The sequence below is a fragment of the Gadus chalcogrammus genome, chromosome 2 (assembly GCF_026213295.1).
Source record: "Gadus chalcogrammus isolate NIFS_2021 chromosome 2, NIFS_Gcha_1.0, whole genome shotgun sequence".
In the NCBI taxonomy this organism is placed as follows: domain Eukaryota; kingdom Metazoa; phylum Chordata; class Actinopteri; order Gadiformes; family Gadidae; genus Gadus; species Gadus chalcogrammus.
Window position 1 is genome coordinate 12,076,588 of NC_079413.1, and position 72,089 is coordinate 12,148,676.

At 43.3% G+C, this 72,089-nt stretch overlaps 3 protein-coding genes and 1 long non-coding RNA gene across 4 annotated transcripts; all 4 read left to right on the forward strand.

Moving 5' to 3' along the window:
- The first annotated feature begins 27,908 nt into the window (after positions 1-27,908).
- Positions 27,909-31,122, forward strand: LOC130404448 (uncharacterized). The gene is made up of 4 exons (XM_056609171.1): positions 27,909-28,017; positions 29,123-29,196; positions 29,706-30,725; positions 31,111-31,122. The coding sequence occupies exons 3-4, from the start codon at positions 29,721-29,723 to the stop codon at positions 31,120-31,122; spliced, it is 1,017 nt and encodes a 338-aa protein (XP_056465146.1). The 5' UTR covers positions 27,909-28,017; positions 29,123-29,196; positions 29,706-29,720.
- On the forward strand, positions 30,684-33,252 carry LOC130374399 (uncharacterized). The gene is made up of 2 exons (XM_056581143.1): positions 30,684-32,408; positions 32,513-33,252. The coding sequence occupies exon 1, from the start codon at positions 31,158-31,160 to the stop codon at positions 32,400-32,402; it is 1,245 nt and encodes a 414-aa protein (XP_056437118.1). The 5' UTR covers positions 30,684-31,157; the 3' UTR covers positions 32,403-32,408; positions 32,513-33,252.
- Positions 33,135-35,031, forward strand: LOC130404455 (uncharacterized). Its single transcript, XM_056609184.1, has 4 exons — positions 33,135-33,467; positions 33,578-33,745; positions 33,983-34,078; positions 34,471-35,031. The coding sequence occupies exons 1-4, from the start codon at positions 33,135-33,137 to the stop codon at positions 34,780-34,782; spliced, it is 909 nt and encodes a 302-aa protein (XP_056465159.1). The 3' UTR covers positions 34,783-35,031.
- Positions 35,032-37,364: 2,333 nt separating this feature from the next.
- LOC130374666 (uncharacterized) lies at positions 37,365-39,348 on the forward strand. Its single transcript, XR_008893643.1, has 7 exons — positions 37,365-37,829; positions 37,931-38,001; positions 38,317-38,494; positions 38,607-38,665; positions 38,743-38,802; positions 38,885-38,944; positions 39,024-39,348. It is a non-coding gene; the product is annotated as an uncharacterized LOC130374666 (long non-coding RNA).
- The last annotated feature ends 32,741 nt before the right edge of the window (positions 39,349-72,089 follow it).

Consider the following 72,089-nt stretch of genomic DNA (forward strand, 5'->3'; position numbering starts at 1 on the left):
GCAATGAAAATTATGACTAAGAGTCGTCATCAACAAACCTTTATCGCGTGAGAAAAACGAGACCGGACGCAACGTGGATGCTGGGCATGTGACAATAGCAGTGATTAAATGCATAGTACAATATAGTTGGCGAATAAAACAAGACTAAAAAGTGTTTTACGAAAATAAGACCGCTAAAATGTCTCTTCATTTTCGTTGACCTAAACTAGGCGATAAAGACTTATAACGTTATTTTGTTCGACTGGAACTTCAACTGTTCCAGACATAACATCAATTTTCAACCATTTACCTACAAGTGCGTCGTTTTTAACAAAACGACGCACTTGTAACTTCGATAATATCTAAATGGAATTACGATAACACTGGAAAGAGTATGAATGTAACTAAAACTAATAAAAACTAAAATGACAGCTTGACACAAGACTAGACCAACACTAGAAAGGAAACAGGCCACCAAAAACAGCTATGGTTGCAAACGTGTGAAACCTGTCTTAACCGACGTTAGAGAGCATCGTGTGCGCTTGAAGAAAGAACCTTGAATTCTACCGGATGTAGGACGTCGAGTTCTGTGTTGTACCGCACAGACGTGTGCAACGAACTCACGACTAGTGCCTGAGTTGTGCCCCAGTTGTGCGTTGACGTGGTCAACGCACTCACCGGGGTTACTGCAGTCAACCATGAGTAATAGATAACGTGCCGCCGACGTGGTCATAGTCACGAGTGCCCGAGTTGTTACCGCTGCGCTTTGGTCAACGCACTCACCGGGGTCGCCGCTGCGAACCTTGAGTTTTATTTTTCCATGATATGCCACCAACGTGACACCGAACTCAAAGAGTGTTTTCTAGATGATCCACCGACGTGGTCGAACTTGCCGGGGTTGCTGCAGGTTAACCTTGAGTTATATAGCCGAATTTTGCTTTATGAGTTTAGTACCTGATAACCACCACCACCAGTAGTTGCAAATAGTGTTGCTTTTGACACCGAAAATTATGACTAAATGTCGTCATCAACAAACCTTTATCGCGTGAGGAAAACAATGCTGGTCATATGACAATACTATAATTAAATGCGTAGTGCAATGTTGTTGGCGAATACGAACGAGACTGAAAGTGTTTTTACAAAATAAGACTGCTAAAATGTCTTAATTTCCGTTGACCTAAACTAGGCGATAAACTGTAATAACGTTTTGTCCAAACGGAACTTCAACTGTTTAAGACATAACATCAATTTTCGACCGTTTACCTTATTTAACAAATCTACGCACTTGTATCTTTGATGATACCTAAACGGAATTTCAATATGTTGCATATTCTTGAAGAAAGTTGTCCAATCCCGGGATGCTTTTAACTGACTTCATTCATTATAAAGTCGGCATGTTTCGGTATGGTAACTGAAGCTTAACGGAGGGAATTGTATCTAACGCGTGAGAGGGGAAAATACCGTGATCTACTTCAAGCCCCCGGGCATAGGCCCGGGGTGGCTCTCTGCCGTCTACCTATTGATCTCTGGCCTCTCGAGTTCGAAACCACCCGCTAGAGGACGTCAAGTGGGCGTGGCCTAGTGGGCGTAGCCGGGGTGACGTAAAGGCTTCGGCTCCTTCTGTGGTGGAGCAGCCTTCAATAAGGTTCTATTTCATTCTTACTGACCGCCAGAGGCAGTGCTTAACACTGGATGTTATCCATCGCGCATGCGCAGGTCGAGTATTTAATATCAACAAAGTCACACGTGACCGGGGATGACGTCGGGCCGCCCGTCTATATAAGGCCACGTCACTCTCCAAGATGTCCCTTGTATCTTCTCGCAGTAGCGAATACAGGTTAAGAGTAAGAGATAAGCTTGAATAAAAGCAATATAAGCCGGTGACTCTTTGCTGGTAGCCCTGCAACCGCATGGTTGGAGCCGCGATTTCGTCCTCCAAGGGCTGCGATTAGTCACGCACGGCTATGTTTTGAACGCCGCATACCGGTGTTTTCGCCGGTGAGCTCGGCTCACGCTAGACTAACACAGCGTCTTCATCAGCTGTAGGCTGCTAAGGTAAGTATTCTCTCTGTGTTAGCTTTAAAGTTAAGTAAGATAAGGGGATCCTGTTTTCGGCACCCGCTTAAGCTTACGTTTTGTTTTGTTTGCCTCGCTGCATCGGAGATTGCCATTACCGGCGTCTGCTGCCTTTTGTGGCAACTTTCGTTTAAGTTCATTAAAGGCTCCCAGAGTGTTTTCGCTCGTTAGAGCGTGTACTCCCTTATTTTGAATTAAAGAGCAGAAGCTCCCCATTACGGTCGAGGCTAATGGGTAAATAAGAAAAATTAATTAATTTTGAAAAAAAAAAAAACAGAACTCTGTTTTAGTTTGAGTTTCTTACGTTGAGCAGTTTGCTGCACTTTTGTTAAATTATTACCGTTGGGTGCTTTCGCCTATTAGTAACTACTTTACTCTGGGAAAATACTATTTTTTGATAGCTTATTTCCCCCAACATGTTAGGCTCACATGGTTGCCGCACTTGCATGGCTCCACTGCTAGCCCTAGATGGACATGATGAATGCCCCGCATGCCTCGGTGTGGTCCACCTGAGAGAGGGGCTGTCCGACAATCAGTGTATGAATTGCAGTTTCATGCCACATGGGCTGAAACTGGCAAGACTAGCCGAGGTGGAAGGACCTCAGGTTGAAGGTGAGCTTCCCCCGCCTGGAATAGAACCAGTGGTACGAGTACGCTCCCCACCCAGGGCTGCCCCGCCCAGGAAGAAGGCTAGGAAGGCTGACGGTAATGCTGCCAAAGTGGACAAGCTAGTGTCAGAGTTCGCTGAGATTAAGAGTTTGCTCTATAACCTTCAGCCAGTCAGGTTGGCTTCAATCTCTCAGGCTGAGGCTCCAACTACACCAGAATGGGACGGAGATGCTCTGTCTACGAGGGCTTCCTGTAGCCAGTTCTATGAAGACAGGCCGGGACAGGGCGAGGTAGAGGCTTCTACCCAGGCTTCTGAAGGCGGCTCCCAACATGTAGGGAGTGGGTCTAGGGCAGGCTCAGATGCTTCCCCGGCCACGGTTAAGCCAGTGGTCCGAATGGCACTGGCACGCTTAGGGTTGGATGAGGCTCCAGCAGATATCGCCCCAGCTAGTGCATTCTTTAGGCGTGTTCCGCCACAAGATGTTTTTTCTGTGCCTCCCTCCCAGCCATATATTGAGGAGCTTCACAGGTGCTGGCCAGACCCCAGATCTCTATCTCATCACACCAGTGACAGCAGGGCCTTGGCTTCAATGCAGAATGCCAGCAAGCATGGACTTGACCGAATGCCAGCCGTAGAGCCGACCATTGCCTCCCTCATCGTGGCACCAGAGGAGGTGTTGAGGCCGAATGCTCGCTGTCCCAGGCCACAGTGTCGCATCACTGATGACCTGTTAACAAAGTGCTATGACACAGCGGCACGTATGGGCCGTATCGGGAACTCCTTGTCCCATTTGATATTGGCCCTGTCTCAGTCCTTGCAATCATCCAGTGTAGATGCTTCAGTGCAGAGTCTAAGTGACACGTCTTTGCAGGCATTTGCCTTCATGACCAGAGAGCTTGGTAGGCTGATGGCGTCGCTTACGCTGGCCCGCCGCCAGGTATGGCTGGCCCAGTCCCCATTATCAGAGCCATGCCGGAGGACCCTCCGCACTCTCCCCGTAGTTCCGGGAGAGCTGTTTGGCCCAGCAGCACAACAGGCCTTGGATCGTGGAATCCAGGCTAACCAGACACGGCAGCAGTTTGCTAGCCTTCGGGGAGCTGCATCCCTACCGAGGCAGCAGCCTCCACAAGGTTATGGCACCAATCGTCCTCTGCCGCTAGCACGTCCTAGTGGTTATTCCAGGACCTCACCAGCTCCTGAGCGACCCTATCAACCCCGTCGGGCTCCCACAAGGCCAGCACCACAGGCACAGAGGGGTCGGGGGTCGGGGTTTCCCCCCTCCAGGCCCCCAAGAGGACGTGGGGGCAGGTACTGACGGCTCATGGCCGGGCGTCGGGCGCTTCACCCAGCAGCACCTAATCTTCTGGGGAAGTTGCACTACAGACCCTTGGGTGGTGACCACGCTTTCCCAAGGGTACAATCTCCAATTCCGACGCCGGCCCCCAGTTTTCAGGGGGATCAGACTGACTACAGTCAGCGATCCCACAAGGCGACAGGCCCTCAGCCAGGAGGTATCCACCCTCCTGGAGAAGAAGGCCATCGAGATCGTAGATCCTCAGACACAGCAAGGTGGGTTTTACTCAGTGTACTTCTTAGTTCCAAAAAAAGAGGGTGGGTTTCGCCCTATACTGGACTTACGAGGGCTGAACAGTTTTCTGAAAGTATTGCCTTTTCACATGCTAAAGACAGCGGAAGTGCTCCAGGCCGTCGCACGGCAAAGCTGGTTCACATCAATAGATCTAAAGGATGCATATTTTCACGTTCCGATAGCACCACATCACAGGCCATACCTGCGCTTTGCATTCGAAGGGCGGGCCTACCAGTACAGGGTCCTCCCATTCGGGTTATCCCTAGCCCCACGGATCTTCACAAGGTGCATGCGTGCAGCGCTCGCACCAATGCAAGCCACCGGAATACAAATCCTCCCTTATCTGGACGATTGGCTTATTTGCGCTCCAACCCGGCAACAGGCAGAGCAGGACACCACAGCCCTCCTAGGCCATGTGGAAAGGTTGGGTCTTACAGTCAACTACGGCAAAAGTTGTCTAATACCCAGCCAACAGGTACTGTTCCTTGGCATAACCCTGGACTCCGTCCAAATGCTTGCCTTCCCGTCTCCACGGCGGGTAGAGGCCATACTCCAGATCCTCCTGCATTTTCGGGAGGACAGGAGGGTAAGGTACAGCCTTTTTCTCAGGCTGTTGGGAATGTTGACGTCAGTAACGTCAATAGTGCCACTGGGCCTCCTTCACTTGCGGCCGTTCCAAGTTTGGACCAATGGCCTCCACTTAGATCCAAGGTTGCACGGATCCAGGAAGGTCAGGGTGTCCAGTCAATGCCTCTTGGCATTACAACCCTGGAGACGCAGGACATATCTTGTCAAAGGTGTCGCACTAGGTTCGATCCCCTCACGCCGCGAAGTGGTGGTGACCGATGCTTCGCTCTCTGGCTGGGGGGCAGGGTGGCAGCACAGGGCAGTGAGAGGGCTCTGGAGTGCGCCGCACAGGACACAGCACATAAATGTGCTCGAGCTCCGTGCTATTTATTTAGCGCTCCACCAATTCCTGCCATATTTGAGGGGCAGACATGTTCTGGTACGATGCGACAACAAGTCAGCTGTCTACAATGTGAACCACCAAGGGGGCACAAGGTCGGCTCAGTCATTACAGGTTGCACAGCAACTTCTTGTATGGGCTCTCCCTTACTTTTCCAGCCTCAGGGCTATGTACCTTCCAGGGCCACAGAATACGGTGGCAGACTTTCTTTCACGCCAGAAACCTCGGTCGGGGGAGTGGCGACTCCACCCAGAGGTAGTAGAGGCAATTTGGAGCAAATACGGCACAGCAGAGGTAGACCTGTTTGCTTCAGAGTCCACAACACATTGCCCTCTCTGGTTCTCTCTGTCAGAGACGAGTCCGATGGGACAGGATGCCTTGGCACATCCATGGCCACGTCAACTCCTTTATGCCTTCCCGCCATTTCCACTGATAGGGTTAACTCTACACAGAGTTCAGAAGGGGAACCACAGGCTCCTGCTGGTTGCCCCAAACTGGCCAGGGAGACCTTGGTTTCCAGTAATGTACAGGCTGCTAGACGGAGATCCATGGTGCCTGCCGAAGAGGCGGGACCTGCTCTCACAGCTGGGGGGCCACATCTGGCACCCCAGACCAGAGTGCCTGCAGCTATGGCTTGGCCCTTGAGGGGCCTGATCCACTTATAATGGAATGCGACCAGGAGGTAGTTCAAACCATTATGGACTCAAGAGCTCCCTCCACCAGGGCACTTTATGCTAACAGGTGGAAGATATTTGCAAAGTGGTGTGAGGTACAGAAAGAGGTACCGGAGTGTTCCTCAGTGCCAATGATACTGCGTTTTTTGCAGTCCTTACTGGAAAGGAAGCTATCTGCTTCCACTTTAAGAGTCTATGTGGCTGCCATTTCATCCAGGCACATTAAGGTTGATAGCCGGACGGTGGGGTCTCATTCTTTGGTGATCCGATTTCTTAAAGGAGCCCAGCGGAGGAACCCCCCACGGGCTGTCAAGGTTCCCTCATGGGACCTACCTCTGGTACTTGGGGCCCTCCGTCTCCCCCCGTTTGAGCCCCTGGACCAGGCGCCACTGAAATGGCTGTCGGCGAAGGTGGCCTTTCTTCTGGCGATCGTGTCAGCCAAGCGTGTGAGCGAGCTTCATGCGTTGTCAGTGAGTGAAGAGTGTATACGCTGGAACTCAGATGGCACAGGGGTGGCACTGTGGCCTAACCCATCTTTTTTTTCCAAAGAGGCTGTCTTCGGCCCACTATAATCAGGTCATAGAGCTAGCAGCTTATGGCCCCTCACACCCACCGGATGAGGAAGCTAGTTCAGCAGAACTACTCTGCCCGGTGAGAGCCTTGAGATGTTACATACAGGAAACTGCCGGTTTTCGTCAGTCTGATGGCCTGTTTGTCTTCTACGGGGGCCCGAGGAAGGGGCAAGCGCTGTCCAGACAGAGGCTTTCGAAGTGGGTGGTGGAGGTAATTGAGGAGGCATACAAGTCAAGAGGACTGCCTTTGCCTCTTAAGATCAGAGGTCATTCCACCAGGAGTGTCTCCACCTCCTGGGCAGCACTACGAGGAGTGCCTCTAGGTGAGATTTGTGCCGCGGCCTCCTGGGCTTCAGCGTGCACCTTTGCCCGATTTTACAGGGTCAATGTAGCTGCTCACCACGCAGTGGCTGCAGCTGTTATTCAGGAACCCTCAGGCCCTTCCTAATAGGTGGGTACAGGATTCCTCGTGACTACGTTGGTAATAGTCATCCAGTGTTAAGCACTGCCTCTGGCGGTCAGTAAGAATGAAATAGAACGAGAGTTACGTATGTAACTACGGTTCTATGAATTCTGGATGACCGCCAGAGTTCTCTGTCACTCGGAATCTTGCGAGAAGATTCTGAAGGGACATCTTGGAGAGTGACGTGGCCTTATATAGACGGGCGGCCCGACGTCATCCCCGGTCACGTGTGACTTTGTTGATATTAAATACTCGACCTGCGCATGCGCGATGGATAACATCCAGTGTTAAGCACTGCCTCTGGCGGTCATCCAGAATTCATAGAACCGTAGTTACATACGTAACTCTCGTTTTGCTCCCCTTGTGGCTATGTGAGGGAAATGCAGCTTCTTAAAATACTTATCACATATCACAAGAAAGAGTATGAACGTGCCTAAACTAATAAAAACAAAAGTGACACCTTGACACAAAGACTAAGACTAGAATGGAAACAGGCCGCCAAAAACAGCTGTAGTAGCAAACGTGATAAACCTGCCTTAACCGACGTTAGAGCATCGTGTGCGCTTGAAGGAAGAACCATGAATTCGACCGGATGTAGGATTCGTAAGCTGTGGAAGACCGCCTTCCCAGCCGTTTGATAGACACGACCGGCAACCCTTGTTCAGCTTTTTAGATGAAAAATGCCTTGCAGAGAAGGTGACATCAGCGAAAGTTAGGCCCCGTATAGGGGGAAAAAGTCTGAGTAGGAGACGTGTACGCATTTGCGCATAAACCCAAGAACGCATAAACCCGAGAACGCATAAACCCGTAGAACGCATGAACCCGTAGAACGCATGAACCCGTAGAACACATGAACCCGTGGAACACATGAACCCGTGGAACACATGAACCCGTAGAACGTTGTGAGAAACACTGACTCGAGTAATATGTTAAAATAAGGATGAAAACTCCCAGAAAGAGCACACTAATCTATTCAAAATATCGAGTGAGTTGGAGTGGCCAACACACATAAATAATTGTAATACACCAAAATTGTTAACTGACATACATGGCTAAACAAGCAAATGAAAAATTAAATACCCCGTGTAGGGGAAAAAGTCTGAGTAAGAGACGTGTACGCATGAACGCATGAACCCGGGAACGCATGAACCCGTAGAACTGTGAGAAAACACCGTCTCGAGTAATATGTTAAAATAAGGATGAAATCTCCCAGCTCTGAGAGAGCACACTAATCTTTTTGAGATATCGAGTGAGTTGGAGTGGCCTACACGCGTAAATAATTTTAATAGGCCTACACCAACATTGTTAACTGTCATACGTAGCTAAACGAGCAAATGAAAAATTAAATACCAACGCGACTGAAACTATTAACAATAAGACTATAAATAATAATATAAAATGATACCATAATGTACCCGTTCTTTGTCTTTGGATCCTTTGAATAAATTGAACGATATGTGAATCGCATTGCGAGCAGAGGAACGTGAGAGTTGGTGAGCAGCAGCTGAACCAATCTAAAAGGCCCTTCGTCAATAAAAACCTTTTAATAATAATAATCAGTTACCACAGTGCCTAAAACCCATCAACTTCATTCATGTTAAAGTGAAGGGAAAAACCTCAGACACAAGGAGTTAACCGAACAGTGCACGGTATAAAGATAATTATGAACCTTTGATTGCGAACGTAGAGTTCTGTGTTGTACCACACCGACGTGTGCAACGAACTCAACGAATTCAACCGGATGTAAAATCCGTATGCTGTGGAAGACCACCTTCCCAGCCGTTTTGACGCTGCTTTGTTATCGCAAAACATGGTTATACGTTAACGCCGCCATGCTTTGCCCCACAGAACGCTAGCTGCTACGATAGCGTAAAGCTCGAACAGCGCAGACGACTCTGACCCGAGGGCGAACGTACCAGCTTCGACTGGCCATCCCTCAGCAAGCCATTGCCCTTGGAATAAACCCCCTAACCCAACCGAGGGAGCCGCAACCTGAAGCTGGACTGTAGAGCTGTGAGAGAAAATACGCTGCGGGGGCTAACGCGGGGACTGCAGTAGCCATGGTAGCAGGGCACGTGCCAGGTGCGTAGCCTGTGAAGGCGGAGGAAGCCGAGCCTGATGGTTGCTGGAAGTAGAAAGGCGCCGTTGCGACCGACGATAGCGGGTTGGGGGCCTGGACCCGTCCGGGAGTTCCGCATGGCGTTTCGACGGCGTCCATCCTGGCGCCAATGCTTTGCACCAACTCGGCGAGGGTTTTGTAGAACCAGGCGGATGTCCGTGTTGGGAACTTGTTGGTGGTGTTGTTGAGGATACCGGGGACCGAAAAGAACGGCTTTCTGCGCTCGCTTGCCGGGACCAGAAGTAGTAGGCCGACCAGCACGAATCCGAAGTTATAACCTCTTGGAGTGTATTAACCGACGTAGCAACTAAGCGACGAGATAATCAGAAGCACAGTAAAGCAGCAGTATGCGTCGAACGAAGACCTGAGCAGCAAAGACATATGTTAGACTACTCTTTATAGAGCAGGTGTAGGCAAGTGATTGGTAGCTGGTGATTGGCGGCCAGCCGCGCGTGATTTGAGTCCTCCTGGTAGAACTACCAGCAAGCTTAACATTTGTTGTTTTTCTGCACGATAAAGTCTTTTGTCAATTCTTGCTCCGGACCCCTCGTTTTCATTTTACTCTCTCTCTCTCTTGAATTTGTCTAAGTGTTATATATCTCAGTTAATCCACAACACTATCTGGTTGGGTGTGTGCAGATGGTGACATTGAAGAGGGCAATCTGTGTTCTGAGGTAAAGTTCCAAGTAATACAATTGAACAAAACATCTTGCTGGGCTAAATGTGAGATTTCTGCATGTTCCGCATATAAACGGGAGAAGGATAAGCTCAACTGGCTAGCCACAATAGCTGAAGTAGTTATGTTGGAATCATTATGTTTGATAAACTAAAGAAAACTATACAGTGCAACAAACCTTAACTCATCCATCATAATAACCGGTATTGTTTGTTTGTTTTGAGCCATGCTTCGTGCGCAGCTCGCTGCCAGTGATTCTCCGGTGGTGAGGCTTGCAAGTGTGTTAGTCCGGTGAGGTCTCTGTGTTTGGCTGGTGCTCTCTGCTTACTGCTGCTATAAACTTATAATTGTTCGTTACTCTTTCCTAACAGACAGTGAAGTGAGACCATGGCAGCTATTCTCAGAGTGATCCTGGGCCCAGACAGCCGTCAGAGGGTGACATTTCCTGCTGGCTTGCCTTTGACAGTGTCTGAGCTAGAGACGGAGATTAAGAGTCAGTGTAAAATAACAGATTCATTTCGGCTACAGTTCATGGACACCCTTTTTGGTAGTGAATTTATGAACTTAACTTCTATGAACGAAATAGAAGATAAAGCTACAGTGAAGGTCATCTTCACACCATGCCGATCTCAAGATGCTGATCAAGGTTCGGGCAGTTTCTTTTTTCCACCAACCAGTACTCCTGATGACACCACATCTTTTTCTGGTGACAGCACAATTATCCTTACCAGTCCAGAGTCCACTTCTTCACAATCTTCCTGGCCGGATACATTTCAAGTTCCCAGTTTTTCATACGATGCAGAGTTCAAGCTCGAGAACGCCCATGGTGCTTTTAAAGCAAATGGGACGCTGCTTATCCCTGATCCAAAACTGAAGTCCGATATACTGGAGGGGTTGATTCAGGAGGTAGTTAATCACAAAGTGTATCTCACAGACAGGGAGTTCGACCAAGTTGCAGAGGTGCTAATCTTGAGGCATCCATGTTTACAAGAAAAGGGCTCCGACACTGGCTATGGGGGTTGGAAGACCAGCCTCAAATACAAGTTATCCAACTACCGCACACATCTCCGGAAAGTGGGATGTCCTGAAGTATGTGTAAATGCTTTGAAACATAAACCAGATGGAAAACGTTCCCCTGCCTTTGCTGTTAAAAAACCAAAGAGGGTCGAAGTGGCTTACTGCCCCTCTTTTCCACTCTGAGAAAGTCATCAGTCCCTGGAGAAGATGAGGGTTGAACTCCTTTTGGATATCAAGCAGCGTAATAATAGAGAGACAGTTTGGGCTAAAATGGAGAAAACATTTGCATTACGAAGGCAAGAAGTCATTTGTGATGTACAAGTGAGATGGCCAGCTCTCTTCGATGTAATGGAGGCAAGAAAAAAAGGTTTTCAATAATGCTGACTTGTGCTTAAGATATTATGTGCAACTGTAAGAATAATGCTTGGCTCCATTAGTTAAAAAATGTAATGATGATTAACAAGTGCATGCTGTGAATTTCGGAATGTGTAGTTTGGATGTAACAAATGTGTGTTTATGGTTTTATGTTTCAGATAAACGCAGAGTTCAAGCGTGTCACCACTATGCCTCTACAGTCAAGGTTTATATCAAAAATCGACCTAAACTCTGCAAGTCTGCTCAGGGTGTTTGAGAAGCGTTCGGGGCAGCAGGGCAAAAAGCTCAGAGACATGGCTGCCATGATGACGGTAAGAACTTTATAACATATTATAAATTGCACAAGTATTGCATTAGGTCAGAAGATTGACAATGTTCAATATGTTGTCATTCTTTAGGATGATATCGATGCTGGCAGAGAGGCCATCATAAAAGCCCTCTGCATTTATCTCAACGAGGATCCTGAGGATCTGGTGCAGGAGTACATGGTGAGTGTGCACTGTGGGTGTTGCCACATTTTCTTTGCCACATTTAAAAAAAAAAAAAAAACATGTTTCAAAAGAATGAATAGTCCAAATGAGGTTGCATTTTAAAAAAGGAAACTAAAACCTATATTTTCTTTTCACCAGGACTTGACTGACGCCAACACCCTCTGGGCCATAGAGGGCACAACCGTTGGCATTTATGTCATAATTTATGTCATCAGAGAGACTCCCAACAGCGAAGTTTTCGGAAGTTGGTGTTATCATCGAGGGTCAAGTGGCACTTCAAGATCTGGAAACGGTGGCACTTGCAGAAGCCATGTTGTTTGGGCTTTTTTACCCCCTCAACATGAGCTATCAGTCAAAGCTCCGCTACAACTTTGAAGTCATTCAAAAGCTCATCATGGAGTTGGATGCAGCTGAACTATCAAGAAAGGCTCAAAGCCTAAAAACTAAAATGCACCAGTGAGAACAGACTAACATGTTTAAAACACTTATGGCTTCACATTCATGGACTTAGTGGTATGGCTGTTCCACTTACCACCAGTTTTGATGTTTTACAGTTATTACTGTAAAGTTCTTTGACTTATTATCATTGCATCTATTGTTGTGATTATTGCTGTATGGAATTTTTTTTAAATGACATTATGGTTTGTTGTTACATCTGGGTTCTTACCAGGCTCAAAGCCTAAAAATGTAAATGCACCAGTGAGGAGAATTGACTACCCCGGTAAAGTAAGGCACAGCTCCGCGTTCCTGGACTGCAGTGGTGTTGCTGTTCCACTTACCACCAGTTTTGATATTATACAGTTGTTGTTACTGGAGACTTTTTCATCAATACTTTGTTATATTATTAATATATTTGCTGTTGAAGTTATTGCAGGAATAAACATGACTGCTATGATAATTGTACATCTGTTTCATCATTTTAAATGGGCAAAGTGGGTAATGTTAGTAAAAGTAAAAGTTTTAAGACAAGATAATTTTTTTATTGTAATTTGATACATTTATTTTTAAACAGTTTTATAGTTTGGTTAAATTATGTATATAAAATGTAATTTAATTATTACAATAATGAAAACATAATTGACAAATGACACCTATTACAGATACAAATAACTTTGTATCAACACAAAGTAATTGTGTTGATTAAACATTAGTAGTTTTTGTTGATTTAACATAATTCTGTAACTTTAGGCCAAAGCTAATATTTTATGTGCAACCGATGTCAACTATTGAATTGAGTAAATCCAATGTATCTTTTTTTTCAGTGTGCCCAGGCTGAACTTCGACTACCTCCTCACCGCCTCATCACCGAAACGCCAACCAGATGGGGATCTCGCCAGAAAATGATACAAAGGGTGATTGAACAGGAAAAAGCCATATCTCAGGTCCTTAGGGCTGAAAGGAAAACCCGGCACCTGGTGCCATCATGGCAAGAGATGGATGTTCTGGAGTCAGTGAGCAAGACCCTTGGCCCCCTGATTGAGTTCACTGATGCACTCTCCGGAGAAGAATATGTCAGTGTATCATACTTCAAACCTGTGCTCCATCTTCTCAACAACACTGTCCTGACTCCAGCTGAAGATGACACAGACCTGACAAAGGATATGAAGAAGTACATCCTCAAGTATTCAAATGAAAAATACTCTGAGGCTGCCACAGATGACCTGCTAGACATGGCCTCCCTCCTAGATCCACGTTTCAGAGCAACATACATCGCAGATGACAGGAAAGAATATATAAAAACTAAAGCTGCAGCAGAGATTACGTCACTGCTGCAAAGACAGGCTAATTATACCGAAGACCCTTAAACAAGAGAAGCTGCAGAAGAAGGAGCTGCAGTAGAAACTGCAGAGGCAGCCGCGGCACCAAAGAAAGCAAAGCAAAGTCTGGGTAGGCCTATTCATGCTTAGTTACTGAAGAGCAGCAACTTATTTCTAATGTTGTGTTATGAGAGTCGTTGCATCATGTTTATTGTTTGGGGAAAAAGTTTCTCTCCTGCTGTTTTGAATTTACTTGAATTTAATATTATGCTGCTATATTTTATTGTTTTAAGGGTAAAAGCAATGAGTCCAAGTGAACATAGACAAAATGTGCAATTATGACAATTCTTGCATTACTGTTGCTGAAGAAGAGTAACTTACTTTGTTTCAACAAATATACCATTGTGGTAGTTTTATTTTGTTCAAGTTGGTTGAGGGAACGATACCTCCATTCCAGCTGCACTTTAATTCAGTTTGTATTTTAACTTTGTGCAGCTTGATTATATTGTATTTAAAAAAAATATGTTTGTCACGGATGAGAAAATATTTAGCCTTTTTTTCTATTTCAGTTTTGCTCAATAAATGTTCTTAAAATACTTTACTAAAAACACTGTACTATGTGAAATGTGTCCTAGTAATACAAAAGTACTGTAATAGCTGCCTAACCAGTATTTTACCAATTCAGAAGCATTTACATAGAAACGAAAAGATGAAATTAAAATACCGTGATATAATACGTTACCGTCTATGCCTCAAATCATACCGTGATATCAATTTTAGTCCATACCGTACAGCCCTAGTTTGAAGCAACCTATGGATGGTAAGTGTTGCTGTATTGAACTTCCTTCTGAAATCTAAATTGTCAATGTCAATGTCTTTTAAAGGCCTAAGTGCAGGTTAACCGGAAGTTTTGATAAATGGTTACATAAAGCACTTAAAATATGTATTATTTATAAAATGTCTCCAATAGTGTTAAAGTCTAGTTTTTGGCAGTAACGGCTGTTTTCTAGTGCCATTCGGCGATGACGTAACGTTGGGGAGAAGTGGTGGAAGCTTCCACCAAATGTAAAAAAAAGCACGCAAAGGGGAAGTGATGTATCTCCCACATTATCCATCAGGAGAAAACAGTGAACAACAAGAGCAACAACGACTCAAAATCCTGTCTGAATTAAAGAAGAAGGAGAGGGCGACTGTCAGTGCATTGATGTCCAACACTTTTGCTCATAGAAGACAGGATGTCGTCAGTCTTCAACTGAGCATCACCGAGATCAAAGAAAGGTGGTCTGCCCTGTTAGATGCGTCACAGGTTAGAAAAAAACAACACAGTTTACCACAAATGCACCTTACTTGGGCAGCTTGTTTAAATCTAAGGCCCCGTTTACACGAGGACGCTTGCGGGTGAAAACGACAAAATATTTTATCGGATGTGCCTTTCGTTTAGACGGTGACAGCGTTTTCGGGGCATGAAAACGCATAAATCTGAAACCACCCTCCAGGGTGGAAAAGTTGAATACGCTCCGCCATAGCGTATCCGTCTAAACGGCCAAGACGCAAAACACTGTTCAGACCTGCTCACGCGTCGTACGCGTTTACGTCACATACACGTGCCAGTACAGAAAAATAAACAGACATGTCCGATTATATCCATGCGTCGGACCTTCAAGCTGCTCTGGCAGCTCTAACAAGCGTACAGGAGGCTTTCAGCGTAATGTACAGGATGTGTACGGATAGTATCAGTGAACAGAGAAGGATTTGTAATTACCTCTGTCAACATTTGGATGCACCAAATCGTCGGCGGCGAGACAGGCGGCTTTGGACGAGACCTGGGAGATCTAGTCGATGGTGGGATAACTTTGTGGAAGGAGTAGCTGATGAAAATGCGTGGCGTGAAAACTTCTGCATGTCCAAAGATGCTCTTATCGCTTTAAGTGAAGAACTTCGACCTTACATAGAGGGTGAAACCACCAACATGAGGGCACCTGTCGGAGTCTTGAAGAAGGTAGCTTGCACATTATATTATTTGAGCGACGAGGGGCGTCTAAGGAAAACTGCCAACGCTTTCGGTTTATCCCGATCAACTGTGTCAATTCTCATCCGACAAACTTGCAAGGCCATAACTGACTACCTTGGTCCAAAGTACCTCCGGTTGCCATATACTGTGCCCGAAGTAGAGAAGCTGGTTTCCGGATTCCAGAAGGACCATGGAATGCCCCAATGTTTGGGGGCAGTAGATGGGACTCATATCGAAATTAAACAGCCAGCCGTCAATGCCATGGACTACATTAACAGGAAGAGCAGGTATTCCCTGAATGTCCAAGCGGTCTGCGACGACAAATATAGGTAGGCTAAAGGTTTTCTGCTTTTTCTATAGCCCATATAGGTTTCACTATATTGTTATTGTATACAAGTAAAGCACTCTGTATTTGTACACATTTAAAATATGCTATTGGTTTGCCTCACAGATTCATGGATGTGGCCATACAATGGCCTGGAAGTGTCCATGATGCACGTGTCTTTGCCAATTCCAAGGTGAACACCTACTTGAAGACTGGGAAGATACCTTCACTGGAAAAGCAGATAGTGGATGAAGAGGAGCCCATACCTGTCTTTCTCTTAGGAGACCCTGCCAACCCCCTTCTCCCCTACCTCATGAAAGAATATTCTGGTGGCGGCTCTACCCCATCAGAGCAGTACTTTGGACTTTGTTTGTGTAGGGCCCGTATGGTCATTGAATGTTCATTTGGTCGGCTCAAGGGCAGGTTTTCAGCCCTGAGACGGCCCATGGACATAAATCTCGCCGACCTGCCAAGTGTCATCTACGCTTGCTTCGTCCTCCACAATTACTGTGAGGCCTGTAACGACACTGTAGATCCCCGTGTTGAGCAGGAGGCCATACAGTATGACAGGGATCTGCAGCCTCCCACCCAGACAAACACCTATCTGACTGACTGTAATGAGTTGAGAGGAAAGAGAGTGAGGAGAATCCTCACCAAATATCTTGACCCCTAATGGCATTTGAACTAGACTGTGCACAGTGTACGTTGCACTTACATTGCATAGATCAGTATACCTACTTTATATTAAAATACAGCATAGCATTATTTACATTAGGACTTTCAGTTAAACTAACTATGTTCCCTTATATGTTAATTTGGAGTTGATCCTCATGATCAAAATGTTTAAGCTCAGGTGTGTTGCAACATCAACTTGTTCAGACTGTAAACTTGTCATTTACTTTGATTTTTATTGCAATAGTCAAATCAAAAACCAAACAAGGCAATGAATAATAAAGTGCCATTTTAACCACAGTCTCAAATATTTTTTTACTTCAGGGCAAACATACTTACAGAACAGATAAATATACAAATTAAATTAAACTGTAATATATGGTTAACAAAGGTTATGCATCTAAATGATAATGTAAACATTAAATGCTTTTGTAAACTTATTTAACATGTATCATACTTATACCATATCACTGTGTAGCCCACAAGTGGGCCTCTGCCTGGTGGTGAGAAAGAATGACTTAAAGTGCTTAAAACAGTAAAACTAGGCAGGTACTGAACAAAAACAGTGCAACAAAGTGTAAACGAATTGTGTCAAACTCAGTTTTTTACTACCAAGACACAGGATCATGGTCTTCCTCATCGGCGTGTCCCTCCAGTAATTGTCTGTAGCAGGATTGAGGTGCAGGGCCCATCTGCTGAGCTGTGTGTGAATGTGCAGAGCCCATGGGTGGTGTAGTGTGTGAATGTGCGGAGCCCATAGTGTGTGAATGTGCGGAGCCCATAGTGTATGAATGTGCGGAGCCCATGGGTGGTGAAGTGTATGAATGTGCGGAGCCCATGGGTGGTGGTGTGTATGAATGTGCTGGGGCCATGGGTGGTGGTGTGTATGAATGTGCTGGGGCCATGGGTGGTGGTGTGTATGAATGTGCTGGGGCCATGGGTGGTGGTGTGTATGAATGTGCTGGGGCCATGGGTGGTGGGGTGTATAAATGTGCTGGGGCCATGGGTGGTGGGGTGTATAAATGTGCTGGGGCCATGGGTGGTGCTGTGTATGAATGTGCTGGGGCCATGGGTGGTGCTGTGTATGAATGTGCTGGGGCCATGGGTGGTGGTGTGTATGAATGTGCTGGGGCTGTGTAGTACTGCATAGGTGGGGCACGGTTTGGTTGAGGTTGACACAAGTGTCTAACAAGGACATCAAAACTGTTGCTCATTCTAACATGAGCCTCTGCATTTGTGTCCAGCCTCTCACTGTTGCTTCTCTCAGCCTTCTCCATTATATCGACAATCTTCCTCTTCATGTCGAGAGTCTTTTCTGGAGCCTTTCGCCTCTATGGCCATTGAGCCTTGCCTTGTAAAAAGCAGAGAGAAAGTAACATTCATTAGCTGATGACAGTGTTGGTATTGACAGTGAAAGTAGAAATACACATGGTTAAATACTCCTAAAAGTAAAAAGTCCTACTTCTATTTCCACTTATGGAAGTAGAAAAGCAGGCCTAATTGCCTTCACATGTAAGGTAGTGTTTTGCAAAAAACTCAACAAGGTACAGTAGTCGTCGATATAAGGGATGGGCACGAGTAGTAAATTCCAAACTCGAGTGATCGACGGAATTCCTCGAGGATCAATCTAATCAATGTTTAGAATGTAACGTTGCAATGTTTCAAAACACCTGTAACTGTTTAAAAAAAAAGAAAAAAAAAAGTAGCCTAACCATTGCAAATAATTTAAAGCTGCAAATAAAACGGCAGCAAATGGATTATGGAAATACTCAGCGTTGTGACCTTCTCTACACGGCCGGGATTACAAGCGCGTCTTGCGGTGGTGAAAATGCTTTCCCGAACTCACCGTTGTGTTTCAGGAGCATATGTTGCCGCATAGTACTTATAGTAGGCTACTCTGGTAGCTCGATTTCGCTTGGCAGATTTTATATTTCACCTTATGATCTCCTATTTAATAACTTAAATAACTTTCAATTTAATTTTCTCACCTTTCTTAAATACATTGCACTTTCAATTTTACTTACTAAAAAGCCTTTTTAACTTCCTATTTTACTCATTTGTTTGCATATGTTTTCTTTTACTCATCTATTATTTTATTTTATTGTATAACAATGTTTATATGTGAAGCACTTTGAGTCTGCCTTGTGTATGAAAAGTGCTATATAAATAAAGTTGCCTTGCCTTGCCTTGCCTTTATTTTAAGTATTTCAATTCTTCGCTGCGCTTTGCTTTAACCGCCATCTCTTAACTTTTTGAATTCCGGCACGCGCCACACAGCAATGATACATTTCATTTGCTTTGTGCCCACGGCATGCGTTAGTGGCGCAGCACAGAAAATTGATACATTTGTTTCAGAAAACTTTGTTTGTGTGTGTATATGCAAACTCGAGTTTGCCTGTCCACCAACCAAGTTCATTTGCAACGAGCAGTAGGCCTACTCGAGTAATCGATTCCTCACGCCCATCCCAACACCATTCTCTAAAGCCGTGCTTATTAAAACAAATACATGCTCTTTCATGTTTGATGTCAAGTAACCTTGAATTTTGACAAGGAATTTTTCCCCCAAAAGGAACAAAGTAAAGATACAGAAAGTTGATTACAGTATTTAAGTGTACTCCACAGGTCTTAGGTCTAACCATAGACAGTCTATGGGTCTAACAAGCCAAAAAAAACATACCTGAAGTAGGCCTCTTCGTCTCTGGAGTGGGGTCTGGATACTCGAGGTCTGGGGGCTGACACTTTCTTCAGTTTGCTCAGATATGCTCGATTCACTGCAAGAGTCCACAGTGTCGCCGTTCACCTCGGCAGTCTCAATACCACTCGCCAAAGAGGTGGTTGCTGGCGACCCACCCCATATGTCGTTACACAAATCAAAAAATAGTGTGATACCTCGCCCATGGCCACTCTTGCGTTGCGTATCCACGGCCCCTCTATATTTCATCCTAACGGCTTTAAGTTTAGATGCAATTTGGGGTTTATTGATCTCATCAGTTGCATGTGGATATGAAGGTACTCTCGGTTGGCCGTCTGGGGGAGTAGGATACTGCTCTATGAATGCAGTCCATATATCGGTGTATTTGGTCTGGCAGGACTCCCAGTCCACACCTTGTTGTGTCTTCGTTGCTTTGTAGTCCTGTGTAACCTGAAGCAATAATTCCACTTCTTCGTCTGACCAGACAAAATTTTTCTTGTTACCGGCGGTAGCCATGATTTGTTTGTTGAGGCGTATAGGTAAGAGAAGAAGTAAGGTTCTAGGCATGCGCTCAGCCGCCTGGCATGCATACCCAATCGAATTCCACACACTTTTGCGTCACCGTATGCACGTAGATTTCCTCCCGAAAACGCTCGTCTAAACGCGGAATAAAAAGTGAAGACGCATCGCCACTTTTGCGTCTTCTGTTCAGACCGTCTTCGTGTAAACGTCGCCTTAGTATGTAAACTGTGCTCTGTCCCTGTTTGTGTTTTTCTGCTTTTTTCAGGTCAACGCTGAGTTCCATCGAATTGCCACTGTAAATCTTGAGGCCAAATTCATGTCCATGTTGGACCACTACACCCCTAAACTGCTTGGTATCTACCAAGCCAAGAAAGGTGCTGCTGGACAGAGGCATCGTGCAGAGATGAATATTGTACTCCAGGTATTTTAGTTTGCTCCCCTGTTTATATACCGGTAATTCTTTCCCCCACCTGTGTTGTCACCACTGTTTTTTAACTATCTCTGTACTCAAACATTCAACACAAGATCACATACCTCATGCTGTCTTTAATATCATTCTCATGATACATTTTAATAGAAAGTGACTGCTGTATTTTTGCCAACTGTTTCGTTTTTTTTTTTTCTTAACAGAGTGGAATTCCCATTGAGAAAACTAGAGAAGTTGTCATCAGGTGTCTAATTGATCACTTGGGAGAAGATGTGGGTGCCTTAGGCCCCGTTTACACGAAGGGAAAACGCAGATATTTTCACACGGTTTGGCCTCTCATTTACACGAAAACGCCGTTCTTGTCACAGAAAACGATCATTTCTAAAAACTCCGGGCAAAGTGGAGATTTCTGAAAACGCCGGTTACGTGTTGTCGTGTCAACGGGTAGAAACGGGGTTTTAGGTTCTGAAACGTCACATTATGCGCCAGGAAATGCTTAACGTCATATGAGCGCCTTATGTTTACATTTGTTTGTTACAGGAAGACGCTTGTGTTATTCGTTGTTGTTGATTCTGAGGATTCTGATTGGCTTGCATGGCTTTATCCTTCTCCCTACACTGCCGCCCATAGGTTTGGCATAGTTATAATGTCCCAACGGCGTACTTATCCGTTTGGATGTAAACGACAACTTTTTTGAAAACGATGTTGTGTGCACAATGTTATTTTTGAAAACGGAGGGGGGGAAATATTCGTTTCTATTAATACCCTGCTACGTGTAAACGTGGCCTTAATCAAGGAATTTGAGGTGAGTGCAATGAAAAGAAATGGCTTTCACTGTTCTCCATACAGTTTATGACAGTACCATTTTATCCTGTTGGGAGTAATTCTCAATTAACAACCTCCAAACTACACATTATCCCATACACATACACATGCGCGCAGTCCTTTCCCACACTCCCCCGCACACACACACACACTTATGTGATTAAAGACACGCACAGACACAACGAACACCAGCACACAGGTAACTTTATGTGATTACAGTTACACACACACACACACACACACACACACACACACACACACACACACACACACACACACACACACAGGTAACTTAATATGATTAGCCTACAGCTTCTCATATCAGTGCTTGTAGAAAGATGATTATGTCTGTGTGATCAGCTCTGTCTTGATCTTAAGGTTGTGGGTTTGATTCCCATGTTCACAAAGATGGCAAAACCGGCCGTAGCTCCCTATCAAAATTTCCCAGAGGAGAGTTATCATTATTGTTATTTGCATGAGTCTGTTGATATCATTCCAATTTGTTGTATGCTAGTCAAAATAATAGAAAACTTAAACATATTGTATATCCTATTTATGTTGTATGGTAATTTATTTTATTCTGGTGATATTCTGCCTGCTCTAACCACTTTGCTTTACAATGTCCACAGACTTCTGATGATTCAGCCATCAATGTGGAAGAAGAGCTGGCAGCAGAGATGATGGCTCTGTACGTTGTGCGCAATGAAAATGGACAAGTCAGGGATGTAGGGATCATCATTGAGGGTTCCATCGTACTCAACCACCTTGGGGATCTCAGCAGAGCCTGCTGCTACTTGCTTGGGCTAACTTATGCCTTGGACCTGAAGTACCCCAACACTCTAAAGTACACTTTTGAAGTTTTTCAAAAGATGCTTGTTGAAGTCGATGCTGGAAAACTGTCAACAAAGGTGCAAAGACTGAAAACATTGTGCTGATATAGTTGCAATTCCATTCCAGTCTGTGTTCTGTGAACAGTCTGAGATCAGTCTGTGTCCAGTCTGTGACATTTCCATTTTGCATTTATGTCTTTTCTTTTCTTTTTCTTTTTTAATCATTCCTGTGAGGCATAAGGCTTCATTTTTTTATTTAGAGTTTTGAAGCAGTTCAACCCTCCCATCAACAGTGCAGTTGGCTGGAATATGTTAAATAAATCTGTTGGAAATGTTAAAAAATTGGAAAAATGTTTTAAAATAAAGCTTTCATGTTTTGTGAGCTCTTGTCCATTTTGGTTTATAGTAAATATCCTCAAATATATAATATATCATATTAATAAAATTAAATAGTCTGTTGGTAAAACATTTTTTTTTCAGTAAATCATAATTGCTTATCTCCTACAAATGTTTTTCCATTATATTAACTGAATTTGATTAGTGATTTCTACTCGGGTTTTCCATATGGTTAACACATAATTTCTGTTACATTTACTCAATTTATGTGGTAATTGAGCCAAGTCAATTCATTCAGATGTGCTTAAAAATATTACTTGGATTTACTCATTACTCATGTTTTGTGTAACTGATTTGAGAGCTTTCATATCAACTCAATATTTTTAAGTGTAAAAATGCTGCACTGATTGAAGTATTGTATTATTTTTTAGAGTGAGGTAGCCTCAGCCTAGTACTATAACTATGGGTCTAAAAGGTGGCAAGAACAACAAACAACATGTATGATGGCCCACAGCAGTATTATTTCGAACCTGTCAGACGTGAGAGGGCGAATGAGGAATTGCCAAGAACTGATGGCGGTCAAAGCCAACTAAATGCATGGTCAGAGGAGAATGAATGGAGAGTTGCAATCATTTAGCAACGCAGCAACGAGCGCTGGAGCTAGTCAATGAACAGCAGTGCATACAATAACGACACTTTTATTTATTTATACTGTCAGTGAATAGCACAGAGTGAAAGTCAGCGTTTTCTTTATATCTAGTTCAATTAAATTTTATTTGTATAGCCCTTAATCACCATTACAGTCTCAAAGGGCTTAACAGGCCAAATATTTGTGACACCCCCCTTTACCCATGCCCCCACACGGGCAAGAAAAAACTCCCTTGAATCAGCAAGGAAGAAATCTTGAGAAGAAACGCAGTGTAGGGGATCCCTTCTTCCAGGGATGGTCAGGAGTGCAATGGGTGCCACAATTGACATACAGGTAAATACATGCACATCATATTAAAATGGTGATGGGGTTCTGGCCGGTTATCCATGAGGAGAGTCCAGGCATCCAGTCCAGTACCCGCAACACGCTAGAACAGACAGAATAGTGAATTAGAACGGAAAAGTACATAGTGGGAATGTATAATGTAATAAGAAAAGCACAAGCAAACAGAGTAGTCTTCACTCTCACATCAGTTGTTTTCACACTCCAAATGCAAGATTGTAGAGGTGCGTTTTGAGCTTCCCTTTGAATAGCTCCACAGAGTCAGCTTCCCTGATCGCAGCCTATTCCATAAAAAAAGGGGCTCGATAGGCAAACGCTCTCTGTCCAGCCGATTTCTTTTTAACCTTCGGCAGTGAAAGAAGGCCAGCTCCCGAAGACCGGAGAGACCGAGAAGGACTATAAGGAATGATCAGGTCCTTCAAGTACGATGGAGATAATCCATGCAAGGCTTTATAGGTTAACAATAGCACCTTAAAGTCTGATCTGAAAGTTATTGGTAGCCAGTGTAGAGAGGCGAGAATAGGTGTAATATGATCAAACTTTCTCGTTCTGGTCAGCAGTCTAGCTGCCGCATTGTGTACCAGCTGTTGACTTTTTGTGGTAGAGTTCGGTAATCCCGAGAACAATGCATTGCAATAGTCCAGTCTTGACGAAACAAATGCATGAATCAGTGTCTCCGCATCCACTGCGGATAACATTGGTCTGATTCTTGCAATGTTTCTCAGATGGAAAAAGGCAATTCTAGTTATACTTCTTATATGTTGGTCAAAGCATAGGTGAGGGTCAAACAGGACACCAAGATTTTTGACGGATGCACTCTGTGGGATGGCGAAGCCATCCAACCAAAGAGACACATCCTCAAACTTTTCCCGGTCCCGCTTCGAGCCCATAATCATCAGCTCTGTCTTCCCAGTATTAAGCTGTAGGAAGTTTTGTGACATCCAGCCCTTCACAGCAGCTAGACAGGACTCAACCCTTTGAATCTGGCCCGAGTCCCCGGAATCTACAGGAATGTAGAGCTGGGTGTCATCCGCATAGCAATGGAAACTAATTCCGAAGCTGCGGATAACGTCACCCAGGGGAAGCATATAAATTGCAAAAAGTAATGGACCAAGAACCGACCCTTGTGGTACGCCAAAGCGCAATTTACCGCGCTTTGATTCTGCACCCTCATGAAGCACAAATTGGGTTCTATCGGTGAGGTACGATTCAAGCCAACCAAGAGCCGTACCCCCGAAACCAACATAGTGTTCAAGACGGTGAAGAAGAGTGCTGTGGTCGATCGTATCAAACGCAGCGCTCAGGTCCAGCAGCACAAGCATTGTGCTTGTATTTTTATCCAAAGCTAAAAGGATGTCATTTACAACTCTTGTAATAGCAGTTTCAGTTGAGTGGAAATTCCTGAACCCCGACTGGAAAGGTTCGAAGAGATTGTTCCTGGTCAGATAATCAACAATTTGCTTCGCTACAATCCTTTCCTGTACCTTGGACAGGAAGGGCAGATTCGATATAGGCCGATAGTTCCTGATTAATTCAGGATCTAGGCCAGGCTTTTTGAGTAGCGGTTTTAACACCGCAGCCTTGAAATTGGAGGGAACAATTCCCGTTGAAAACGAAAGATTCATAAGCGAGAGGATAACAGGCCCCACCGTTGGAAGAAGTTCCTTAAGAACCCTGGAAGGGAGAGGATCCAACATACAAGTTGTTGGCTTTGAGGCCTTTATCACCCTTTCAAGTTCCAACAAAGAAATTGCCTTAAACTCCAAAAGAGTTGCGTCAGAGTTCACCATCCTACTTGGGAGAACCCCATCCTGCCCCACAGGATGTGTAGGATTAGCCGCACGGCAAGCATCAATTTCCTCTCTAATTGATTGAATCTTATTCTCAAAGAAATCCATGAATTCACCTGCCACGATCGAAGAGCCTACGGTCTGATTCTGTTTCTGAGTGAGACTCCTCACCGTGTCAAAAAGAAACTTAGGATTATTTCTATTCAAATTAATGATACTAGAATAGTAGGCGTTCCTGGCAATAGTCAGCGCACCCTTATAGGTGATCAGACTATTATGCCAAGCAAGATGAAAGACCTCAAGTTTAGCCGAGCGCCAAACTTGAGATCTAGTGACACCGATTATGTCATAAGTACTGTTAAACTTAGTCAGAAGATATTGAAATAAAAGGCATAATGATAGCTATGGGCTAACTTAGCCTATTGGACACGCAATCAGTGCACTTGCAAATGAGTGCCTGCAAGTATAACCGATCGTGGTGTGACATTATTTAACCATCAATCTACCGCAAATAGACCAGCCAGATGTACATTGAACACATACACAAAGCACATCTCCAACCCGGTGGATGCTGACAGACAGCCCACAACAAGCCAAACATCACCCGGGCGGGTGTGCTCTCTCTCACTCTCACACGCCTGTACACAATCACTCCGACTTATCCAACTCCAAAGCTAGGCTGCTTCACTAAGACCACAACTAACCACAAGGCATTCATAACCATGCAGTATGCCGACACCGGAAAGGACACACGCACAGTCGCACACACTCATCTTTATGGGGCGCCGTTTGTAAAAACTCTGTTACAATTTTTTAGCTGATACATTTTCAACATTTAGCTCACTTTCCTCACATTTAGCGCATTTTCCTCACATTTGAGAGAAATTCATGTAAAACAACACGTTATATTTAATTGTCAACAATATGTTCAAATGTACAAGATCCATGTTAGAAATTATATCTAAATGTTATATCTAAATCTAAATGTTATATCTAAATCTAAATGTTAAATATAAATCTAAATGTTAAATTTATATCTAAATGTTAAATCTAAATGTTAAATATAAATCTAAATGTTAAATATAAATCTAAATGTTAAATATAAATGTTATATATAAATCTAAATGTTAAATGTTAAAGGTAAATGTTAAATCTATATCTAAATGTTAAATCTAAATGTTAAATCTAAATCTAAATGTTAAATCTAAATCTAAATGCTAATGTTAAATCTAAATGTTAAATGTTAAATCTAAATGTTAACTCTAAATGTGTCGCCAAGTGTAAAGCTAAATATTTAGAAAATATTCAAATCTCCAATGAAACCACGCCCACTGCAGTGGCTTCAAATCGCGCGGCAAAGATCGAGCGGCAAAGTCAAAGACAAAGACAAAGACAATGTCAAGCAGGCATGGCCGGTTCTCTGGGAGTCCTTGACATCGAAAGGGTGGTTATTGCAGCTGTACGGGCTGCACTCCAGGGTGTAGCTCCCCCGGTCCAGTCCACATCAGCAACGGTAAGTTAAGTTGATTTAATTTGAGTTCTTTATGCAGACGAGGGGGTTGGCCACTGTGCTAACCCAGCCAGTTAGCTGTGTGATATATGCTAGCTGAAGTTTTGTTATCCACTCCACTGTAAGGACTCTCTGTAGCCTAGTTGACTTAGTGGTTACCAGTGACAAAACCGACCACTTACTCTATGAAGCCTGTGCTGTGGTTAACATGTGTAATATTAACGTACTTTGCCGCTATATCTCACATCTAAAATGCGGGCTCTTGTTTCAGGTTTCAACACCAGCGGTGCCCAGTGCCTCAGGCACTTCCAACTTTGCCACCACCGTCACATCACTGAGATCAGTAAGTTGTGATATAATAGCTGGATAACGTTTATGTTACCCTGAGAAGAATACAACTATTGATGTAAAATAACTGGTTAATATTGAAGAAGTTCAACACTGGTATTTTGAGGATTAGGGCTACAACTAACAATTCGTTTCATAATCGATTAATCTGCTTGTTATATTCTCGATTAATCAATTAGTTGTTTGGTCCATAAAATGTTGATCGCGATTTCCCAAAGTTCTGTCCACAACCTAAGGATATTTAGTTAACTGTCAAACGGGACTAAAGAAACCAATACATATTATAAATAAAGGTTGTTGGTGTTATTATTATTTGAGATACTGGAATAAGATCATTTTTACTCAAACCGATTATCAATTATCAAAATAGTTGGCAATTAGTTTAATTGTTAACTAATCAATAATCGTTGCAGCTGTAAGTAGGAATATGTAAATTGTAATGTGATGTGTATTAACTTGTGTGGAATTTTATGATTACATCCTATGCATGGCAAAAAAACTAGTTTTGATATTAGTGATTGTCATATCTGTTTTTTCCTTTTTTCTTTTTTTTAGGGTGAACATACTTTAATCTCCAAAGAAGACATTGAGGGTTTGCTGCTGCTAGGTACAACACTTTCTGAAGTAGCTTCAAACCTGCGGATCTCCAGACCCACATTATACAAGCTCATGCGGATATACAATATAAGACGCACAAAATGTTGTAACCTTTCTGATGAGGAGTTGGATGCAACTATATGAGATAAAAGCAGAACATCCACATGTAGGAGAAGTTATGCTTAATGGACATTTGCGTGCCAGAAACATTGTGGTGCACACTGTAAACCCGAACATTCAAAGTAATTAGATAGATTAAGTAGTGCATACTCAAAGTATAATAAAAAGTTATCCTAACTTAATTATGTCAAGTTGGTGTAACATGTTCTTCCTTTTTGAGTAATTGCTACTAATATTTTTTGATTAAATTGAATTCATTACATTTTCATTAATTTTGCGGCGGTCACTATACTAGCAATGAATGCCCTGTGAGTCGGTATTGGTGAAAAAAAATGCCGTTCCGTGAGTTCCGACGGCCCATGGGAAGATGTATTTATTTATTTATTATTAAGATGATCATTTTTTAATCAACATTAACTTTTTTCCGGATTATGTAACCGCAGTTTATTAATGTAAGGGTATTTACAACTCTACAGTTTCAACGTCAATTTGTCTGACGTCACCCGCAACGTCAGGCACAACGTTAGGCGCTACGTGGGTTTCGGTTGGAACGATAAAGAGGAAAAGGAGCTTCGAACTTGAACGTCAGTCCAATCTATACTCATCTACACCAGTCTACTACTTATTTCGCCAACTATCAGCGCCATTTCATGAATTGTAAGTATGCAACATAAAATGAAGACGTATTCAATTTTTTGTATGGAATTTCAACGTTTTTTCATGCACGTACAACGCAATCCATATTAGCCATGTAACTTGACACCGCATGGTTAGCTTGCTGACAGAGCAAGTCGGGTGCTTAGATAATGCTGACGTTTTTCCATACTTATTAATTTTCCCCAACTATCAGTGCCATTTGATTGTACGAATTCAACATAAAATTAAGATTAATTAAAATATGGAATTTCAACGTGTTTTTCATACACGTACAACGCCATTCATATTAGCCATGGAACTTGATACCGCATGGTTAGCTTACTAACAGCTAGTGGGAGCGTGTCTATGTTCCCCGGGTCCTATGTTCCCCGGGTTCTATGTTCCCCGCTTTGTATGAGACAGGGGGACATAGGACCCTTTTTTAAAAAAAGGGTCCTATGTTCCCCGCTTTTCAGAAAAAGGGTCCTATGTTCCCCGGTCACATAGAACCCGGGGAACATAGAACCCGGGGAACATAGGACCCGGGGAACATAGGACCCGGGGAACATGGGGATGACCCTCGGATAGTCTGGGGCTTAGATAATGCTGACGTTTTTCCATACTTCTTAATTTTCCAACCATCCGTGCCATTTGATTGATTGTACGAATTTAACATAAAATGAAGATTAATTAAAAGATGGAACTTCAACGTGTTTTTCATACACGTACAACACAAATCATATTATACTACTCCGTATCCATAATCCGACTCTTGACACCGCATGGTTAGCTTGCTAACAAGGCAAGTCGGGAGCTTTAATACTGAAATCCATGCGTTGTTTGCATTATGTAATAGCATTAAACAGTTTAATATGTACACAAGGGAATCGCATGATAGGAATATATATATTCCGATAATCGGATCAGAAGTGTCCCTGTAAACGCGACTAGCGACTCAAAATGAAGACCATAAATTGTCTTTGGACTAGATATATAGGACATGCCTTCTTGTATTGGATTTCAGTGATTCTTGTATTTAATGTGAGCATCTTTATTTTCTAAAGAAACGGCTTTATTGTTGATTAACCATGCAGTAAAGTTCACGATCTGCTGCTTTTCTTTACAGTAATGTTACCCCCTTGAGTCGTGGTTCTGGGTTCACTTCCTGTCTTTCTCCTTATCGGAGCTTGACAATACCAGGTAATCCAATGAATGTGAATTCTTCTATTCCCCCCACCCCTTTCACTCTTAATACAAATAACTTAAATTACACTCCCACATATACATATCATCGTTTATTCTACTTACCTGTTTGGCCAAAATAAAGCTTTTTGCTGTATTCAAGTCAACAATTCATGAATGTGTTCTGTTCATTTATATTTAACCTTTGGCACTGCACGGATCATATTTTTGCTTAACTTCGTATTTGCTTGCAAAACGTATGATCTAAAAGAAATGGTCTATAAAATGAGTCCAAAGATGCGTATTAAAAACGAATACATTTACTGCTATTTTCCATCTATAGACGTTATATGAAACGCATTGTTTTGAGGAAAACATGTTGTAATTTTAAAGCAGTGTAGGCTGTACCATGATCATGTTTTGGTAAGCCAACGGTAATTAACTTGTGGTTATATTGGGTAGTAAAAGCCATTCTTTTTTTTTAAAGTTTTAGATCGTGGTCTAAACTTTTTTTCTTTGCCTTTTAGGTTGCTGGTTCAAGAATGATCTGGAGCTGTAAGTTGTGCGCAGCTTCTTTCACCTCCAGAATACAGTTATTTAGACACTACAGGCTGCAGCACAGCCACTATTCCAGAATCAGCCCTCTTCCATGCCTCTACACTGATTGCATTTGTACATTTCAGACACTTAATGCACTCAGTACTCATCTGTCAAGATATCATACAGCACAATCTAGCAGTTGTGCAGAGCAGAGTCAGGGGACTGTGTTATTTAAATGCTCTTTATGCACATATCAGCAACCCTTTTCTAAATCGGACGTTTTCAGTCATCTCAGAAAGCATTTGAAAAATCATGAAACAGTGACGTGCCCATATAAGGATTGTAGCTATCGCACAAATGTGTACTCCTCATTTAATTCCCATAAAAGTAGAGCACACCAAGAAGGTCTTGCATCAGACTTTCAAACTGATATTGTCAGTGAGGATCCCCATAATCTTCAAGCCAGTATTTCTGAGGGAAATAATGATTTCCATGAAGAATGCCCAGGCCCGAGCAGAGAAGTGGGGAATGATGATCAGTGTGACACTGGCAGTCTAAGAAATCAACTTAAAAAAAATGTATCTTCCTTATTCCTAAAGATGCAGGCTATCCTCCATGTCTCAAACACAGCTACTCAGGAAATAGTAGACCACTTGAATGACATCTTCTCCTTATCTGAGCCGTTGATCAAAGAGGCAGTTAGTGACATACTGCAAAGAAATGGTCACATTATTACAGAACCTACACTTAGTGAAGTTGTTCCGGCTGTCATGGACTGCAATGTTCTGTCTACATCAACCTCTAAAGGTGCCGAGTTGAGTTCACACAAGCGTAGAAAAACCTTTATTGAGCGCAACTATCCTTGTGTTATGCCAGTGGAGTATCAGTTGGAGGAACCTGGACATACCAGCATGTATGTTCCTATCCTTTCAATGATTCAAGAGCTTTTTAAAAACACGGACATTCTTAACAAGATTACTGAAAAAAATACTGCATCTGGTCAATATGTATCATGCTCCAATGGCTCTCATTTCCTTGAAAATGAGTTGCTGTCAACAGGGGATCTCACCCTACCACTCCAGCTATATATTGATGATCTTGAAATTTGCAATCCGCTTGGCACATCGCGCAAAATTCACAAATTTTGCGCTGTATATTGGGTCCTCGCTAATGTGCCACCAAAACACAGGTCAGCATTACATGCTATACAGCTAGCAATACTGGTAAAAGTGACAGACGTCCGCAAGTATGGATATGCAGCTGTACTTGCTCCATTGCTGCGTGATGTTCATACCCTGGAAAATGACGGTGTCTTCATCGAAAGCATTGGTCAGAATGTCAAAGGCACTGTCTTTTGTGTTTCTGCTGACAATTTGGCTGCTCATGGATTAGGTGGCTTTGTAGAGTCATTTAGAACAGGCCATGTTTGCAGATTCTGTATGGGCTCAGTTGAACAGTTTCAAGTAACTGAAGTCAGAGAGAGAAAGTTTCCTCAGCGAACCAAAGCTAGCCATGACCTACATGTGCAAACTGTGCAAGAAAGTGACACTTTAAGCAGCCACTTTGGTGTTAAAGGTGGCTGTGCCTTGCGAGAATCCCTGAATTACTTCCATACAATCACAGGGTTTCCTCCTGATATACTCCACGATCTTCTGGAAGGTATCGTTCCCATGGAGCTTTCTCTTTGTATTAAAGAGATGATCCGGCGGAAGTACTTCACTTTGGAATATTTGAACAACAAGATTAAATCATTCCCATATCAGCATGCTGATAAAGTGGATAGACCTCAGCCACCTCCCAAAACGTTTCTTTCTCGAGGAACAATTGGAGGCAATGCACATGAAAATGCCACTCTCCTCCGACTTCTTCCATTGCTTGTTGGCAGTGTAGTACCAGAAGGTGATAAGGCATGGGCAGTTTTGATGGAGCTGAAAGAGGTGGTACAGTTAGCATTGTGCCCATCATTTACAGATGAAACCTTGGACTATTTTGAGTGCAAAATCAGTGATCATAGACAGGCACTGCTAGAGGTTTTCCCTGAGGTTAGGCTCCGTCCTAAACATCATTATGTGGAGCACTATCCTGCTCTTGTCAAGTGCTTTGGGCCCCTGCTGCACGTTTGGACCATGCGGTTTGAGGCCAAGCACCGCTTTTTCAAAAGAGTGGTGCATGACGCTCAAAATTTTAAAAATATTTTGAAGACAATGGCAATCAGACACCAACACATGATGGCATATCATCTTGCTGCACCATCATTTTTCAAGCCAAAAACTCAGGCATCCAGGATTGAGTCTGTTCTGGTTTCAACTCTACCAGAGGTTGCTCAAGTACACATTAGAGAACAAACGACTAGTGACACTATCTACAAGACATCAAATGTGACCATTGATGGAACAGACTATGTCTGTGGAATGTTTCTGTCTGTAGGAGACAGCGGTGGACTGTCAAAATTTTGCAAAATAGAACAGATCCTCCTTGTAAATCCTAATGTATCTTTTCTGTGTCTTGAGTATGACTCCTGGTATGTAGAACATTTACTGTCCTATGAGCTGTCAACTGCAAATACAAGCCTGTCGATCTACCTGCATTCTTGTCTGAATGATACAGTCCCTCTCGCAGCATACAAAGTAGACGGCTCGCTGCTGCTGACCCTCAAGCGCTTCATTGAAGTGAGACAGAACTGAGTTCAGGTAATAATGGTTATTTTATTTATCAGTTATTGGTCTTTATTCACTCTGTGGAATTATCCAATTGTATGGTACTCTTTAACAACCTGATTTTGTCTTTTCATTAGCACAATGGCAGCTGCATCCCCACAAATGATTCTTCGTGTTGTTGAGCAAGACCAGGCTAGAAAATTGAAACTCAGCTCACGACCAGCCAGTGTTGATGCACTGATCAACATTATAAAAGAACAGCTGGACATCGACCTTGACTTTGATTTGCTTTATGAAGATCCAGATTTCGACGGGAAACTTACTTCCCTTGCAGACATTGAGGAATTGCCACAAAAAGCTGTTGTGCACATCTCACTTTCACAAGACTCCAGCTCTATTGCATCTACTGTTCAACTTTCAGATGTGTCATCTCCAGAGCGTCTCAGCAGGTGGCCTCCAGGTCCTTTTCCAGTTCCAACATTTGCATTTGATGTAGAACTGAAACTTAGAGATGGAAATGCGGAATATGAGAAGAACAACACACACCTTAAGCTGACAAGAGACCTAAAGCACGACATTTTAGACAAGCTTGCATCTATTCTGTATGGTTTTAAGGCTTACCCAGGCGATAAAGAGATCGCAATGGTTGCTGAGGCTCTTGTAGCCAAACATCCCTGCTTGAAGGAAGCGGGATCTGAGACTGGCTGGACTGGATGGAAATACAGCATAAAGTTTAAGATGGGCAATTATAGGACCAAGATGAGGCGGGCTGGATGTCAAGAGGTCACTGTAAATTCTGGAAAAAGAAGTAGCACTAATCCTGAAAATGAACCTTCACATTCCAACATTAAAAGACCCAAGCGAGCAGAAGTCAACTTCCTACCCAACTTTGCCCAAGGAAAGGATCCTTCAAGCCTTGAGCAGTTGAGGCAGACAATTGTTGAAGAGGTCAAGAAGACGGAGAAGAACCTGCCCCTCATTAGAAAAATGATGGAGACCACATTTCCCCTACGCCGACAGACCATAGTGATGTCCTCCCCACCAGTCAACGAGCTTATGGACCTCTGGCCTGCTCTCAAAATAGAGTCTGAGGTAATATGGATCAGCTCTTCTAAAGTGAAAATTGTGATTCTTACTCATTTTGCAATTCTTCCAATTTTTAAGTCGTGTTGCTGTATTCTCCTGCTGTTTTTTCAATGTAGTTGTATGCAGAGTTCCAGCGGATTACGAATCAGAACCTGCCCAACACTTTCTATGCTGAGCTCGATCGTCATCTTCCTCGACTGATGACCTTATTCAGACAGAAGGCATCAAAAACTGGGAAGACAGCAGATGCTCTGGCTGAAATTTTAAAAATCCACGATGAACAGGTAAATAGATTATTACACATTTCCTAGGTTGAACCAGTGGAACATTGAACAGATTCAATGATTTAAATGAGCTTTGTGAATTTTGCAATTATTAGTCCACAGTGTGTTTGCCATTTGTCTGGTTGCATTAAAGATGTGAACAGGTTATTTGTGGACATATGTTCTGATTGGACTGTTTAAAATCAGCTTTGTTCAGTGAACTCTTCTGTATATACAATTCTGTTTTTATCTGAATAGGAAATCCATGACATCCACACCAAGCGCACTACGGTCCTCCACTGCCTTCCTGTATATCTGCGCGAGGACGTTTCCGGATTTTTCAGAACCTGCACAGTAAGTCTCCTTAAGTCACTAACAGATTCTACTGTGTATTATACAAACAGCTAATCAAAATACTAGCATGATTTTGGACTTACCTTTATATAGTCTACCAATACAGTTTTAGTGTATGGTTTTCTTTCTCCTCACTATAAAGGAACTGTATTTCATTCAAAGTAATAAGATGTAAAATAATTTCCTGTAAATGTCATTGAGCTTGGTTTCAGTCTCTCACACCGCTTAGATTTATGTGTGCAGAACATGGATCTATTGCTTTTCACCTCTTACAATGAGACCTAGATCTCCCTTATTGGATTTCATTGGGACTTGGTTAAAGAAAGAAATTATGTAATCTGTTCTGTTCCATGTGTTAGTTTGTGATTAGTATCTCTTTTTCATTCATTCAGGACGAGTCTGAGCCAGAGCTTCAAAGTGTTGCAGTGGGCCTCCTTACCGTCATCAGTGACCATGCCACATTTGAAAGTCCGGTTCACTACGACCCTGTGAGAATCACTGTCATCCTTGAAAGTGCTGCCATGGTCGGCCTCCCAAGACTAGGCGACGCCTTCCTGGTAATGTTTGGAATGATATATGCACTACATCTCAGCTATCCAAAAGCACTGACCAACACTTTTGAATTCATTCAAAAGATTTTACTTGGTCTAGATGGGGGTAAACTGTCACCCAGGTTGCAGACCCTCAAGAATGACTTGATGTAGAAATGTATCTGAAAGAACGCTGCAGGCTTACCAGGCATTATAAAAGGCTAGTTCAAACTTTTCCTTTTGTCTAAATAATGTCTCAAAAAGTTACTGCACTATGCAGGTGTTCAGCCAATTGACCCAAACTACACAATATGCTTGTTTTCATTAAAGTGTAATTCCGGAGAAAATTGAACCCAGGGTCTTCTCCGACATGAAAACACATAAAATAAGACTAAGTATAGAGCTTGCCCGGAGCAACGCTTACAGCCCAAATGGCTTCTATGTTATGAGGGGCAGTGCGAACGCTTCCAAATCAGCATTTTCCAACCACTAATATTGCTCAAAATAGCACAGAACCTCTGCAGTAGCATGACTAAGGTCCCTACACATAAAACGAAGCATCAACAACTTAGTTAGCGTACCGGGAATTTATAAAAAAAATACTACCGTAAATAATTTAATAGAGGCGCCCCTCTTGATACTTTGTGGTTTGTGACAATCTAGCAAGTGTTGGCACCTCTATTATATTATTTACGGTAGCCATTTACGTGGCAGTGCGCAGTGAGTATTGGCAACGTTCGTGTAACTAACCGGCGTCGGCGCGGGTCTTGATTTTGTTTTGTAAACATGGACCTAACGGTAAGGCACAGACTTGTAAAACAGTATTTTTTTAATAAACTCCCGGTACACTAACTAAGTTGTTGATGCTTTGTTTTACGTGTAGGGACCTTAGTCATGCTACTGCAGAGGTTTGGTGCTATTTTGAGCAATATTAGTGGTTAGAAAATGCTGATTTGGAAGCGTTCGCACTGCCCCTCATAACATAGAAGCCATTTGGGCTGTAAGCGTTGCTCCGGGCAAGCTCTATACTTAGTCTTTATGTGTTTTCATGTCAGACCCTGGGTTCAATTTTCTCCGGAATTACACTTTAATGAAAACAGGCATATTGTGTAGTTTGGGTAAATTGGCTGAACACCTGCATAGTGCAGTAACTTTTTGAGACATTATTTAGACAAAAGGAAAACTTTGAACTAGCCTTTTATAATGCCTGGTAAGCCTGCAGCGTTCTTTCAGATTAATTTCTGCCCCTCATGGAAGCCATTTGGACTGTTAGCGTTGCTCTTATTTAAGAGGGCTTATTTTATGTGTTTTCATTGCGAAAAATACCCAATTTTTCAATTTTCGCCTTTTGACCTGGGTTTAAAGGCTAAGTTTTGTATGTTTTACAGTTTTTCTTAACCATTGTGGGCTGCGCAAGATTACCCAAATTCCACTGAATTTGATACTAGTTAATACATTTGCATTTTAGAGTTTTAAGTGAAGATGTTCTTAAATGTCCAATGACATTCCACCAGGTGTGGTGTGGGTCATAACTGATTATTTTCCTGACTATCTGATTAGTTGTGTGATACGTATCTATTTCCTATGGACTTAACTGACCAGGAACACATTTGGTTTTTGGTTTACGTTTTGAGTCTCTTATTTAAGAGGGCTTATTTTATGTGTTTTCATTGCGAAAAAAGACCCTGGGTTCAATTTTTGCCTTTTGACCTGGGTTTCAAGGCTAAAGTTTTGTATGTTTTAATGTTTTTCTTAACCATTGTGGGCTGCGCAAGATGACCCAAATTCCACTGCATTGATACTAGTTAATACATTTGCATTTTAGAGTTTTAAGTGAAGATGTTCTTAAATGTCCCATGACATGCCACCAGGTGTGGTGTGGGTCATAACTCTGATTCTTTTCCTGACTATCTGATTAGTTGTGTGATAAATATCTATTTCCTATGGACTTTACTGACCAGGAACACATTTGGTTTTTGGTTTACGTTTTGAGTCGCATGTTGTTAAGTAAACAAACACATATGTGACTTATGTGTACTTAAAATCCATGAACCACTAATAAACAGAGTTTTATTAACATAAAATGGTGTTGTTGTGAACTTAATATAGTGGTTTGTAAACTGGAAACTTTTTAGTCATATTAACTGCAAATATTTGAGTTGCCTCAACAGAAAATTGTAAGTCATATTAACTGCAAATATTTGAGTTGTCTCAACAGAAAATTGTAAGTCAATTAACTGCAAATATTTGAGTTGCCTCAACAGAAAATTGTAAGTCATATTAACTGCAAATATTGGAGTTGTCTCAACAGAAAATTGTAAGTCAAATTAACTGCAAATATTTGAGTTGTCTCAACAGAAAATTGTAAGTCGTATTAACTGCAAATATTTGAGTTGCCTCAACAGAAAATTGTAAGTCGTATTAACTGCAAATATTTGAGTTGCCTCAACAGAAAATTGTAAGTCATATTAACTGCAAATATTGGAGTTTAGCTAAATGAGCACTTTAATTCAACTGTTATCAAAAGGTTCAATTGGCAAGTCATCCAACCTTTTAAGTTCTGGAAAATGTTGTCTTTTAAGTTAATCAACTTAAAAAAATTGAGGCAATCGATTGCCTCAATTTTTTTAAGTTCTGGTAACTTATTCGGGTTTACAGTGCAGCGACGTCGTCTCAGAGACTCCGTTCAACGGGTTGATGGTGCTGGTGTTGAGTCCAGGAGAACAACTATACAAAGACGAGTATACACTGTGCCTTGTCCAATGGCACATAGATGGAAATCATAAACTGATAAGATGGAAATTAGTTGTACATGGGGCAATGGATGGTTACAGAGGCCTGTTTCAGGTAGCTGGTTTAACATACTCTGAGTTTAATCCTGCGCTCTGAGTTGGTTGATTCAGAGTTCAGGTGTTGAAAAGCAACTCTGGGTTTTCGGTTTCAGAACAGGTGATCAGCGTTGGGTTAATCAACTCTGAGCGTGTTCACGCTGGGTTGGGGGCGTGCCTGTTGACTATAAAGAGCCATCATCAATGGATCTCTGATAACATGATCAATATGGACCAAAAACGTAGATCCAGTTACTTTTCACACACGGAATTGGAAATATTAATGCACGCATATGCCGAGCAGGAACACATTTTCACCCAAAAAAGCAATACCGCCGCGGCAGCGAGAGCACGAGAGAGAGCTTGGCAGGAAATAGCCGAACAAGTCAATGCGTGAGTAAAATAAAATAGTAAAATAAAAGAGGAAAGTTTAATATCTTCCACTTATTCAATATGTAAATTGTGTGTGTGTGTCTGTGTGTCAATTTACACAGGAACAACCCGAGTTGCCCCAAGAGGACTTGGCAGCAAATGAAAATGAAGTATAAAAATATAGTTCAAACAGGTAAACTGATGTTTAATTGAAATCAAATCAATTGTGCTGTTTTGCCTGCTCTACCTAATTTAACAGCTATATTCAACATGTGATGGGTCTATATTTAAGCAGTAAATGTAAGTAGTAGGCCTACATTTCTCAGCCACCCCAACACTGCCAATATTTAATGGATTTAGATATATTAGAAGGCTACTCCTAGGCAAAATGCATTATATGTATGTATGTATGTATGTATGTATGTATGTATGTATGTGTGTATACATATATATGTGTCTTCAAAATAGCGCTTACTGAATATTAGGGTAACATTTTCCTCCACGTTAGCAAATCGAAAAAAAGCAGAGGCCCGGAAGACTGGAGGGGGTCCACCACCTGCAGCCCTCACAGTGGCTGAGGAGATGGCCCTCAGCCAACAGAGTATGCGTCCTGTGGCTGAGGGCATCCCTGGAGGGAGCTCCTCTGATCCCCCCCAGCCCCCAGGATAGAAGTGCCTTTATCAGAGGTTGGTTATTCAAAATAATTAAATGTGTACACGCAACCCAGCGCGTTGAAAATTAGATGGGGCAATATTCTGGCTCAAGTAATAATTTCACTGTCTAATCATCTTCTTCCAGTTACTGATGGCGTCATCAACCTACTGGAACCAGATGCCCTCACCAACCTCCATGCAATTGTAACAATTCTTCACCTTCCACAGATTATTAATAATGTCTTGATAATTGCTGAACCCAACTGTTAATGTCATTACAGGAAGATGATGGAGAAACATTGTCTGCGGCATTTGAAAGGGAAGAGGAAAGGCCTATTGAGGTTAACACCTTTTAAAATAACATCTAAAAGTTGATGATAGCGTTGTACAATTTAAAACTGACATCTTCTTTCTCTCAAACAGGATGAAATCGAATTCAATGAGAGGCCATCCACTTCTAGCTCTACTTCACAGCTTACCTCTGTAAGATTCTCCCTGGAATTATAATGAAACGCTGTACTTGGCACTGTGAAATCCAATGTCATCTTTTGCATTCCTATAGCTTCCAGTCAAAGAGCTCTATAAAATCTATCTGGGAAAACAAATAAACAAAGCGGACTTAGAAATGGACCACATAAGGCAAAAGATGCAAAAGGATGCTTTGGAGATCCAAATTTTGGAACACAAGTTAAAGGTGGGTGAGGTACAAACTGGGATGCTGTTTCCTGCTCCAAAAACATACCCAATATGAATGACTTTTTTTTGTGCTTTCAGGAAATAAAGAAATCCTCATAAAAAGTAGAATGTCTTTATTAGAACACGGGCTGTGGTGGGACAAGTTATTTTGTTGAACAGTGTCACCCCCTACCAGAGGCTGGGACTGTCACACGAGTTTACTATCATACAAACTTGACCTTGGGTGTCTTGAAAGGCGCCTCTAAATTAAATGTATTATTATACAGGAAGGCGAAAGAATGCCAAAGAAAACATTTCGGAAATAATAAAATACATTTAACTAGGCCTACATAGAAAACGCAAACAAAATGATTTTGGCAGAGTATCTCTAACCACCCTTCCGTCCTGTGGATCCATGGCATGGTTTGGGTTTATGGGCTGCTCATCTGCAACTGCAGGTGGGCAATTTTCCCCTCTCAAAATCGCGATGTTGTGAAGAACCACACATGCAATTATTATATCACATGCCCTTTCTGGTGTGACTCGCAGCATTTTGAGGCACTGGAATTTTGCCTTCAGGATCCCGAAAGTGTTTTCGACCCTGGCTCTCGTCCTCATATGCGCCAGGTTGTAGCGCTGCTGTGGTCCTGGCACGGGATCGGCATACGAATTGTGCATATTATTTATTAAATTAAAATGTTCCAAGAAACAAATAGGCTACATTGTTGCTACTGTTACCTGCAATTCTGTAGAACTCTTCCTTGATTTTTCTTATAGGTCGGTGACTTGGAAACATCACAAACGTGTAAAGAAAACGTTTCAGTGCCAAAGTCACATTTCTGACAGACTGACACACGGTTGCCTTTGAAATTTGCTCGGCGTCACCGACGTTGTAAAGAAAGCTGCCGTTTGCAAAAAAACGGAGTGCCACACAAATAATTTGAATTGAACTTAAAGCATGCCCCCGGTGCGTTTGACACTTAACATGGGGGCTGAGAAGTTGGTCTAAATAAATGATAGATTGCGCTGAAAAACGATAGCGCTCGTGAAGAAAATTATCAGGAAAAGAAAGTATATCCAAACGGGGTCTTAATAATCGTTCCTCACGGAGATTCCTTCTGAGGATCGCAGCCTCTACGTCCACGGGCTCTCTTAGAAAAGGACATGCCATTTCTAACACTTCCTTCTGTCGGAGAGCTGCCTTCAGCCTTATAGACAACAAACTCAGAGTAGGTCTAACCACCTCCCGAGCAGGTTAGGTCCACGGCGTATGTTGCCGCAGCAACTAACTCTCGGTTGCGCTGAACCTGCTACCTGAAACGGAAAACCCAGAGTTTCCATTAACTCAAAGCGAACAAACTCGGGGTTGCCTCAAAACCAGCTACCTGAAACAGGCCTCAGGTTACTAATGTTAACGTTTCTCCAGTGTTCCAACAACAATCGGGCTGAAACTGTCATGAACCACTTCAGTTCAGCCATCAGCAAACATGGCCGGCCCCTTCATATTAGAACTGGTCATGGAGGGGAGAATGTCCAGGTTTGGGAAGACATAAGCATGCACAGAGGTGAACATTCTGTGTTGACTGGAAGCTCTGTACATAACCAGCAAATTGAACGATTCAATCGGGACTTGAACAGAAACTGCAGTCATGTGTTTGCACCCATTTTCTATGAACTAGAGTCAATGGAGGCTTTGACGCAGACGGTTTAGGGAGAACAGCACTTTATTTATGCCTAAAGGCTAAGGCAAGGAACCAGGGAACTCAGGTGACAACAGGGAACAGGCCGGGAACACGCAGGACGAACAACCACAATGATAGCACAAGGAACAAAGGAAAGACAAGGGCTTAAGTAACAAACACAACGAGGAACAGCTGAGACACATTAGGGGAGGGAACAGTAATCAACACAGGAGGGAAACACAGGGAAACACACCAAAACACGACAGACCATGACAGTACCCCCCCCTTAAGGGTCGACTCCCAGGCGACCCACGACAAGCAAAAAAACGAAGGAAGTCAACCCAAAACGGGTGGGTGGAGGGGCGCCAGGAGGGGGGAATCAAAAAAAAAAAAAATGGACTGGGGCAGAGCGGAGGGACCCCCCTCAGGAAGGCAAGGTAGAGGGCTGGTCCCCTCTGCAGGAAGAGGGCGTGCCCCTTCCAAAAGGTTTGGAAGGCGGGACCCCTCTGGAAGGCCTTGAAGAGGAACCCCCCTCGGGAAGGAGTGGAGGAGGGCCCCCCCCACAGGCAGGAGCGGAGGGCGTGCCTCCCCTGGACGGTCTGGAGGGCGGGCCCCCTCCGGCAGGAGCAGAGGCCGGTCCCCCTCTGGAAGGAGCAGGGGGCGGGCCCCCTCAGGCAGGAGCGGAGGGCGTGGGGGGGCGGGGGGCCGGGGGCAGAGGCTGGTAGCGGGGGGCCGGGGGCAGAGGCTGGTAGCGGGGAACCGGAGGCAGAGGCTGGTAGCGGGGAACCGGGGGCAGAGGGTGAGAGTAGGAGCGTGGAGGCTTAGGCCGGTCACAAAAGTCTGGTGGCACCGGCATGTAGCTCTCAGGCCAAAAGACTGTGGGGCTGAGCAGCTCAACTGCCCACTCGGGCAAGGCGTCCTCCAACTCGGGCCTTGAAGAGACAGCCCTGCGTGTACGCCCCACGATAGCCTCCTGCTCCTTCCTGCTGGGAATGTTCTCCCAAAAATCCATTGCTTTCATAATGAACCATAATAAATCCTCCAACTCACGGCTAAATTGATCGTCCGCTGGGTCCAATGTGGGTGCTATCATTCTGTTAGGGTTGAGGGTGCAGGCAGGCAGGCAGGTAGGACCCAGACACAGACGGTTTAGGGAGAACAGCACTTTATTTATGCCTAAAGGCTAAGGCAAGGAACCAGGGAACTCAGGTGGGAACAGGGAACACGCAGGACGAACAACCACAAGGATAGCACAAGGAACAAAGGAAAGACAAGGGCTTAAGTAACAAACACAACGAGGAACAGCTGAGACACATTAGGGGAGGGAACAGTAATCAACACAGGAGGGAAACACAGGGAAACACACCAAAACACGACAGACCATGACACTCAAAGGGTTTTACTCCAGTGAACAATGCAGACGATTATGCTGAGCATGTGCATGTAGAGAAGAAGCATCTGGTTAAAAGCAGTACCAGGGTATTTTCTGCCTTGCATTCTTAATATGCGTTTCTTGACTTGCAGCAGTTATAGGTCCGTGGTTAGTCAGCTACTCTGATCATGGGAAAGCCACAACGTTAAAGTGACTGTAGTACAGAGCGGGTGGGATGCACGGGGCGGATCATTCTGCAAATGCGTTAATTGCATAAAAAAAAAAAAATTAAACTTAAAGCATGCCCCCGGTGCGTTTGACAGTTAACATGGGGGCTGAGAAGGTGGTCTAAATAAATGATAGATTGCGCTGAAAAACGATAGCGCTCGTGAAGAAAATTATCAGGAAAAGAAAGTATATCCAGCCGGGGTCTTAATAATCGTTCCTCACGGAGATTCCCTCTGAGGAGCGCAGCCTCTACGTCCGCAGGCTCTCGTAGAAAGGACATGCCATTTCTAACACTTCCTTCTGTCGGAGAGCTGCCTTCAGCCTTATAGACAACAAACTCAGAGTAGGTCTAACCACCTCCCGAGCAGGTTAGACCCACGGAGTATGTTGCCGCAGCAACTAACTCTCGGTTGCGCTGAACCTGCTACCTGAAACGGAAAACCGAGAGTTTCCATTAACTCAGAGCGAACAAACTCGGGGTTGCCTCAAAACCAGCTACCTGAAACAGGGCTCTGAGCACAGCCTTGTGCAAGATGTAAGCACAAGGTGGAACAGCACCTTTTATATGGTCAGTCGACTGATCGAGCAAAGATGGCCTGTAACAGCAACACTGTCTGACATCTCTGTCACACAAAAAGGAAAAAGGTACCTTGATTTGAAACCAGAACAGTGGATCCTGCTAGAAGAACTTTTAAAAGCCCTCAAGCCTTTTGAATGTGCCACTATGTTCATGAGTGCAGAGAAATACACAACAATATCTGCAATACCTCCACTTGTGAAGGGGCTATTGAAGTCCACCGAGAGTGCTGCCTATGAGTCGGGCCCGTTGCAGGCTTTTCAACTCACTGCTACCAAGCAGCTCCAGGAGCGATGGGAAAAGGAGACTTCCTTTTCAGACACAGCCGCAAACACAGTGATTCTTGCATCAGCACTTGACCCACGGTTTAAGAAACTGAAGTTTCTTTCCCCCTTTGTGTTCAAACCAAGGCACTTGGAGAGATGGAGATGAATGTGCAGCAGCCCGTCACTTCCACCAATAAAGCTTCTACATCAACACCTCCTGCCACTCTACTTCATTCACTCCTTGGTTCCAGCAGTGAAGAAGGGGATGGATCAAGTGGAGATGAGGATGATGATGTCAACAGCAAAGTACGGGATGAAGTTCTCAGATACTTTGGAGAAAGGAAAGTTGCTAAGGAAGACAACCCACTGCAGTGGTGGAAGAATAACAAGGGAAAATATCCAATATTGGCCAGGCTAGCCAAGTCCTACTTGTGCATCCCTGGCACCTCGACACCATCAGAGCGGCTGTTCTCTGCCGCAGGCAACATAGCTTCCAAGAAGAGAGCCAGCCTTAGCCAGGAGCATGTAGACATGCTTACATTCTTGCATTGCAATGCAAAGTTCCTGACTAAAACTGTTAAGTGAACTGTGAGTTTGTGTGTTTGATAGAGCACCAAGCAAGACCACGTTAATGTCAATGTTAATGTTTAAACAAATACAGCGTGGACAGATTAGTAATTTGCATTTTTCTTTCTTTTTTTATCATTTATTTATTGTTCTAACAGTGCCTTGTTCTAGGTACATCACTGAAAACCTAATTTTGTGCACTTTATAAAAGAAAGGAGCCTTTTCATTTTTGTATAATATATATATCATACATTATGTTTTTTTTGTGTTATTCCAATGTTTTAATATTTTTTCATAATTTAAGGACTTTTAATAGCTCAGGGACGTTCAAGCAATAACCTGCACGCTGCAGTCTGCACTGTGAATTTATGTTCAGTATTTTATGTTCAGAAAGTAATGTTCATTAAGTTTTTGAATAAAGATGCAGCATTTACAAATGTTCTATCCGATTCATCGATTAATCGAAAAAAGAATCGACAGATTAATCGTTTATCAAAATAATCGTTAGTTGCAGCCCTACAACGGACCATCTCCTTCAGAAACATCAAACATATCAACACCACAGACCTCTCCACCCTGATCAGCTCCTCCCCCAGCTTCCTCCCTGACTGACCATGTGACTCACTACAATAACTGCCTCTCCTCTTCCCTCACCACCCTGGCCCCCCTGAAAACCCGCTCAGTCTCATTCACCCACACTGCTCCCTGGTTCACTCCTCATCTGCGCCAGCTCAAAGCCACTGGTCGTCGACTGGAGCGACTCTACAATAAGACTCAACTCACTGTACACCGCCAAATGTATTCAGACCACCACCATCACTACAAGAATGCCCTCACCACTGCCAAAACCTCATACTACTCCAACCTCATCAACACTGGTACAGGCAACAGCAGAGTCCTCTTCTCAACAGTCAGCCACTTACCTCAGCCTCCTAAAACCCTCCCTCCAGACATTTCCTCCACCCAATGCACTGCGTTCCTGGCCTTCTTCAGCTCTCAACACCATTCACCAACAACTGGCCTCATCTCGCACTCCCTCTGATGACCCACCCTGGATGATCACCTCTAGCCAACCTCTCATCAGCTCCCTCTCTGATTTCACCCCAGTAACAGAACAGACCGTTTCAGAACTCATAGTAGCCCGCTGCCCGAGGCCTTTGCCGGCCACTCGCCGCAGCCTGCGATGGAGGCGGGCGGGGCTGGTAAGCCGGGCGAGGCTGCCTTTGTAAAGGTAATGAAGGTCTGGCTCGATCAATAATACAAGGTTTATTGACGGCCTGCCTATATGTGGTGGGAGATGCGTGTGAAACTGTTATGGCCGGGCCAGCAGGCTCCGGCGTTAACTGTGTGGGGAGAAAACAGCCGTCTTTAGTAAAGAGGTGTTCCCCGCTGTCACACGCTCCTCCCTTGCCCCGTAATAGTCAGCACTTGTGGGGCGGGACATCGCCCCATGAGCCCGCTGTCCGAGGCTCTTGCTGGCCGCTCACCGCCGCCTGCGATGGAGGTGGGCGGGGCTGGTAAGCAGGGCGAGGTTGCCCTTTTTAAAATCAATGAAGGGCTGGCTCAACCAATGACACAAGGTGTATTGACGGCCCGCCCATACGTAGCAGAAGATGTGTGCGAAACAGTTATGGCCGAGCCGGTAGGCTCCGGCGTTAACTGTGTGGGGAAAAAATAGGTGTTTCTCGCTGTCACCCGCTTCTCCCTCGCCCCGTAATAGCCGGCGCTTGTGGGGCGGGACACACCTTCGTAAAGGTAATGAAGGGCTGGCTCTATCAATAATCAGAAGCGGATCTTCCATTAGGCAAACCTAGGCAAGTGCCTAGGGCCCCAACCAAATCTGTCTTTATTAGGGGCCCCCAAATCTGACCCACCCAGCCATTACTTATGTAAAGTAAAAAAAACAAAAACATTTCTAGTAGAAAAAAATAACAAAAATATCAACATAACGCCGAACTAATGCCTAAATAATAATTTTCCAGCACACATGCCCCCCTCCATTGTGCATTGGACTAGTCCAGAATATGATTACGTAGTAACGCGCGCAGCGCGAAATAACGTACTTCAAACCAAAGCAGAGGGATGCGACTCGGTGAAAATGAAGTGGCGGAATCATGATAGTGGTTGTGCTAAACGAAAACAAAAAGCTGAGAAGAAAAGAATTGCAGATACACTGCCGAAATTGACTTCATTTTTTACACCTGCTGCTGCCACAGCAGCCGCTGCTGAACTTGCGACAGGCTCTGCTGTTGGGGTTCTATACTGCTGCTCACCACTTTTCTCTGATATGAAGACTTTTGAGAAGACGACAACAGTAGGACTTTGTGTTTACAAATGCTTTGGAGAGTTGAGTGGCAGTGCACTATGGGTTTATTGCGATTCTAAGAGTATTGGGATGGTTATTTGTTTTGTGTACGTGTTTCAAAAATGAGGGCCCCATGTCTATATTTTGCCTAGGGCCCCAAAATGGCTAGATCCGCTCCTGTCAATAATACAAGGTTTATTGACGGTCTGCCTAGATGTGGTGGGAGATGCGTGAGAAACAGTTATGGTCGGGCCGGTAGGCTCCAGCGTTAACTGTGTGGGGAAAAAACAGCCGTCTTTAGTAAAGAGGTGTTTCTCGCTGTCACACGCTTCTCCCTCGCCCCGTAATTGCCTTCGCCGGCGCTTGTGGGGCGGGACATAGCCCCATGAGCCCGCTGCCCTGGGCCTTCGCTTTCCGCTCGCCACAGCCTGCGGAAGCGGAGGGCGGAGGGCGGGAGACGCGTATCCGGAATTTCTCTGCCTCCTCGGAAGCGGCCTGCATGTCATCCACCATAGATGACAGACGGGGCCCGAACAGCGTGTCCGGGCTGATGGGGCACTCCAGTAACTGCCGCCTCATCGGCTCAGGGATGCCCAGGGTCTTCTGCAGCCGCAGGTTCCTCTGTATGAGGTGCTGCCATGCCGCCGTCCAGGCCGCTGCGCCGGTGGAGCAGAGGCAGAGGATGACACCGGCGGTTTTCACCACGTCGACTGCCTGTTCGGCCAGACGATGAGGGTCAACCGCCATGGTGGAGATGTTATGCGCCAGCAGGGCGATGTTATTCATAACAGCCTCTTGCTGCATCATACACCGATGCAGAGGTTTGCCTGACCGGAGCGGAGGTGTCGTGAAGTGGGCTGAGGGGTGATTAGCTCCTTCAGGTAAATAGGAGCATTACCATGGAGGCACTGGTGGGTCAGTAGGGAAACCTTGTATTCAATCCTGAATGGCCAAGGGGAAGCATGTAGACAGTGAAAAGGGGGGGTCCGAGGACTGACCCTTGGGGGACACCACAGGAGACGGGGAGTGTGTCTGACTTGGCTTCTCCCAGGGAGACGTATTCAGTTCTGTTAGTGAGATAGGAGGTAAACCAGTTGAGAGTTTAGTCAGATAGTCCGATGGTGGAGTGTAGGCGATGGAGGAGAATGTGGTGGTCAACCGTATCAAAAGCTGCAGTGAGATCAAGGAGAATGAGCAGGGATGGTGAGCCAGCATCAGCTGACATCAGTAGGTCGTTAGTGACCCTGGCCAGAGCAGTTTCCGTGCTGTGGCCAGGGCGGAAACCAGACTGAAAATTTTCAAACATGTTGTTTGTTTGAAGGTGGTCGTGAAGTTGGGCAGCAACTACCTTTTCCAGCACTTTTGAAAGGAACGGGAGATTTGAGATTGGTCTGTAGTTAGCAAGCACTTCCGGGTCAAGGCTGGGTTTTTTAAGGAGTGGCTTAATGACTGCCCCAGCGCAGTGCAGTTTTCAGGACAGATGGGATGTGGCCAGTCTGGAGGGAGCAGTTTATGATTTTAGTAATCATGGGACTTATGGCAGAGGTGTGTGTTTTTATCAAAGCTGAAGGGAATGGGTCGAGGGCACAGGTAGAGGGTTTCATCTTCCTCATGATTTCCTCAGCCTCACGCTGTGTGATGTCCTGGAAGCAGCAGAGAGGTTGGGATTGTGGGGGCAGAGGGGGTGGAGAGGATGGCACGGATGTTATCTACCTTTGCCCTGAAGAAAGAGATGAAGTTGTTGCACTGCTCCTGTGTGGTGTCTAGTTTCAGGGGGATTTGAGGTTTGAGAAGGTTATTGACAGTGGAAAAAAGTATTTTGGAGTTTCCAGAGCTATTGTTGATGAGATTGGAGAAGAAGCGAGACCGTGTATCACTGAGGGATTTTGAGTAGGCCTTCTGATGTTCCCGATAGGCTGCTTTGTGCACTGTGAGACCTGAAACCTTGAAACGCCGTTCGAGGACACGTCCTGCTCTCTTCATTTCCCGCAGCTGGCTGGTATACCAGGGGGCTGAATGGGTGAAGGTAACTGTTCTGGTTTTGACAGGGGCATGGAGATCCAGGAGACTGCTGAGTGATGCATTATAGAAATTCACAAAGTCAGTGGCTGTTTGAAAATTAACAGAAGAAAGATGCTGTAGGTCAGAAGTTAGGGAGTTCGGGTTGATATTTTTTAAATTCCTGAAGCTGATCCGACGTTTGGGTTTGTCAAGGGGGAACAGGATTGGAAGCTCCATTGAAATGGCCTTGTGATCAGACACGCCCAGGTCGAACACCAAAAGGTTGCTGATGAGAGTGGAGTTTGTGATGACTAGGTCAAGAGTGTGCCCCCTGGTGTGTGTTGGGGCAACAACATGTTGTGTCAGGTTGAGGCAGTCAAGGAGATGCAGAAACTCAGAAGCAGGGTGGCAGGAGGGAGTGTCAACATGAATGTTGAAGTCACCAAGTATTATAATATTAGCTGAGGTTGTGCAGAGTGTGGTGAGGAGGTCATGTATCTCTGGGATGAAAGCTGAGTTAGGTTTAACCCCTGTAACCCCGGTCTGTCAGACCCTCCGTCTTCGTGACCTGGATAAATGTTTTCACCGGGGCACCGAGCCTCCCGGGCTCCGCCACAGCCCCACTGAAATACGGGCTGATGGCGGGAAACATCGGCCAGATCGGGTCGAGACGGGCGGGGCGTGTCGCGGCCTCGAGCCCCCAGATGCCACGGAGCTGGCATCTGGGAACCAAACCATGACTTCTGTGTACCGCTACACCCTTACAATGCTCAACACTGTATCCAAACCAAGTAGGCAACTTCTACTCTTAACATTAATACTAGAGCTGTCAAGCGATTAAAATATTTAATCGTGATTAATCGCATTAATGTCATAGTTAACTCACGATTAATCGCAAATTATTTTTCTATGCTAAATATCCCTTGATTTTTTTGTCCCATAATTCTTCTTATTTCAATTCTCTTATCAACATGGTGAAGTGCATCGGCTTGCCTTGTGCAAATGATTTTTTATTGATAACAACATTGGCATATACTGATCAAAACAGGACGATACAAAAAAAGAGTCTATAGTGCAATTAAACGACTGCTTTGAACCAATGTCATTTGAACATAGCAGTCAGGCTACTGCTTCTTTGTTTTGAGCCAAAGGAAAAAAATAAATAATAATAATAATAAATAAATTAATAAAATAATTGCGTTAATCGCGCGTTAAATTTTTTAACGCCGATAAAATGGGTTTGCGTTAACGCCGTTAATAACGCGTTTAACTGACAACTCTAATTAATACTTATTACTCTTTTCCTTAAGTCTTGATGCATCTGTTGAGGGTAATTCCCTCGGAAGGCTTGTGAACGATGACCACAAGAAGCCTAACTGCAAGATGAAAACAATTGATGGTGGTGGGATGCCACATCTTTGCCTATTTGCTCTAAGGGACATTGCCCCAGGCGAAGAAATAACTTTCAGTTACGGGGATGCAGACTGGCCTTGGCGCAAACAGGTACTTAATAAAATTTAGCAAATGTTCTAGTTTTCCCTTCAAATGATAAAAGTGGCAGATTAATTTGTTTAATGTTGATAATAGTTATTGTAATTTTCAGCAGAACCTTAATGAGTCCAAATGCAGCATCATTTATCTTACTGTGTTTTATAATGTGTGATATATTTATTTGATCCTGTTTCCTTTACCAGCAGAAATTGGCACCTGATGTCAGCGTGCAGTTTGTTCATGACAGTGATAAGCCTCAGGTAGGGGCCTGTTTCTAAAATACGACTTGATAGGTAATTTGACTTAACGGTATTTGTTCTGTGTAGTATTTAGTGGGTCTATTAGTAATTATTATTATCCAGTGTTTCTCTTATGGCAGCCCAATTGGTCATGGTCTGTAAGGACTTCTCTCTTACGCATTTCTCCTTTTGGGATGGTCTGTGATTTTACGTGGATGAACGTCCCCGATTGGGTTTCAGTTGTGTGTTTGGAACGACCCCAAAAGCATTGATAGTCGGCAATGTTCATTTTGGCTCCTATTTAAGATTTAGCTTTGGTCTTTAGGCAGTAATGCACGTCCATTTAAGTCACATTTAGTCATTTTATCCTTAGTTTTAGTGGACGGCACCTCCAAACATTTCAGTCTAGTTTTAGTAAAATAAAACTCGGCCCAGGTACTCCCTGCTTTCTATTAGATTTTTTTCTATTCAAAAAAGAATTACACTAGGTTAATACAGGCATTGAAAATTAGATGCAAGTGTTCATGTTGTATCAAACATGTGTAAATTTCAACAGATGTAACAGAGGGAGTGACTGTTGCAACTCTAACCCAGGCCGCCTTCGACATATCATGATTGGTTTTAATTTTTTCCTGTTTTTGTTTCAAGCAGACATTGGCACCCGATGTCAGCAAGCCGATTGTCAATGACAAGGACATAGCTCAGGTAGGGGCTTGTTAATACAACAATACCTAGTATCTTAAAAATCTTAACCTATTTTGTTATTTGCAATTGTTAGTTTGTCCCCTGGTCCTGAACAGCCTGTTAGACAAGATTAAGGTGTGGGGGTTTTATGTAAGCAATGTTCTGACCTTAACCCACCTTGGTATTTTTGGCGCAAACAGGTACATTAAGTTATCATGGATAACTGATCGTGGACCAGCAATATGACACATTTTATAGTTTTCCCTTCAAATGATAAAAGTAGCAAATTAATTTGTTTAATGTTGATAATAGTTGTTGTAATTTTCAGCAGAATCTTAATGAGTCCAAATGCAGCATCATTTATCTTACTGTGTTTTATAATGTGTGATATATTTATTTGATCCTGTTTCCTTTACCAGCAGAAATTGGCACCTGATGTCAGCGTGCAGTTTGTTCATGACAGTGATAGAACTCAGGTAGGGGCCTGTTTCTAAAATACGACTTGATAGGTAATTTGACTTAACGGTATTTGTTCTGAGTGTAGTATTTAGTGGGTCTATTAGTAATTATTATTATCCAGTGTTTCTCTTATGGCAGCCCAATTGGTCATGGTCTGTAAGGACTTCTCTTGTACGTACTTCCCCTGTCGGGATGGTCTGTGGTTTTTTACATGGATGAACGTCCCCGATTGGGTTTCAGTTGTGTGTGTTTGGAGCGACCCCAAAAGTAGTGATAGAGTGACACAGTGGTGTCCTAATGTTTTACGTGAATGAACGTTCCCGATTAGGTTTGATTAGCGTCTGTTTGTGTTTGGAACGACCCCAAAAGTATTGATAATCGGCAATGTTCATTTTCAAGATTCAAGATTCAAGATGCTTTAATTATCCCGAGGGAAATTATTGTTACAATACAAAGGTGGGAAAGTAATACAGGGTTAGAGTCTAAATAGATAAAATATATGGAAATAAAATAAGTACAAACTAAATAAGTGAAAAGGAGCGATTCGATAAAAGTGGAATTAGTGGTAAAAGTGGTAAAGTGATAAATAAATATTATAGCAGCAATTGTTGGCAGCATAAATTAACTAAAGTGATTAAATAAATAAATTGGGTAAAAATAATTAAATAAATAAACACTTTTGTATATTTTTATATATGTAAGGGATAATGTATAGAACGCCAGTCATTATCGGGAAAATAAGCCCCGACAGGGCGAACCGTACACCGACCGACGCGCAGCGACGGTGTCTTGCTTCGCGCTGAAGGGGCTTATTTTCGACAATGACCGGGGACGTTCTATACATTATCCCGCTTATCACACGGCTACTTGCCAAAACGAAAAAATAACTTTACATGGTGTGTCTTTTTACAATTTATTCGTTACCAGCATTCGTAGTGTTGATCAGCAGAGAAATAATTTGTCCGCAAAGACGGTGTCGTCGCTTAGTAACGGAAGACGCTGGGCTTGACAAGTCAACGGACTACTACCCATGCAAGTGAACGGAGCGTTCCACGGCATTGAGAAGACCCGTGTAACAAAGGCCTATAATATTTCTGTTTATGGCATAGATTTCTCCTCAGATTAGGCCAATAAACCAATGATAAAAATAAATAAAAAACTTGTCGATCAAAGGCCCGGCCCGAGGATAGTGGTGGGAAATATTGTCCCGACCCGGCCTGCGGGTCGGGTCGGGCTCGGACAGAGAATCTAAACTCTAGTAGGGAGAAGGATAAAGCCATGCAAGCCAATCAGAATCATCAGAATCAACAACAACGAATAACACGAGCGTCTTCCTGTAACAAACAAACTGTAAACATAGGGCGCTCATTAGACGTTAAGCATTTCCTGGCGCATAATGTGACGCTTCAGAACCTAAAACCCTGTTTCTCCCCGTTGACACAACAACACATAACCAGCGTTTTCAGAAATCTCCACTTCGGCCAGAGTTTTTAGAAATGATCGTTTTCTGTGACAAAAACTGCGTTTTCGTGTAAATGAGAGGCCAAACTGCGTAGAAATAACTGTGTTTTCCCTTCGTGTAAACGGGGCCTGAGAGCTCTTCCTTCTGCTGCCGCGTTGCAAACAACTGAACAAACACACGTCTCTTCCCTTGTCTCTGGCACTCGCTGCTCATTTAGACTAATTGCATCCACCTGTTCGCTCGCTGATGCGCGCATGCGCAGTAAGGCCATCACGTGCACCCACTCGCAGGAAGACTTCCGCGGTAGATCGCCGCTGTTGCGCGCATGCGCAGTAAGGCCATCACATGCACCCACTCGCAGGCAGACTTCCCGGTAGATCGCCGCAACAGTCACAAACAGGCTGTTAGCCAAGATAAGGGATGGGGATTCTATAGGGTTAGGCTTCACAATGTTCTGACCTTAAGCCACCGTGGTATATTTAATTTTGATAATTTTGACTGCATTTTATAAACACTGATGGAATCACAGTGTTCAATTACACTCAAGCATCACACTATCCCTTTTTACAAATGTTTATAGTTACAAATTAGGTACTATTGAGATGTTCATAAATTGAAACCATCATTAATCCATACATTTTCATTATGCTCTTCAAAAATACACCCCATGATTGGTTTTGTTTGGTATGTTTTTAAAAAGAACGTACCAAAAGATCTGGGAATCATTGTGGATGACTCAAAAAGGAGGCGGTCAAAACAGGTATTTCCTGCCATTTAGGAACAGATGAGTACATTTTGATGCGTATAGGAAGCTCTAAATTATGTGGCTCTTCATTAACTAGTTTTTGATAAATGTAGCCTTTATATGCCATGTCCCTCATCTAATGTTCTTGCAATAAAAGTCCAATGTATCATCGCATGCATGACACACAGTATAGTAAATGATGACCGATGTTACTAAACAGAATCTTTTACTTTTCTTTTTTCCAAGGCCCCTAAATATATGGAAATGTCCCTTGACGAATCCGATAACAGACTATAGTGATCTCAACTATGTCCCAGACTCTGAAGCAGGATGTTACTCTGAGCCTGAGGATGAAACACCACAGCATCCAGTTACAAAAAAGCCCATGCGCTCTCTGCAATATCCTGTTTTATCCATTATCGATTCAGTAAGCAGCCCAATCAAAGTATTGGCTCCGTCAAATGCCGAAACTCGTGTACAACAAAATAAACTGTCTCTTTTGCCTTAAGCCCACTTCCAAATTTGCACGACACCTGGAAGCTGTACATGGAAATGAAGCAGAGGTTGCCTTAGCGTTTCAGCATCCGAAAAATTCCAAAGAGAGACGCAAAAAATAGGACATTCCAAGAAGAAACTTTGCCCACAATGCTGCTGTTTTTAGAAAGGGAGCCGGAGAGCTGCAGGCCTGCTACAGACCACGAGAGAGTAGACGTGCCTCTGATTTTATTCACTGCTTTCACTGTCAAGGACTCTACTCCAAGTAAACTTTGTGGAAGCACATGAAAATCTGCCCAGCGAAAAAAGAAACCGGTGATGAACCCACTATTGGAAAGAAAAGGGTCAGATCCAAATGTGCCCTTAAAACTGCTGTTGTGCAAGAGATCAGTGAAGGCTTGAAGGCGGTTATTTCCTGCATAACATATGATCAGGTCACTCAGAGAATCCAAAATGACCCACTTCTCTTACAATTTGGACAACACCTTTTTTATCTTAACGGTTCTAAAAAGCACAGGCATGACTACATAAGGCAAATACTTTGAGAAGTTGGGCGACTATTACTCGTCGCTCAGAAGAATTGTCCTATCCGGAAACTTAACTCATCTGATATCTGCGGTGAGATAACTGGCAGGGTACAACCCAGAGAATAACAAGTTCTGCACACCATCCTTAGCCCTGAACATTGGCAACAGTCTGGGAATAATTGCTGAGCTTATTGAGACTGATAATTTGTCCACAGTTGACAGAGATTCAACCCTTGTGGAATTCGCTAGAGAATTCAAGACTATTAAACAAATCAGATGGAAAGGATTCATTACCAGAGGTGCAACCACTACTCTGAAAGAGTCGAAGTGGAATGCTCCACAGATTATACCTCTTACCGAAGATGTCAAAATGTGTGGACGCTCACATGGAGAATATAAAAATCCTTGCTGAAAAAATACTGAGAATGCGTCCCTCTGCATTTAACTATGCAACACTTGCCAAAGTGACGCTTGCTCAGCTGATCATTTTCAACCGAAGAAGAGAAGGAGAGGTGTCAAGAATGGAGTTGGCCACTTTCAAAGCAAGGAAAAAGTCAGAACTCAAGGAAGACATTGCCGTATGTCTTACCCAACTTGAGAACAAGATGCATGATTTCTTTACCAGAGTAAAAAGGGGAAAACGAGGAAGAGCAGTCCCTGTGCTCCTTAAACCATCAATGGTCTCGGCTATGGAGCTCCTAGCTGACACTCGTGAGATTTCTCGAGTCCCTAAGGAGAACATCTACATGTTCGCTAGACCAGGAGCATCATCATCTTACAGAGGGGGACAATGCATCCATAAGTTTGCAAGGGAGAGTGTTGCCAAATATCCATAGGTCTTAACCTCAACAAGGCTCCGGAAGCACATTGCAACAATGTCTCAGGTACTTAATCTTCAAGAAAATGAAGCAGACCAACTTGCTGACTTTCTGGGTCATGACATTCGCGTGCACAGACAGTATTACCTTCTGCCACAGTGAACACTTCAGCTCGCCAAAATGAGCAAATTGCTTTTGGCAGTGGAGAAGGGGACGCTCTCACAGTATAATGGTCAAACCCTTGATGACATCGAGATTGACCCTGAAGGTATGGATACATGTATTTATATTATTTTGTGTAATATAGACAAGTAAGATACATTAAGCTCAGATGATGGCCATTGATAATGCCCATCGGGAAGTGAATATGAACTGAGACGTTCAGGACTTTTACCAGTTGTGAATTGGTCTGGCAATGCTACTGATGTATCACATTCATATACACAATAATTGTGCTTTAATGTGAACTGAAGTAATTTGGGCAATCCATTCAGAATGGACTTGTTTGATATTTTGTTGAGGCTGTGCCTTTTTTTTCTTTCTTTCATTTTGTCCTCAGAAACAGTTGATTCCTCACAAGATAAGGACGTGTCAAGTGATGAGGATGACACTGTTCAACCTACAACTGAGGCCACAGGAAAAGACATCCATGACGACACGGATGAAGACGACCATGAGACATCAGAGAACATTGGCTGAGGTTGGCTGGTGACAGGTGACACACGCACACGCAAAATACTAGGAGAGCTATTGTTTTTCTGAAGTGATTTACAAACATATTTACACACATTTGTAACATTGGAACCAAGAAGAACAAGGAGGACATTGATGAAATTAAAAAGTCGCTTGACTTTTTGACAGAGGAGATGTCGGTTGTGAGTAAACAGCAAAAAATTATCATGGAGCTGGTTGCGGAAGTGAAGACGCTGCGGATCCAGAACGCCGAGAAGGACAAACGACTCGACTTTTTGGAGAGCAGGGTCCAAGCTTTGGAGCAATACAGCAGGATCAATGATGTGATTGTGTCTGGTCTCCACATAAAACCACATTGGATCACTATGAGCACAACACAATGGACTTGGAACTAGACATTGACCCAGATATTAATTTATTTTCCAACATTAACAACTCTTGTAAATACTACACTACTGAACAGTATAATCACAACTTCAAAGCAGATGGGAAGTTATCTATTATTCACATTAACAGTAGAAGTCTATATGCAAACTTGAAATCCATCAAGAACTATTTGTACTCATTCTCACAACCATTCAATATCATTGCAATCTCTGAAACCTGGTTCAAAAAGGAAAGGGAAATGGACTGTGAGATGGATGGCTATGAACTTACTTATAAAAACAGACTTAACAAGGGTGGAGGAGGAGTAGCAATTTATGTGGATACAAACTTCCATTTCAAGATTGTAGAGGCTATGTCACAGGTGGTTGATAACCTTCTCGAATGCATTACAATTGAGATCTGCATGGAAAACAAAAACAATATGCTAATCAGTTGTGTATATAGGGCGCCCGATTCAAGTATTGATACTTTTAAGGATGGGAGGCATGTTCTCAGGAATAGGTAATAAAAATATATTTATATGTGGAGATACCAACATAGATCTATTGAAACATAGCAATCATAAAAGTACAGAGGATTTTATAAATACAATACACAGTATGTGCCTACTTCCTTCGATCACTAGACCCAGTAGAATCACAACTCATAGTGCCTCTCTCATAGACAACATATTTACCAATGTAATTGATAACAAAATAAGTGGGTTATTAGTCTGCGATATTACCGACCACCTGCCAGTGTTTACGGTAATTTATCATGTTTATTTATTATTAAGAATAGGACAGAAAAACTAAAAATATTTAGACGAATCAAGACAGACAAATCAATTAATGTGTTAATACAGGATCTAGTATCACAGAACTGGGACATGATTTATAATGAAAAAGATGTGGACGGTGCTTATAATATATTTTTGGAGATATTTAAGGCAAAGTATGATAAACATTGTCCAATCAATGAATACAACAAAAAAAGAGCACATGATAACTGTCCATGGTTAACGAAAGGTTTGCAAAATGCTTGTAAAAAGAAAAATGCATTATACAGGAATTATATTAGACAGAGAACCAAAGAAGCAGAGGATAAATATAAAAATAAGTTAATCAGTATTATAAGGATAAGTAGGAAAGAATACTATAAGAATAAACAAGATCGTAATAAAGATAACATAAAAGGGATATGGAACATTTTAAATAGCATAATAAGAGATGGTGTCAAACAAAACAGCTTAGCAGCAGCAGCAGCAGAGAGAGAGGTCAAACAAAACAGCTTAGCAGCAGCAGCAGAGAGAGAGGTCATGTTTCCCGAAGCTCCGCTAGGCATTGGAAAAAACTACTTAATTCATCGTTCAGATCTACTTTATCTTATTTTATTTCATGATCATAATACCTAACAGTATATAGTTTTTTTTCGTCGTCCTCCATCGCTCGATTCAACAATACATTTTAGCACTTTTTACTCCCGGATCAGACCGCAGAAAAAGCCTTGGACTTTCCTATCGCCAACATGCCTCTGTACTCGGATATCTCAGGCACGGAGACTGGGAAATGCACAGACTGCACCAAACTGCAACAGACGGTGGCTTTAATTGAAACGAGAATAGCAGCATTAGAAAAATGCAAAGGACCCCTACAGGATACAGTGCCGATGGGTGAGTTTGCTGAGCTCACTCAGATACAGCAAGATGATCAAAGCTACACTGTATCCTTCCCGAAGCTGGACAAGAGAGAGACAGTTCCAGCTGCGTTTCACTGGCACAGAGTCGGCGCTAAGCCAAAACAACATACCAAAGTGAATCAACAAGATCACTCAACGCCAAATGCTAAACTACCCAAAGCTAAAGTTATCAGCCGGATTAGCCCGTCACTGAAATTAACCCTGCCACTGAAGAACCGGTTCCTGCCACTTCAAGAGTCCACGAACGAGCCTGCCACCCATGCACCCCTGAGCCCCGAGATGCGTCCGGACGGACAGTGCGGACAGAGACGGAACATGAACCAAAGAAGATGATATTGAAAATTACAATATGGAGGAGGTGGCAGATCGCTTCAATAACTTTTTTGTTAATGTAGGCCCTGATCTAGAGAGTAAAATTATGGATCGAGGGGTTGAAGGGAAGCATATGGGGGATCTGGTGAACAGAAATCCATGCTCAATGTTCCTTGAGAGAGTCGAAGAGAAGGAAATATTGGACATAGTAAAAAACTGTAAAAATAAACAATCAACAGATTTGAATGATATTGACATGTCACTGGTCAAACTGGTCATTGAGGGGATTTCTAAGCCACTTACTCACATATGCAATTTATCATTTCAAACCGGTTAATTTCCAAATCAAATGAAAATAGCAAAGGTCATTCCACTGTATAAAAATGGGAGCAAACACCTCTTCACAAACTACAGACCTGTCTCACTACTGCCTCAATTTTCAAAAATACTGGAGAAACTATTTAATAGCAGATTAGATTCATTTCTGGAAAGACATAATGTACTCTCCGAGAGTCAATATGGTTTTAGAACTAAAAGATCAACTTCTCAGGCATTGATGGAATCCATTGAAAGAATCACAGACGCAATTGATAATCATCAATATGCAATTGGCATCTTCATTGACCTCAGAAAAGCTTTTGACACTATCAATCACAATATATTGATTAATAAACTGGAGAAAATTGGTATAAGAGGCATGGCAATAAACTGGATAAAAAGCTATTTGGACAGACAGTTTGTGAAGCTGGGTAACCATAGCTCAAATTGCTTTGACATTGCTTGTGGAGTCCCCCAGGGGTCAGTATTGGGACCAAAACTTTTTATACTGTACATAAATGATATTTGCCAAGTATCCAAGTTGCTGTCTATGGTACTTTTCGCAGATGACACTAATGTATTTTGCTCTGGTGATGATCTAGATACATTACAAAAGAACATAAATGAAGAGTTGTACAAACTGAAATTATGGTTTGACTGGAACAAATTATCTTTAAATGTGAGCAAGACCAAGTGTATGTTCTTTGGAAGGTTCAGGTTAAACACACAGTTAAAGATAGAAATTGATGGGGTGGCTATTGAACAAGTGCATGAAATCAAATTTCTGGGTGTAACAATTGACGACAAGCTCAGCTGGAAACCATATATTACACATGTAAAAATACAAAGTAGCAAGAAGTCATAAATAAGGCATTGCAGGTTCTGGATCATAAGTCACTTCACACTCTCTACTGTTCTTTAGTCTTGCCATATTTAAACTGCTGTACTGAAGTCTGGGGTAACAATCATAAGTCACTTCACACACTCTACTGTTCTTTAGTCTTGCCATATTTAAACTGCTGTACTGAAGTCTGGGGTAACAATCATAAGTCACTTCACACTCTCTACTGTTCTTTAGTCTTGCCATATTTAAATATGTCCGTATGGAAACTCGTTCGGTACGCCTCCGCACCAAACCGAGCACCCCGTACCGAAACGGTTCAATGACATCCAATACTACCTCATCGAGTCATTCGAGTGATGATGTGGTTCGTTATTTCAAACAAATTTCATTTTTTGGGGTATTTTCCCATACCAAAAACTAATGCAACACGTTTTAAGATAATATCGAGTTAAACCATTATTGTGTCATGCATTTGCATGCCCAGCCCACAAGGGCTTACAAGACACCATTATAAAATATAGACAGACCAAAAACCAAAAGTAGATGCTAAAAAATTAACCATATAAACCATCCTGACGTTTCATCCAGGCTTTAGTAACAAAAGAGGCTAACTTATAAACATTAAAGGTAAACAAACTTTCCATCCTGACATCATTACTCCAAAAATGTTCAGGGTTTTGAGCAAACAGTTCATTTACAAAAGGTACTCTTAGTTCATCATAGAAGGTACAGTATAAAAGAAAATGAGATTCATTCCCCACTTCTCGTAAATCACAAAGTTCACAAAGTCTGTTCCTCTGGGATATTTTTAAATTTATAATGTCCGGATATACCATTGATGTCCTCATAACCAAGAGATTTGCTTTGTGTATGTGTGTGTAATGTCCAGCTAAACCATTAATGTCCGTAAGACTACGGGTTTGAAACATTTGTGTGTGTGTGTATGTTTGATGTCCTGATATACCATTGATGTCCTCATAACCAAGGGATTTGCTTTGTGTATGTGCGAGTGTATGGGCATGTCCTGCTAAACCCGTTTGTAAATCCGTCAAGATTTCAGCGAGATAAGAGTATTAGCGTTTGTGCAGATCACTGATTTACGTCCGCTACAACAGATTCCACCAGAAAGCTTTACTGTGGTAAGATGGCGGCCTATGGTGACGTTCTAGACACCGCCGTAGGGCATCTAGTTAATATATATATCTCTGGCCGAGCCCGACTAGATGGTGCAGTGCCTCTCACTCAGCGACAGGGAAGATGAAGACCTTATGCAGCATATTAAAGTAAATCAGGTAAGATATATTCAATCTCATTAAAATGGCAACAATGATCTACTTTTGATACTTGCCTACTTTGCATTTTAGTATTATGTAGGTAAGGCGCCGACTTCATTTTCACCTTTGGTGGTTCAAATGAAGTCAGTGATTTGGACAATAGATTTGGGTCCCGTCGTCCCAGGGACGTTATTAATTGTCATCGGGAGGATCAATATTCCCCCTCGGGTTGACCTCGGGACGAAGAGAATGTTCAACAAAATGTTTCTGTTTTCAACACTTTCTGTGAACCCGAACGGGTTTGCGGTCGGTTAAAAAGACTTGTGAAAAGGTAAATGGAAAAATTACAGAGCTTCGTTCAATTGGCTGGCGCGCTCGCGTTTGTGTTGTTCAGTGAGACGCATAGACTGCTTGCAACAATGGTGACGCCCTTTTAACCTTGCCAAGCCGGTTCGGTCGCAGCTTGGCAAGCCAGCGTTTTTACCGTCTTATCTCAAGTTTCCTGTGTCAAACCGAGGGGGTAAAACCCCCCGTTCGTCACGGCACAGGCTTTCTTGGTTGGGGAAGTCGGGGCTGCGCACGGAGTCTAGACTAGAGATGCGTGGATGAGCTGAGTAATGTCATCCGTACCCGCTGCCTAATATCAATATCCACGCGAAGCAATATTTTTTTCAACAATTGATACCCGCACCCGCCCGATCATTGGGGGACCAGACGTCCCGATTTTGAGTTGCGTGATCCGCGTCCCGACAAAAGCCTGTCGGCACGGTAAAATGTCCAACCACTATGAAATGTCCCCTGTTGTCAGCGATTACATAGCCAAACTGTCACTCCGATCGAGACTGGCCAATAGAGACGTGTCTTACATCTTTCAGCGTTGGTCCCGCCCACGAGATTCAGCTCAACAGCAAGCAAAGCTTTTGGATTCGCAAGCAAAGCTTTTGGATTCGCAAGCAAAACTTTTGGATTCGCAAGCAAAACCTTTGGATTCGCAAACAAATCTTTTGATTTGCGAACAAAACTTTTAGATTTGCAAACAAAACTTTTGGATTCCCATTAATAATTTTTTATTGCATTTATTTTACTTGCAATAAAACATTTTTCATTGAAGTGTCGATAGTTTTGCTCTCAAATCTATTTTTTGATTGCAGTGTGGAAAGTTTTGCTCTCAAACCTATTCTGTTTGATTGCATAATAAAAGACACAAATCTACCTCCATAAGCAGGCCATTAACCTCGGGCAGCTGATCGTGCCGCGCAAAAGGCGTGAGCAGCTCCTGCTGCGAGCGTGGTTTCTCCTGCATGGAACGGGTGAAGTCGGACTGGAGATCTCGCCTAGCCAATGACACTCTGAACAGCTTCATGCAAATCTCAATGCATGACCCTCCTCTTGACGAATACAACTCACCCCGGGATTCCACCGGACGCGTTACGGCAACGTTACGGCAGCGGCACGTCTTGGCCGCGGTCACCGCAGCAGATAGGTTCCACTCTAATCAATGAGACCATTTCCACTGGGCGCGGCTGCGGAACGTCTCAGCAGCGTCCCAGGAGCGGCGTGCCGCGCCGCAGCGCTATCATTCCGTAGGATTCCTATTTTTGCCGCGAGCCGCTGCTGAACCGCGTCAATTTCAACAGAGCAGATCGATCAGGGCAGGAAGTGAAAAAGTAAAAGCCATAGAGCATTCCGCTCAATTTTCAAAATAAAACACAATAAATAAAACACCAACATTATTACGTCATGACCGGTGGCACCAGGTCAGCAGTCAATCAATCAAAGGGTCTCAAATCATCCTTTTTATAAGAACAATGTCAGAAAGGACAAAGCCTGGCATTTAATTGCAGTAGTTTTGGGAGTGGAAGGTGAGTACATTAGGTTTAGGATTATCGCGGGATCTCGTGATCTCGCGTGAATACGGCTGGCTCGCAAGGCAGCGTTGCGTTGCCGTAACGCGCCCGGTGGAAATGCAAGCAGGGCAAAGTCGCGGCCAAGACGTGCCGCAGCCGTAACGTTGCAGTAACGCGTCCGGTGGAATCCCCGGGTCATAAATGCAGTCACTAAATGGTGATACTGGCAGAAGGTCACGTTCGGGGACTGAGGGTGCTGGTTGACATCTTGAAGCTAAAATAATCTGGTCCGGAAATAAATATATTATTTTATCAACATAATGTATTGTGTTTTTATTTTATTATCAGCAACTAACAACTCAAAATGTAAAAAAGATTCTTGGGAATTTTCGGGACGTTTCCGTGACGGTGGTGAAAAAAGTTAGTTTTAACCCCTGATAAAGCTGCAGGCTCGTCGTTAGACCTGGGCATTCGAGGCTATAGGCCCGGATCTTTTGGGAATAGCCCCGGGTCGCGGTGCCGTCAAAAAAAACAACAACATTATGCTGAAAGTAGCCCCGTAGAGTTTACTTCTTTGTGGTTGAATTACCAGCAGCCACAGAGGCAACATTGTAGCGAGTGAAAACCGCGTCCATATATGGGCAGATTTAGAATCATATGTTGCGAAATGTTGCAAATTCAACGTCGGTAGTGACACACAAACACACTTTAAAGGAGTTTTTCACCCGCTCCGTATCTATGGCGACACATTAGTGCCATAAAGCACTTAGTGCCATAAAGCACTATAAAACATGCATTCGGGCGTATTATATCATATCACACGCGTAGATATTAATTGCGAGCGCGCAAATTGTCTCTGTGCTCGCGCGCACTCAGAGCGCTGCTCCCCGAGCGAGGAAAACAGCTCCTCGAGAGCATTACCTCGTTGCAAGCGAGAGCGGGAAATAACTTCGGTCGCACAAAACAGCCTCAGCCTCTCGCGAATGATGTTCTGCTCTCGCACGCAAATTTAGTTTTGCCACTATGGGGAGGGAACCAAGGCAGGGCGGGCTTTCCTATGATTGGCCGTTTCTGAAGCGCGATATTTGATTGACAGCCCTCCTCAGCCCTGTACTCTTTCAATCCTGAATTGTACAGTCAATGGCTGAAACCCAGACGACAACCGCGTGGGCAGAGATACCTTCAGGTAAGAAACCCTTGGCTGAATTCGGGCATTTGTGATGAACGAAAATGATGGCTTGTGTAAAATTGAATCTACGTATGTTTCTGAGAAATATGTTAGTGTAGTTAAACTTTGTATAGGCAGAACGTTATTACTTAGTCTATAACGTTAACCGTAGCTAACGCTAACGAATAGCTAACGTTAACTTTAGGGTTAACATTAGTTAGCGCCATGTCTGGCAACTCAACAGTAAATAAACCTATTGCGTCAAATTCCTGCTGTGCTTTAACTGTAGACTGTATAAGTAGGTTAATAGTAAACTGTATATATCTAGCGATTAGCCCACGACGCTGAAGTTGGCATCCGATTTGCAGCATCCAATTCGGCAGTTGCTGGTCCACCTTAAAACGGTCGTGATTGAAAACCACCTTGAATATGACAGGACCGATTTTAATATTCTAGGTGGTTTTCAATCACGACCGTTTTAAGGTGGACCAGCAACTGCCGAATCGGATGCCAACTTCAGCGTCGTGATTAGCCCGCATGTTTGCTTCTCGTTAGTGTTACTTAAGATGCCAAACGGTTAGGCTAGGTGAGGTAGAATAGCCTACATTTATTTGACAGATGTCTCTCTGCACACGTTTTGACACGTCAAAATGTATAGTATAAAATGTATTCTTGATTCTGCTTTGAATTATGGGTTTGAACTTGAGTTTGAAACAATTGAACAATCACAGGCATCTAATGGAGATCTGATATTTTACTTTGATTTGTTCAGTTACTGTGGGTAAAGGGTCCAATTTTAACTTTATGCGTTTAACACCAAGAGCTAATGCACAGTTTGCTTACTTGCTTGCTCAAGCTGTCCAAAGTTAGGTTTCTTCTAACTATCTCACTTGCTTTTGGCAGACTTTTTGCAGTTCTTTAAATGGCGGACCCCAATGAGGTATACATCCATTAATCAGTTGAATTGCTTTTAGCACTATTTCTAATTTTCAAGTTGTTCAAGTGGATTTATTTTTGATCAGTAGCATGAGTGCCAAGTTATAGGCAAAGAATTAATTCCATAGAATTGACATGACATTTTTTAGGTTATTTGTTTGACCTTGTTAACTTCTAATAGTTACATATTTCTCTATAATACCTCAGCGCATTTTGCGCAAGATGGCCATGGATGTCATGGCCATGATAAAGACCTCTTTAGGAAGTGATAACAGTAGTAACGGTAAATTTCACACTCTTCTCTTTAGTACTGGTGGTTGTCAATGTCAACATGTCAACCACCCATATAGGCAATATAGGCAAAGCCACTGAGTTAATTGTGTTGAATGTATTGTACCTGAAGATCAGGGACAGTCCAGAGCAAATACAGGGCAAGTGCAGAGCTCAGGTCAGAGCAGGGCAACGCCTTCAACATCATCTGGGACACCCAGCCAGCGCAACATGTCCAGGTTTGTATGTTCTCGTAGCATGATCTTACTTTGTCTGAAGTGAAATCAAACTTTCTGGAAGTTAATTAGTAGAGGTCTTGAATTGCTTTGAATCTACACATTTCTTCCAGGGCTTTCCCTGGAATGTTTAAGAATGGACCTAGGTTCCAGAGGAAAATACCTGCTGGGAAAATGTCCCAAATGCAGTTCTTTTTATTGGACGCTACTTTGGAAAAGACCCAGAAGTCATCCAATGAAATGGTTCTTCTTCAGGCAGGCTTAGGCAGAAGGACCATAAATATTCCAGAGGCTTCTGACCATCAGGAGGTACAGTATGTGACCTGGTTTTATATGTTTGGTTTTTTAGGAATCTGGCTAAAACATGGATGTTGTGTACATCAGGGTGTCCCAAATAGCAGCCCACAGAATTACTTACTGAATGTGGCAAGGAAAATTAAACTGAAATTTTCTTTCTCCTACTTGGGACTCCAAACAGGGATATGAGCTGATTTACGTAGGACTCTCAGTTTAAGCCTTGTAAATTTAAACCAGTTTAAACCTGTTATAAATTTGTAAAACTGTAAGTTTTGTATTCTTCAGTGTAATATTGAGTACACCACACACTTTTTATTTCACAGATAGCTGATCTTCTTGGTGCTGCTTATCCAAAAATGTGTGACCTTGAGGGAGCGTGGATGCTGCATAAAGCTATGGGTAAAAATTGCACTGAACTTGTGTATTTCCAAGTTTCCCTATGTGTGTTAATGAATGAAACAAGTATGCTATGTAATTGTTGAAACTGCTGCTGCTGTGATTCCTGTATTTACTTAATAGCCCCACTCAGGTCATGATGATGCTGATGACGATGATATGGTAAGCTACAAACAAATCTTGAATGTTGTCATAAATAGCTGTTATGGAATGGAGACTGGTCTTGTGCTTGCTTGTTTTCATTTTGCTGTGAGAAGCAGTCTAGCATCTTCAACTTCACATGTCCCTATTTTGCACATTTAAATGTGGTGACTTTTGTTTGCAGGGGACAACAGTGTATTTGTCCAGCTCAGACACTCCTGAAGTAAAAGTAAGAGCAAAAAAAGTACACCTTAGCCCTGAATGCAATTTCTCTCCTTACCTTTGTCTTTCAGTATTGTTATGTGATCTTCAGTTAAAGGGATCTTATAGAAGTCTGTGTTGTTGTTTTTTTTACTATGAAGCTCTCCCTACAGCTGACCTTTTTGTAACATATCCCAACGTCCCCAATTCTGAGAGCCTTCTTTTGCCTTGATACAAGTCCTTTACGAGGCTGTTAAATTAACCTAAAATTCTTACATAGTACGAAAACGGTCACCACTTTGAGTGGAAGAGCTGTATAATCAAGTTTAAGAGCTTCTTTATTAATCGGAAGGAGTTCGCTCTTACTCAAGTTAAGTTTATAGCCAGAAAACTGACCAAAGACCTCCAACACAGAAAATGCTGGCTTTGAGGGAGGTGGCTGGCTTTGAGACAAACAAAAGTAAGTCATCGGCGTATAATGATACCTTATGTTAAATTCCTCCTCTCCATATCCCCTATATCTGTTTGTTACCGCGAATGGCAATCACAAGTGGTTCGATTGTAATAGCAAAAAGGAGCGGGCTCAAAGGACCACCCTGCCGGGTCCCACGGTGCAAATCAAAACTACTTGAGTAACGGCTGTTAATACTCAGGCCTTAACATAGCCACATATTTACATGTATGCAGCCAGTAGTTATCCATTTTTATTGAACACAAGCGCTTTCACAATTTATTGAGGTTTTTTTTGCCTGACAGAGAGGGTGGCTGGCCTTCTTCTGCTGCGCCGTAGGCTGGCAAGGAGAAGACGAAGAGTTTGGGTGCACCCCATCAATGAATGGAGAGAAGAACAGGGGGCATACCACAATCTGGTGTCTATTCCCATCCCAATTCTCTCGACGAGACAGACCTATGTCTCTCATATGGCTGGGGTGGGACAGCATATTGTATTGGCCTGCTCTCTTGGGAGGACTTGCAGAAACGCAATTTTTGCTTTTGTTTGGTTCCTTGCATTGAGTCTGTTCAGTGGAGGAACCAAACTCAGCAAAAAATGCTCACAGGCAGTTGTTGGAACTGTTGGTGCTGGCACTGTGATGAAGTTCAGGAGCCTGTCGTGGACCACAGTGTTGGGGCTTCTGCTCCCGTGTCTGCTGCTGGATGCAGTGGCGTGTTGGGCTGCCATCCTCTCAGTCTGGGGAGGTCGAGCTGCATCCTCCTGCTGCTCCTGTGCCTCCTCTTCCTGTGTGTTCTGCCCTGGCTTAGAGGCCTCCAAATTGCCTATGGTGCTAGAAGTAAAACAATTGTAACTGTAAATTACTCTATAAAGTAATAGCAAATAATGATTTGTTACTGGCTTTACAATGATGATTCAAGCAAGGGGACTGACCTTCTGCTCGGCATAAAGGGCACCAGAAAGGACATGAGGTTTGCGTACCTCCAGTCCCGCTGGCTTGTTGCCCCAGACCCACTTGGAAGATGCATTTTTTTCCGGGACTTCACAAATGAATCCCTCAGTCCCTTCCACCTGGCCTTGCAATCTCCCACTGTAAATGGGGAAATAAGTAAATTATCAAACACATGTTCGCCGACTATTTTCTTCTCTTTTACATGTATATAGCCACAGGAGATTCCATTGCAAGCTTTGCTTTCAGCTACCGCTTGGGCGTAAGCACGGTCTCCAACGCATCAAGGACACTTGTGACGCCATCAATTTGAGGATGGTGGGGACATGCATGCCACCGCCAAAAGGTGGGAAGGTGGAACTTCCCAAATTGCATTGGTACCCTTGATGGAAAACATGTCTCCATACAGGCACCCCCCGGATCTGGCACCCTGTATTTTAATTACAAAAAAAGCTTTTCTGTTTTCCTCATGGCCCTGGTGGACGCAGACTATCGTTTTAGGGTAGTCCACATCGGGGCATATGGTTGGCTGCATCTGCACTGGGCAGAGGTCTGGAGGCTGCAACCCTCAATGTCCCTCAGGATGCAGTCATACCCGCTGCTCAACATCTGGGTGACATGCCGTTCACGGTGATTGGAGATGCTGCGTTCCCTCTGAAAACATATCTGATGAGGCCCTATGCTGGACGCGACATCTCCCTGGAGAGGCGCATTTTCAATTACAGACTATCACGGGCCAGAAATGTGGGTCACAATGCCTTTGGCATTCTAACATCCAGGTGGCAGACTTCAAAAGAAGCATCGCCCTCCACCCTAACAAAGTGGATGCCATTGTGCTAACAACATGCATACTGCATAACTATCTTCTTCAACCAGCAGACAATCAGAGATGGCTGGACGAGCAGGAAGGCAAATACCTTGAGGACATGGAGAGGATGCGGTTGGGAAACAGAGGTGGGCAGGCAGCACATGCTGTCAGAGACAAGCTGTGCCAATATTTCAATTTGCCACTAGGAAGTGTGCAATGGCAGAACCGTATGGTGTAGCCTAGTCATGATGACCTATAATTTAGTTATTATCCCTCTCTGGTATTAATACTCTTTTGCATATATATATATACTTTTTTTTTATCCCTCGGGATAAATACATTGATGTTACTGCTGTGCTGGACTCTGTAGCCTATTTTATTTGAGTGCTCGAGACACTTAATTTTATTTTTCCTTAAACCCAGCTAGACAGTTAATACATGATCTGATACCAGAGAGACAGTTAATACATGACAATGCATTTTTGAACATTGCCTGTGTTTTATTTTGCTTAGCCTATCTATTTTATTGTATTGTATTTCTATGTGAGGCACTTTGAGTCTGCTTCATGTATGAAAAGTGCTACATCAATGAAGTTGCCTTGCCTTAAATAAAAATATATATATTACAAGTAATCTGGTTTCTACCTACATGGTGTGATTATATGTGACTTTATTTCGTCTATTTCCCATTATGGTTAATGGTTTGGGTACTTACTGTCCGTCCACACCAGAAGCGAATTGAGCGACCAAATCGCCGGAAGTCATTCACTTTCTATGGGCAAGAGCGACCAGAGCGACCAACGCTACCAGCGGCCAAAGTTGAGCGACCAGAGCGTCAAAAAGAAGTTGAAAACTTTTTAACTTTATGCAAATGACTATTATTCGCTTCAGCGACCAAACACTGACAGCCAATCGGAATGTAGACGCTCTTCGCTTGCGTGGATCCCAGGGAACATCGGCAGGCACTTTGGTTCCTACCTACCTTTATTCACTCACTGAACAAAATGTCGGCTGAAGTATTAATCGCGGCTGTAACTGGGCACCCGGTGTTGTACGAACCCACCCTTTTTCAGTTCAGAGATCGAAACGCCATAGTGGTTTGGATATCAAGTGATGATAAGCGGGAGTATTTATAGGCTACATCTAGAACGTTCGTATTTAAGCGGGAATCATTATAATTTGCTCTACATGCCACCAATCTAACCAACCATTCGCGTGTAGCATGCTTTAAACAAAACCAAAAAAGTATTTGAAATCGTCACATAAACAAACTAATCGACAAGACGAGGGATAAATGACAAGGGATATATCTCTTGTCTTTTATCCCTCTATTCCCCACTATTCACGGAGCCTGAGGTGAATAATTTTTAATTAAATAGTCTAGATAGATAGATAGTCAAGTCTTTATTAATACCAAACGACACAAATCGTCGGGAATCCATTTAGGTGGTTCGTCCCACACAGGACAGTAGCCTACAATACCACACAGAACAAGTCTGACTGGATAATACACACAATACATCACATTACAACTAGACACGCGTTGATAGATAGATAGACAGAAAGGCCTAGATAGATAGATAGATATGTTCCATTATTTGCCTTGCGGAGCCAACCAGTCCTGTGCACGTATGCAAATTAGCCATGTGTCCCAACGTCTATTTGTTTTGAATGCGACGAATGAGTGCAGATCATGATTTGCAGATCCAGATCAGTGAAACATATTTTAACTACTACAGCACGCAGGGTTTTTTGTTCTCGGTTGTAATTAGCCTACATTTTAGGATTTTTTTTATATTGGGGGGAATCACTGTCCTACTTGTTGTCGAAGCACTTTATCGAACAAGCAAAACCGTCTCGGCAATATGGCCAAGGTGTATGGGAGAGTTCACTATTTGATATGGCTGTCTGTAGGGCCTACTAAACGCATACGGTTCCTTTAAATGCGTCTGCATAATTGAATTGTACGTCATGAGCGACTTGAGCGACCAAAGCGAACAGAAAAATTCGCAGCGAAACTTTGTGAGCGACCAGAGCGTCTTTGACGCTTTGGTCGCTCCTGGTGTGGACGTAGAGTGAGTCCATCATTGTTGATTTCTCACCTGAAGAGCCAATCTCCAGAGCTATGGCTCACCAGGCAATGTCCTTTTTGGAGTTGTCTTTGTAACGACGGGAACTTTGGTCATACAATTCGACATATTTTTCCACCTCGACGACCAGTCTCTCATCGTCCATTCTCGTAATTGTTTCTCAAAAACGAAAGAGGGCGACATCCAGTGGTGAGGAGTAGATACGGAGGTGCCTACGGGACCCGGGATGTACAAACCAGCTTTTAAAAAGCGCCTTTCAGGGGCGGCGACGCTAGGGAATAGAACATTGGCTTGAAGACTAGTTGGGCGGCGCGGCGCGGAATGCTGCCGTTCGGCTAGTCGGCGCCGGTGTGGGCTAGTACATCCGGAATAATGGGGGCAGACTTTTTGACGCGCGGCTTCGGCGGCGGTGTGTTTAGGCCTTGAGGCAAAAGGGCATGCATATAATAATTTAACCCAAGAAGTGAAAACAGGACCCAAACCGGATTACTCAAATGTAAAAAACAAATAATTCCATTCTACTCTATCAAATGCTTTTACAGCATCCATAGAAGCGAGGCATTCTGATTCAATTTTTGGGGGAATATAAAATGTTCATTAACCGGCGGATATTATAAAATGATTGGCGTCCCTTTATATACCTAGTTTGGTCAGGGGATATGATAGAGGGGAGAACATCCTCAAATCTGTGGGCGAGAATTTTAGCAAGTATCTTCACATCAGTATTTAACAGGGAAATTGGTCTGTATGATGCACAATCTAGAGGATCTTTATCCTATTTTAACAACAGGGAGATACAAGTCTGATAGAATGAAGGCGGGAGTTTACCTGAGTCAAATGAGTCTGAGAATACTGAACATAAAAAAGGCGACAATTCGGCTGAACATTTCTTTAAAAAGTCCGATGGAAGTCGGTCTGGACCAGGAGATTTACCTGATTGGATAGATGTTATTGCTGCAAAAAAATCCTTCTGAGTAATAGCTGCCTCAAGGCTATGGCTGTGTCCCAATTCAGGGGACGCATCCTTCGAAGGCTGCATTCGAAGGATGCGTCGACGCCGATTGCGTCACAGTGTCGCGCCAAGTGCTGTCCCAATTCCAAGGGTCCTTCATATGCGGCCTACGAATGCAGCCTTCTTTTCCCGGATTTGAAGGATGCATCGGCTGTATCCTTCGCGGCCCAACGTATCCCAAGATCCTTCACGGCCCAACGTATCCCTCCCAAGATTCATTGCGCATTCAATCCAAAAAATAAAACAACAATGGCGGAGAATGTGGATTTGAGTTTTTCATTTAAATGTAAGTATTTGGTTTCCAGTCACTCGAGTATTTAATGACACAAATGTTAAAATACTAATTTGTATCGTTAAAAACACAAATAAGTTATCCTTAAAACTTATTTCATTAAAGTAATAGGCAATATAAGTAAGGTAACGTTACAGTTAGTGAAGCTGTAACGGTAACTAAGAACACCCGTTAAGCCCTATAGTTTCAAATTTAAGAGGTCAAAATGGTTATATTTACCGAAATTGGGGCGATTATATAGATAATTTGCTATTCTGTAACGTTAGATAAATGGACCAACGCGAACACAGGTTGTGGACCCTGGTTTTCAGACCGTAACGTTACAGACGTTGGGATTGATTACACAGCTAACTTGGTTATTTTGCTATTTAAGCTGCTTTTGTTTGTTAGTGTGAAGTAAAACTAATTCTAACATTTGGTTTTGCTTTAGGGAGCC

Excerpts from the sequence above, each read along its gene's own strand:
- LOC130404448 (XM_056609171.1), top strand. The coding sequence starts at position 29,721 with ATGATCTGGAGCTGTAAGTTGTGCGCAGCTTCTTTCACCTCCAGAATA.
- LOC130374399 (XM_056581143.1), top strand. The coding sequence starts at position 31,158 with ATGGGCTCAGTTGAACAGTTTCAAGTAACTGAAGTCAGAGAGAGAAAG.
- LOC130404455 (XM_056609184.1), top strand. The coding sequence starts at position 33,135 with ATGAGGCGGGCTGGATGTCAAGAGGTCACTGTAAATTCTGGAAAAAGA. Across the intron at positions 33,746-33,982 it reads TAAAAATCCACGATGAACAG|GAAATCCATGACATCCACAC; the intron begins GTAAATAGATTA and ends TTATCTGAATAG. Across the intron at positions 34,079-34,470 it reads GATTTTTCAGAACCTGCACA|GACGAGTCTGAGCCAGAGCT; the intron begins GTAAGTCTCCTT and ends TCATTCATTCAG.